This window comes from Martes martes (genome assembly GCF_963455335.1).
Source record: "Martes martes genome assembly, chromosome: 15".
NCBI lineage: Eukaryota > Metazoa > Chordata > Mammalia > Carnivora > Mustelidae > Martes > Martes martes.
Window position 1 is genome coordinate 38,036,625 of NC_137903.1, and position 71,831 is coordinate 38,108,455.

The 71,831-nt window shown below is 49.8% G+C and overlaps 1 protein-coding gene across 1 annotated transcript; it reads right to left on the reverse strand.

Moving 5' to 3' along the window:
* Window positions 1-1,435: 1,435 nt before the first annotated feature.
* TP53BP2 (tumor protein p53 binding protein 2) lies at window positions 1,436-56,473 on the reverse strand. Its single transcript, XM_080823958.1, has 18 exons — window positions 56,341-56,473; window positions 34,077-34,224; window positions 28,576-28,689; window positions 25,367-25,449; window positions 22,209-22,310; window positions 20,095-20,269; window positions 19,149-19,330; window positions 18,654-18,818; window positions 18,169-18,397; window positions 16,682-16,786; window positions 16,062-16,210; window positions 14,927-15,386; window positions 12,812-13,584; window positions 10,162-10,299; window positions 9,319-9,452; window positions 7,395-7,561; window positions 4,237-4,436; window positions 1,436-2,210 (listed from the first exon to the last, which is right to left on the reverse strand). Exons 1-18 carry the CDS (start codon window positions 56,365-56,367, stop codon window positions 2,169-2,171), a joined length of 3,393 nt encoding a protein of 1,130 aa, XP_080680084.1. The 5' UTR covers window positions 56,368-56,473; the 3' UTR covers window positions 1,436-2,168.
* Between the last annotated feature and the right edge of the window lie 15,358 nt (window positions 56,474-71,831).

Here is a 71,831-nt window from a genome sequence, read left to right on the forward strand (position 1 = left end):
CCTCCACGTGCCAAGGTGTACAGAAGCGATGCTGAACTGTGTGCCCCAGACAAGGCCACATGGACAGTTAGGAAGTGCCAGACCAGGCCCAGAGGCCCTGTTGTACTTGCTGCCTCTCGCTTAGCAGCTTAAACACCCATCCTCCAGCACCTGGAGGGCTCAGTCAAAGGAGCATGTGACTGTTGATCGCGGGGTAGCAAGTTTGAGCCCCACACTGGGAAAAGAGATTACTTAAAAATAAAATCTTAAACAAAGCAAAACACAGAACACCCATCACCTCACGGTCCTGTAGCAGGAGTCCCAGCCTACCCCATGGGACTGGCCAGTCCCAGCAGAGACCCTAGGAGGGGCTTCCTAGCTGTGGGCAACGGTTTTCTGCATTCCCTGGCACATGACCCCTTTCTCCTTGTGGCCGCCATTGGTGGGCTGAGTCCCTCACACCTCTCCTGCACCCACCCAGCAGCCCAGGGTGACCTCCCTGTCCCCACATCAGCTGACTGGAAAAGTCCCTCACAGAAGCACCTAGATCAGCATCTGGCTGGTAACCAGGACCCCTAGTCTGCTCTGCTCCAGAACAAAACCCCACGGCCTAGAGGCTCACACAATAGACCTCTACCTCTCAGTTCTGGAGGCTGTGGGTCCAAGATCAGGATGCAGCCGACTTGCCATCTGGTGAGGACCCTTCCCAGAATGCAGATGGCCACCTTCTTGCAGTGTCCACACATGGCAGAGGGGAGGGCTGCGGCCTCTCCCTCCTTTCAAGCACAAATGCCCTTCATGGGGTGTATGGGGTCTCTACCTGGTGTTGTTGTGCGTGCCTCCTTGGCTCCCGGAGGCCTCACCTCCACACACTGTCACCCCAGAGGAGGAAGATGGGGGGCGTCCTCCAAATTCTGTCCGCCACACACATCTTCCGACTGCTAGCTCAAGGTGTCTATACTGTTTCTCCATTACCCTGATGAGCGTGGGATGTTCTTTCACTCACCTTTCTTGCTAGAATTTAGGTGCTCAGAAAAACGTACAACAAAAAGTGAGCACTTGTTTTCTCATTTGTGGTTTCTATTAACTGAAAAGAGTTCCACTAAGCAGCATGGGTTCCAAAGCCATTCACAAACTCAGTAACATACTAAAAACCAATGTAGAGACCCTGTGTACATTTTCAATCCATGAATGAGTGTAGACAGTATAGACGAGGACAAGACCATCTCAAAGAGGCTGAGGGACAGTGAGACCCTCTGTGCCCAGGGTTCTCTATCAAAACCCACTGCAGAACTGACCAACTGCAAAACCAAGTTCTCTGTAAGCAAAACAACACTTCTTCCATATAATCACATGGCTGGTAAAAAAAATATTATTTTCCCACTGGGTGAGCCGCCCAACGGCTTGTGAACTTTAAACAAGGCTTTTAATGACACAAAAAATAAGGCTAGTAAATAGCTTTAGAGTCAAAAAGTTTAATTTTATTATAATTGTTTTTAAAGTCAGCTATGATCTTGACAAATATCATGGGTAAGTCTATACAGCCACGTTTCCAATTTCCAAAATACAAAAGACAATAAATATAGATTCAAATTCATCCTAAAAACAAGGTTCTAAATCTAATTAGCTGTGGTACAGCTTGGATCCAGTATCGCAAACATATGTGTAGTCCTGAAGAAGTCCTATCAAACAGGGACTGTGGACACCCGACCAACGGTTAGTTCTCCACCAGCAACATCCATGAGAGGAAACGGAGTCCCCTGGGAGTCTGTTGGGGGGAGAGGCAGAGGAGCTGCCTCGATGGCACTGGTCCATTCTGGTGGGGGTAGGGGAGGTACAGACAAACACCAACCAGGTGGAAAAGGAAGCCAACCTCCCAGGAGCCCAAACAAGGCCCTATTTCGCAAGAAAACCAGGACAGTCACTGTTCATCTTCCCGAGTACTCCATGAACACCATTCCCCAACAATGTGGTCAGCTTACTTTTGAGCTGCAGTCCATCGTACTGAAAGTCCCCCACAGACAGCAAATTCTCCAATCCTTCATTTTCTTCCAGAGAACATTCTACATTGCTTTCAAGTTACGTTGTCATTAAAGTCAGTCTTGTGAAATTTTTGCCAAAAACAATCACATTACTTTTTCTTAGTGATAACAAAGATTAATTCTTCAGAAACTAAAATCTGTGAAGTTTCAGGCCAAGCTCCTTTGTCTTGGTTTAATTCTTGGGTATAGCTGCAAGAGAACAGAGACATGCTTTACACGTTGTAGAGACAGACACGCAGGAGTGTAATGGGGGCGATGGCACTAAGCCCTGGCCCCCAGGCTCGGCCTGTGATGGCTGGAGGTGGTCTGTGACGCACCGCATGCAAGGGGGACAGGAGAGACCGGGGTCTGTCAGCTTCACTCACAACAGCCCGACAAACACTCTCGTGGGACCTGAGACTCAGCCGCAAAATGCCACAGACTGAGAGACTACCGATTTAAGGGAGGGTAAGTGGAGTTTTTTGTTGGTGGATTTCTGTGGCTTTGTGTTTTCCACAGTAAAAGCAGGAGAGGAGCCTGTGAAGTTCAAAGATCTGCAGTCTGCAAGCCAAGAACAAGTCAAACTAGCAATTCAACTGGCCAACTACACAGAGCCCCCCTCCCTCTCCTCCCACCCAGACAAAAGGAACAAGGTTCCCTGTAAGAAAGGAGAGTTGGACTTCTAGCCAAAACTGAAAAACTACCTGGCAGATCAACACTATACAAAAGACCATTTTCCTGAGAAAAGATCGTTAGTCGATACAATCTTCCAGACCCCCATCTGAGCCTCTGATTAAAAACTTGTTTATGCGATTTCCATTTTTTCAGCCTCCAACCAAACAAAAAAAAGTTACTTAGAGGCCACTTCTACCCCAAAGAGATTTCCAAAAGGCTAAGAATATTTCAATGTCGTATTAACATGAAAATCTTGGGTCTGGTCTGCAGATGTCAGAGCTTCTGAGGGCATCCCCCTGCAGGACAAGTGAGGCTTCCCAGTTCCTGAGTCGCAGACCGCTCTGTTAAAGGAGTAAAATGAAGGACTCAGACCCGCAGGCAGTTTGCAGAGGTTTTCCCAGGGAAGAAATGGTGACAAGTGCTGCTGATGTTCAGGGGAATATGGCTGCAGGCCAAGCCGCTTCTCTGGGGCAGGGAAGCTTCAGGGGCTCATGGCTCAGGGTTCCTTAGCTCTCATCTGTGCTTCGTAATTTTCATTATGGTCCCACCAGCGGACACCGTCTAAGCCCCAAAGGCTGACTTAACAAGGAACCATGGACCAGAGGGCAGAGGACACACAGGAACGGGCAAGGAGGATCAGCAGATGCCAGGTCCCGACACCACGGTCACGCCACGCAGGTCACGCCACCACCGCAGCGCGTTCGCACACAGAGCCCAGGTTCACAGCCTCAACACCAGAGCAGGTCCACACGAGGACAAAAACATCCCCCTGCTGTCCTTCAGACACCCCAGCAGTCTCTAGAGGCAGCGTTCTCTGTGCCCGTGTGCCACACCCCTATTGCCCAACAGTGAGTGTGTAGGGGTGAAGCAGGGGTAGAGGCGGGGAGGAGCAGGGGTGGAGGGGGGAGCCATGCTGCTGACTCTCCCCCACCCACCCCCACCAGGCTCTTCTGGTTTGGACTATCCTCTCAGACTCTCCATCATCCCTCCCACTCTGCCACCCTCAGCCCCTGCGCACACAGGACGTTACTCCCACTCCCTGCCCTCAGCCCACCCTCCTTGCCACCTCCCTGCAAACACTCCCCAGAGCCCCCTGGTGAGGGTAGCCACGCCTCTATGCCGACACAGCAGGGCGGAAAGCTTGCACGCGCTCACACGACTGTACAGTTTGTTTCCGGCTTTAACAAAGCGTAACATTAAACAGGAGAGAAGGCTCTGTCTGCCAGCTCCGCGGATGCTGATGAGGGCAGACACGGAATTTGTAGCCAACGTCACCCGTGTCCCGCATGCTGCTGGGAAGCAGCAGGACCCCCGCCCTCAAGGGCTAGCAGGCATGGACGACGTGGGACGCCCACCAAGTATAAACCTCACACTGTCCAAACTCTAAAATTCCATATGGTGTGAGCAAAGGGCAGTCAGCCGCACAGAGCCTCTGACACAGTGCGGCCCCCGCATACCTGGGCCCCACACACCACTAGGGCCCACGCACACCCGGGCCCCCTGCACACCCAACCCCGGCAAACCCGGCCTGCACAGCGACCCGTCCGCATGGCTCGCTCACCCCCAGCAGGTTGCGTGGAACATAGCCCTCCTTGTCGTGCAGACGTGCCCACCACCACTCCGTCTCCTCCTCGTCCTCCCGGTGGATGACGGTCATGCAGTCCCCATCTCGCAGAGGCAGCTCATCACCGTTCTGAGGCTCATAATCCCACAGCGCATAAAGGACTCCTTTGTTCATGATGCCCATTTTCTCCTGAACTCCTGAAATGACAGGAAGAAACCGCACAGGACGTGTGACTCAGACTGCCTGCTCTTCAAACCCTGGGCTCCATGAAGCCACATGAGGAGAGCCAGGCAGGCGCCGAACGCCGGAAATACCGCACAAAGCCCCTCATGAACAAAAGCCCTGGGGGCAGGGGGGACGCCCACCAGACACGTTAGCCTCCACGATCTTCTCTAAGGCAGCTCAAAAACTAGTCTTACTCGGAGTACAGAAAGCCCTGCAGGCCCAGGAATATAATGAACTGCGGGCGTCTAGGCTGTTAGAGGAGCGCGTGCTCTGCCTGCCTAACTCCAGCGCCACTGAGCATGGGGACGAGGAGCCCTGGAGAAACTACCTCATGCTTGACCTGGAACCTAGAGCAGCCACGACCACAGCTCACAATGACAGTGTCTACTGAACAGTCCCTGCCCATTTCCAAGTGGGGAAAGGGAGAGAAAGAAAACTCTAAGACACAAAGAATGCACAAATATTTCAGACACAAAAAGTCTACACAGAGTCAAGTATAAAGTCATGAGAACAGGGAAACTCACAAACATCCACTTTCATTGTAATAACAGGACAGGCACCAGGCGGGAGCAGGGCGGGCACAGGGCAGACACGGGGAGGGCACAGGATGGCACAGGCCGGGCACAGGGCGGGCATGGGGCAGGTACGGGGTGAGCACGGGGCACAGCAAGCAAGGCAAGTCAGTCAGGTCAGGAAGCCCGAGCACTGCAGAGCTCGTTACTGGTTTCACCTTTACAGGTTTAAAGAAGGCAGGGAAGTGTCTGCTTGCCCTCGAATAGTCAGATTTTTCAGCTTCCGTGGACACGAACTTAATCACAAACTTAATCGTCTATCAGTTAAGATGACAGAGAACTGGGTACCTCACTGTGGCTCTGGGCAAAACTGACACGGGACAAGGAGCTGCACTTCAGCAGAGGCTCCGCCGACTAAGGGTCAGGTTCCTACTGATGGGGACGGTTATGCTCCCAACTTTCCTGTTTCAATGAGACGGGACCGTTAGATTCACAAGGGTGACACCCTGAGCGAACCTGGCCTCCACCAGGTTGGAGTGGGAGCAGGACGGGGCGGGAAAGAAATCCAGGGCACTGTGGTTTGCAAAAATGACAGCTCTCCAAAGTATCAGTGAGATTATCCTGGGAAAATCTGAATGACTGTAAAATACTAATTAAAAGATATTTGGTCAGAATTAGAAAATCATATTCTAATAAAAAAATAACAATTTCAGTCTCACATCCAAGAAATCACTAATGGGAGAAAATTTCTCCTTACTCTGCTATTCACCGAACTAAGAAGGGGACATGGCGGGAAAGGCACTAGGCATGCGTCCCTGGGACTGGCAGGTGCACTCCGCATGGACCGTTTGTGACTATGAATGAATGCGCGCCCCAATGCTCCAAGGCAGAGAGGAAGGACAGATGTGGAGATGCAGCCATAAGCAGGACAGACAGCAGGAACCAGGGCCACCACACAGAGGAGACTCCAGAACAACCGTGAACGGAAAGGCAAGCCAGAGAATCACAACGTGACTTAGTTCACAGAAAGGGCAAACCCAGGCACAACCCGACAGCCCGAATTACAGGATTCATTCACGGGTGACAGAGGGATTTTTAAAAAGCAAGGAATGATAAACATGAGGAACAAAACAGTCAAGGTCAAGGTCGCAGCTGCCACAGGTGTGAGGGGCCATGTGAGGGCAGGGCGCTCAGGCCCAACCAGGGAGAAGCCAGGCCATGGTCATTTCAACATCTAAGGCAAAAACACGCTTTCTTGGTGTTCATGGTATGTTCCATGAAGTAAAGCCTCCGATCAAAAGTCCCTACGTGTCTTTAAAGATCAGATTCCAGGGCACCTGGGTAGCTCAGTCGTTAAGCGTCTGCCTTCGGCTCAGGTCATGATCCCAGGGTCCTGGGATGGAGCCCCCCATTGGGCTCCCTGCTCAGCGGGAAAGCCTGCTTTTCCCCTCTCCCACTCCCCCTGCTCATGTTCCCTCTCTGACTGTCTCTATCAAATAAATAAATAAAATCTTTTAAAAAATAAAAAAATTTTAAAAATTAAGATCAGATTCTATAATTAAGTAAAGCTCAAGACGGCCACTGCATTTCGTATAACAAAGTATATATTAATATCTTAATAGTAAAATCTCAGTCTATCAAAATCATTCTTGATCCAGAGATGGGAACAGGAATGCAAGGTCACCCTCTGTCCCCACAATTGACAGGAAGAGCTGCGAGGCCACCCCACCTCCCCTCCTGAGCCTGAGAGCAGCCTGTGAGCTGGGGACTCAGCCTCACAGAGGGACAGTCTCACCAGTCCTATGGCCCTTCCAGTGACAGGCAGAGCAGCTTCCCGGAGCGTGTACAGCACAGACCCCCAGCACCTGCTCACCGCCTCTCCTCACTTCCACTCCTGCCCAGCTGAGAAGAGTGAACCTCAGCTCGTAAGAGTCGTGAACAGAAACGCCACCTGAGAGAGGCCTGTCTTGTTCTCGAGGGCCAAAGCTGATGTTCTCCCTCAGAATCAGAAACGCAAAACCAAGACGACAGAAGAGCCAGGGCTCGGCTCTGAAACAGGTGCCGTCCTTCTTCCATTTCACCATCAGTCTGATCTCGTGGGAAATCCCAGCTCCACGGGCTTTCACATGGCCCCTGCCGTCCCTCGGGGCCATCGTGGAAGGGGGCTCCACTCACGGGGGACCCAGTGTCTGGCCCGCATGGGGTCAGGGGCAGCGTGGCGTGTGGGCAGCTCAGAGGCACACGCACAAAAGCCGCATTCATCGCGGGCATCAAGGCCGCCCCGTTTCCAGCGCCCAGGACTAGGCATGACATAAAAATGCTTTCCCTGATAATAAACATACTTGGCAAACGGTACCCCAGAAACAGAGGACAGATCAGCGCAGTCATGAACATACGGGAACATGGCTCATTACAAACCGTAAAGGAACTGCGAGCACTGGGTGTAGCCCTCCTCCATCTCCTCACACTTGTCCGCGGCGGTCTGCAGGTCGCTGTAGGTTGTGGCGAACACGGCGGCTCCGGACTCCACCAGGAACTTACACACCTGCACATTGTTGCAGGAGGCCGCACAGTGCAGCGGGGTCCTGTGGGGCGACACACAGCAGGCTGTGGGGTCTCCCCTGGCACATGACACCAGCGGGCCCAGCGTCTGTGCAGAGCGCTCAGAGTCTACCGTCTGGGTCCTTCTTCTGGAAACCTCCTACATGGTTTTCTAAAAATCACGGATATTTGAGCCCACGAGAGGAGGAAGGGAGGAACGGTCGAGGACGGGCCACACTGGGCACTGCTATGCGGGGCAGCGCGGAGGGCGAGAGGAACCACAGCAAGGCGTGCAAGGCCAAGACATGCGAGTGACGGTCTAAACCAGGGCGAGATGCTCCAGAGCACCCGCCCCTGCATCCCGGGCAGCTCGAGGGGCACAGCCGGCTTCACACCAGAGGCCTTCTCCCCCGACACAGGCACCTGTCCATACCCCCTTCCCACTCCCACTGACAAGGGAATCGGGCTGCTCACGGAGAACTGCCTTCACCCTTCACCTAACAGCTACTGAAGTCCAAATTGAACTTTAATTGAGTAGAGGTTTGTCTATTCAATGTAGATGAGAAAAGCGACTGTGAAATACACACATTCCATCTGATAGGCCGCCGGCTGGCAGGAACTTATGGCCGCCCTTACAGAGAGCCCCTCCAGCCTCTTACACATTCACGGCGGGATCCAGGCGACCCCCAACAAGGGAAGGGGGAGAAGCCTGTGCCGCCGCCTAGCTCAAAGGCAGACAGCAGCGTGCGACCTGGGTCCAGACTGCACGCATCCACCCTTCTCGTCCTGCCCCTCTTCATTCTGCTCCTCTCAGGTGCACAGTCTCCAGAACCATGGATCCCCCACCCTGCATCCCAGAACACAGCAGGTCAAAGTCTGGTGAATATTACTGCAGAATTTTTAACTGCATGCTTTTTTAGTAGTGAAAAATTATATATGACCTAAACTGCTAGTAACAGGGAAACAAAGACATCATGACACACTAAGAATTTGTTTTGGGGGTGCCAACTGGCTCTGTCAGGGAAACGTGCAACTCTTGATCTTGGGGTCATGAGTTCAAGCCCCACGCTGGGTGTAGAGCTTACTTTAAAAAAAAAAAAAAAAGGAATTTGTTTTGCTTAGGTTATAAACGTAAACCAAAACATTAGGCTACAAAATATACATTTATGTAAATTTGAAGGGAAAAGATTAAAAAACGACTGGTGTTTACCTTTAAATAACTGTATATAGAAAACAGTTTTTTGTATTCTTCCAAAGAAAAAGCTTATTCTAATTCATACTTTCTTTAAAAAGAAGAATTACAGAATCTGCTCTCTGTCCTATTACAGTCATCGGAGGCGAAAGCACCTATCAGGACCCCTTATTTTGGTGTGCAATAATAACCCATGATCCTATGAAGGATACTCATCATCTCTAACAATGCCCTCTGGGTTCCATGCACATGACCATGCCACAGAGCGCCCTGTGAAACAAGATTCCACAGTCACATACACTTGGGAAATGCTACAAACTCTGCTTCCCTCTTGCAGATGCACAGTGGACATCCGTGGACAGAAGATGGGCATCGCTGGGCTCGGGGAACTGGGCTGGGACCGATATCTCTCAAACTCACACAAGTCGGCCACATCTGTGCCACTCAGGGACATCTTCTCATCACTCAACTACAATACTTCATAAAAACTGCACGTGCTTCCAGAACAGGAGCAAGAGGACTATCACACAAGGACACATGTGGACGCTCCTAGCATCCAGCAGCACTGGGGTCACCCCGTGGCCAGGGTAGCAGTCACTGGGGACTTACCATCCGTCACTGTCTGCAGCATTGACATTCACACCAAACTGCACCAGGAACTTCACAATTTCCGTGTGGCCCGCACACACAGCATTGTGCAGAGCCGTGATGCCCTCATCATTGGGCAGGCTCGGGTCGTCAACCTGCGACATCAAGACAAAGGGGAGCCATCACCCAAACTTCCTGTCACCGTTCAGGTCACTATCAGGTCACTATCCCCTGACTCCTCAGGATCAAGGGAACAGAAATAGGCTTCTGCGGGTTGCTTTTTTTTAATTTTTTTTTTTAGTTATAATTAAAACCTCCAGGAGCCAAGACGACTACACCAACCTCATGTCTAGAAATAAGACCGCCAGAAGAGCCACACTAAGTAGGCACTCACTGTAAAAAGGTCTAAAAAATGAACAGGTGCCGGGAACCATATCCTCAGTCATTTTTGCTTATTTACCCTCCGGCTCCCCACCACAAATTAGAGTCCGAGGAGAAGGTGCATTTCCCATGTTAAGGAAAAAAGGTCAACTAAAAATATTTTAAATAGTAGGCTTCTGAAAATAGGGACCACATGTGCAACTTAATAGCACAAGTCCGCGTCCACCCAGGAGCAACTATAAACAGAGGGGAACCATCTCCCCAGACAGAAAAGTACTCTGGAGAGTGCTGGGGACACCGCACTTCAACTCACAATCAAAACTCACTCAGTGCAGCCTCGCCCGCCCAAGCGTGCTCCGCATCCCTCCCACCTCCCACCTCGTCCCTCCCTACCTCACCCCCTACCCCCTCTAGAGGAGCTTCTTAAGCAGAAGTCAGAAACAAAACACAACATATTTAAGAAATCTACAAATCCAATCATACCTCATAAATAATTCTCTGTACAAGGTCAAATTCTCCCTCCAAAGATGAATCTAGAAGTAAAGCAAGGGGGTTGAACTTCACCCTCATTCCGTGCGCGATCCTTTCTGAACCAGTTTTACGCAAGTTTGTCCTTTTGCCCTGCGGGAGAGAGGTACAAAGTAAGGACCCCGGTCTCCAAGAGCAGACCTAGGGAAGGGGAGGAGGGATGTCTCAGCTGAGGAAGTAAAAGGACATTTAAAAATCCGTATCAGCACATTTTATGGACATGAAACATTATCTAGAAATGTATACAAATCACAATACATAGCTTACTGAATAACACCAGTGTAACAAAGCCGGCAAGGTCTAACAGGCAATGAGAGCAGGCTGGCTTTCTGTGGGGCACAAAATCAGCCAACACTGGCCTTCAAGTTCCCTCTCTGAGTTAGGCTGGCAAACCCCACATGATTAAACCAGGCGACAGCACAATCAGACTTATCATGGCTAATGTTAATGAATGGCTACTGATGGACTCGCCACCAAAGCCCTGTGACCCCATCTTACAGATAAGGAAGTTAAGGCACACAGCCAGGAACACCAGAGCTGGGATTTAAATCCAAGTCACCTGGCTTCAAATCCCTTCCCTTCAACCATCTTATAACGAAATGTTTCCTCACGGGAAATCATATAACCAAGGAAATAATAAGTATTATCAGCCTGTCTTACGTATACTAACAAGAAATCTTTCCAGTCTTAAAATGCTATCCCTAGGGGCGCCTGGGTGGCTCAGTGGGTTAAAGCTGCTGCCTTCAGCTCAGGTCATGATCCTAGGGTCCTGGGATCGAGCCCCGCATCGGGCTCTCTGCTCAGCAGGGAGCCTGCTTCCTCCTCTCTCTCTGCCTGCCTCTCTACCTACTTGTGATCTGTCTGTCAAATAAATAAATAAAAATCTTTTAAAAAAAAAATGCTATCCCTATTTTACATTCAGAATTTGACTACACTCCAAGATACATGACCCAGTTAGTCAAGCCCTTCGACTATGAATACAATACAGCAAGACAATAGAGCAAAAGTGTTAAGACTGATTTAACCAGCCATTCAATAAGTTTCCTACACCCACCCAGCAAAGTGGCAACGTTTCCTGAGACTTGCTGTGCTACGCGGCCTGGTCCTTACTCTATTTCAGATGCGGAAAACCACCGAGGTTTAGAAAACATCAAGTGGCCATCGCTCCACTTCACAAACGTGCCACAACTCAACTGCTGCTGTTTCTGGGAAAGAAGTATAGATGTCACATGACCATGAGATGCAGCCACGAATGGGATAAGCAGGACCCCATGCACACTCTGAATAAGCCTGACACACAGTTCGGTCTCTCGCAAAGCCAGACAGTTTGGTCTCTCGCAAAGCCAGACAAGATGGAAATCGCTCCCCAGGGATGACAGGAACAGACGGTGACACTGTGACCCTCCAGTCTCCTCTGTCCCTGGGTACGTGAATCATTTTGACTTAACGACCAAAGAGGGGTTGGGGGGGGGACACAGCAAAAAGAGATGTGAAGTCATCTCTCCTTCCCACAAATTTAACGCCAGATGCAGAGAGCCACGCGCCGGGACAGACGGGGCACAGCGCTGTTTCAAGGCCTAATCTCTACTTAAACCTTGTCCCCTAGAATCCACAATGTGCTGTATAAAACTTGGAAGCAAACATCCACAGTAACCAGCAGTTATAGCAAATCAAGATGATAATCATCTCTGAATACCGTTACATCTCAAAGATGCAATGAGGGATCAAAAATATAAAGCACTTTAAAAAAATCCCTACAATATGCAATTTTGCTTTGATCTTTAAGACTCACGTTTGGCATCCTATGGAAACAGCGCAATGCCAGCTATACCTGAAAGGTCAACTTTATTTAAGGACACCCTGGGATTTTTGATCCTCTCTCTCTCTCTCTCTCTCTCTCTCTCACACAGACTTCAAAGGCACACAACAGACTTGCAAACAAAGGCATGACAATTGGAAGGCTTGTGCACCATGTGCCCAAGTCAACACATGCAAAGCCTGGGAGGAAGGGAAGCTGGGGCTCAGGGGCACGCCAGGGGTCCCCTACCCCTCGTCCCACCCCCATCTGTCCCACACACTCCCAAGTTTACCAACATTGGAAGTCTGAGGATCCCCTGAAATAGTTCCTTAAAGATACACATCACTGAGAGGAAAAACAGTGTAAAAAAGTGATGTCACCGGGGAAGAAAGGGGCACCATCTGCCTGACTTCACAGAGCTGGTCAAGGGAGGGAGTTTCCGAGCCTGGTCTCCTCCTTCCCAGCCTCGCCAGCCTCCCAACAGGGACCGCCACAGCGACATGGGGTTTGTATCGTAAAGAACCCAATTCTGCCTCTTCCCAAAGAGAAGGGTTCTTCCTAAAAAACAGAGATTTTCTTTACCCTGAATACACCAAATCTTCCTCATACTTCTCAGCTCTCCTGAGCACTAAAAGGGGTGTAAAATAAAAGACAACCGTTGGCAACCATGGGCAATTCATACACAGACCATCCTCTGAAAATGGCCCTGAGCAGTTGTGTGTTTCCCCGGGTCTTTGAGAGTCAACCACCTGGAAATCTGTGACAAAGGGGTCTCCTGAAAGGACTGTGAGACAGCACGCTACTTACAGGAGGCAGAGACACCTGCCCCGTGATTTCTGGTGGACGCATGCTGCCCGAGTCTTCTCCCGGCCCTTCCGGCTCCCCAGACGGGTATGGCGGGGGCGGGTACGGGGGATATTCCTCCAGGTACACTTCCAGTGGATGGGGGGCCTCTGCATTTGGTTCTTCTGCACTGTTCTGGAAACTAGGGCTGCTGTCCGGGACTCCTTCAGGCACGTAATCAAGGCCTGGGGAAAGAGCTGCCATGTCACTGTTCTCAGAACTAGCACTTCCCATGTCCTCTGGGGACACTGGTTCAGGAATGAGAGAGACCGCCTCCTTCTCGGGCTCCACATGTAAATATGGATTCTGGGTTTCAACTGGGCTGTCAGAGTCGGCCACCACGGACGTCAGCTTGGACGGATACGAGGGAACAGAGATGGTTTCCATGGCAGCGATGGTGGTCCTCTGGTACAGAAGCTTCTGGATGTTCGGCCCATTCGGACCTTCCGGCTCTGTGATCGAGCTCCGTTTCTTGAGTGGCCTCGGCGCGTTGGAAAGTTTCTTACGCAGGGCTTCCAGGTCGGCGTCGCTCTGGTTTCGGTAGGGGTTGGACAAGAAGGGCAGCAGTTTGGTCGGGCTGAGTGGCCGAGGAATTCGTTCATTCTCATGGCTCTCCTGGCCTGAGGCCACAGGCTCCACATCAGGCTCAGGACTGCCAGGCTGGCTCTGGCTGCTGTACACATTCTCTAGGTGCAGCTGCTGGTTCTGGGCGGCGGCGATCACAGGCTTGCCGTAGACTGATCGGAAACGGAAACAAAGCTCCGGTGAGGATTAAATCAAACCGGCACGTAACAGACACAGGGCACAAGACTGAAAGCCTCCTTCAATTTCACAGTTACTATACGGCACCCTTCAACACAAGTGATTTTTTAAAAACAACAAAAGACCACGTGAGGCTTCCATGTTAGCACAGTAAACTTATCACAGAATGGAAACCCTCACTGATGGGAACACGTGCCATTATTTCATGTACCTCGAAGAAAAATGCTGCCGTTATAACTGTAAGAAAACACCGGCTGAGGTGCCTAGGGGGCTTAGAGGGTTAAGCCTCTGCCTTCGGCTCAGGTCATGATCTCAGGATCCTGGGATCGTGCCCCACATCAGTCTCCCTGCTCAGCGGAGAGCCTGCTTCTCCCTCTCCCTCTGCCTGCCTCTCTGCCTACTCGTGCTATCCTGTCAAATAAATAAATAAAATCTTTTTTAAAACGCAAGAAAGAAAGAAACTACTGCTTGCAGCAAACTTAAAATGTCAAAATATGAAAATAACATAAAAAAGCAATCCTTTCCTGCATCTGGGTTAAAACTAAACACGAACCACCCTCTCTTTCATATGTCTCAAAAGTAAATCGGGGTGGGGGGAGACTGTATTTGGCTGACAACATTAAGAACCACTTTAATTTAATAAAACCATTCCCTTTATCATTCTGATTCTATCCAAACTATCCAATTTCCAAATTACTGCATCAGCAGTTCTCAATGAAGCCAAATCGGCCACAGCACATGTATAAATTCTTTGTTGTCTGGTTACTTGAGGTACATTTCAGGGCACAATCATGTGCTGATTTCGTGACCAGAAAGCCACCATTATTCAATTAAAACAGGGTGAACTCGATTCTAGTTTTATAAACAAATGACCCTTAGAAAGAACCCACCAGATCACCAGACTGTCAGTCTTCCCATGTTTCTGTATCTCACTAGCAGCTGTGTCCTCATGAGAGCAACGTAAGACACAGTGGGGAGCGTGACTCGGGGCAGCTATCCCACCATCCACCCCCAGGAGCACGTGGGGTGAACCCCACAGGGAGGACATCACACGGGCCTCACTCACATGGTGGGCCCGGCGAGCGGGGACACAGAAGGCTGTGTCTGCACCACGGGTTTCTTCAGCTACGGTGCCCATTCATCCCTCCGTGACGTGGAATGGAAACCCAACTCAGCACCCAGGCAAGAAGACAAGCCGCCACCCCGCAGAGCCCTCAGGACACAAGCCTGCATCAACTCAGCCAATCACGGAGAGACGGTAACTCCAGGTGGGACTGGGCTGCCCGCTGCTCCAGTGCAAACGGGACCAGAGCTTACCAGTGGAGAAGGGCGGCCCTCTGGAATGGGTCTTGGTCAGTGCGCTGTGCACTGCCTGCTGGAAGTTCTTCCCGGGAGCCTGACGCTGCGTGTACATGGAGTATATGGAGCTGGCGGCCACGGTCTGGGGCTTCCGCAAGGGTGGGGGAGGGGTGTCCTTGGAAGGCTGCGGGGTGAAGGGCCGGACGGCTGCAGCTGGAGGACTCTCTTGCTTCCCAGCTGCAGACAAGGCCTGGCCCTGGCTGGCCGAGGGTGCGCCGGGGGACACCACAACCCTCTGTGGCTGCCCCAATTTCGGTTTGCTTCCCACGGACGCCACACCTGCTGACAACTGTGGAGGGTTTCCATCCAGCTTCATGTCTGACGCTGACTGAGTGGTTTGCCCAAAATAAGGCAAGTTAATCTGTTTTGGTTTTGACGGAACAGGAGGCGGCACTTTAGCCACATTTTTACTTGCAGCCTGAAACACACACACGTACATACAAAGCAGTTAAAACACTGTCCAAATGGGTATACAGCATGTGCTAGATAACCGAATTTCACGAATACTAGCTCTATGTTTTCAAGTCAATTAAAAACTCACAGGTCTCTTCACTGAACTATGTTGAGTAAGGAACCAGAGGACTGCGCTATGGTTCTTGCCTGCACGCCCCTTCCTCGTCACCACTCCCGACTCGCAGACTCCCGCTCCACATATTCACAGGTGGCCCCAATAACCCAAAGTCCTCCTCGCTCATCACACCACTGTGGTGAAAACACCTAACTGGGAGCACGCCACCATCACCTGTTGTTGTCAAAGGCTAGGATCCTAACAGTCACACAAGATTCATGCCAAATCGTTACTGACGGTACCTCGGCTCCAGATTCTGAAGCCAGAGGGTCGCTGAGTAGTGCACACATGATGTGCTTCAGCACGCTCCTAGTTTTCAGAGAATCACGCGAAATGGGAGCCAGCAGCAAGGATGGCAGCCTTTCTCCAATTACCACAATTACCACAGCTTAAAGCTGCAGAATTCAAAATGACAGAATTCTGTGTTCTCATCTTCCAGAAATATTTTGGTTTTTCTTGCTCTCCCTCAACACAATAGTCCTTCTCTTCTAAAGAGCACATACAGAATTACCACTGAATGTTAACCTGAGCATCCCGCAGGATGTCCTCGCTGCTCTGGTTCTTCCTCAGAGCCCCAAAGGGGGGCGGGGCGGCACACTGATCCACTGTGTCAAACATTGAAAAGGGACGCACTTTCTTTTCCTTCTCCCTCAGGGGAACCTCTCCATCATCACCTAAAGATGGAAAAAATCACAAGGAGATTCAAGCCATTTGTAGTAAGACCTCTTTTTCACATTAAGTTTCCCTCTCCTCGATCTCCTTGAAACCACACCCCCCAAGACATGCTTCCCTATTTTTAATTGAGTTAACTGGAGAACAGCCCAGATGCTACGCCAGTACCTGAACTCTGTAGCTAAATGAAGGTGTTCCGGAAGTGAACACTGTCCCCACGTTTGACACACCAGAAAACAAACTAAAGAAGACTGTGGTGTCACAGACAGTGGAGCGTCTGACCCTTGGTTTTGGCTCAGGTCACAATCTTATGGTTGTGCAGTGGAGCCCCACATTGGACTCAGCACAGAGTCTGTCTGAAATTCTCTCTCCCTCTGCCCCTCCCACTCATACTTTCTCTCTCTCAAATAAATCCTTTAAAAAAGAAGAAAAAGAGAGTGGAGCGCCTCTCAGATGTCAGAACAGAACCTCACCTTGGTCCGGGGCATCCCCCGAGCTCGCAGACACGGAGGCTTGGCTCGCAGAAATGTCTGCACTTGGGGAGCTCCAGTCAGGGCCGAGCAGATGGATTTTAGAGCCTACAATGCGGAAAAGCAACCACGGTAACCTAGCATTCCAAACAGATCTCTAATGGTTCCTTTCGCTCTGAAAACAGCTTGAAATGTCAGACTCCCAACCATCCCTTAAACTTATTTAGAAAATATGAGAATTCAGATTCCTAATTTAAACTTACTGAAACAAATTTAAGATTAATTGTAGTCAACAGAAAATCTGCCTGAACCAGTGAGGACACCCTGCTTCTCACTGATATGAAACTGTCACCGTCTTAGTCAGAAAACAACTTCCAACTTCGCAGACCAAGGGCTCCAAGGCATATCTGACACACCAGTTATGCACACACAACAAAAAGGCAAAACTGTGGACATGGACCAGTCTTCCACAGATCGGTGTGCTCTGTGCAGGTTTTCTCTACACAGATGTGGAAGCATCAAGGCCACAGCTCTGTCCTAATAGGAGCAAAACAGAGCCAGTTCTTTCTGCAGGGAAACCCAGACCAGGGGCTCTATCCCCTCACCCTGGTAATTATGGCAACATAATCGCAACTGTAACATTAGCCATATTCTGCACATGACAGTGGCTGGGGAAAAGAAACAATACTGGCCACTATTTCTTCTCCCAGGGGTCTGAATGAGGATGTTTTCATCCCGCTTTCCTACAAGCCTCCCTTCATCTAGGACTCTTGTCATACTACTCCGGCTCACACCTCCCCACACACTGAGAACTACACAGATGCAAAGACCACTAACACAAGGTACCTCTGTTATTGTCACTGTGAGCTTCCAGAAGGTTTATCTTTATTCTACAAAGTGCTAGCAAGCAAAGGCTCCTGTGTGAGCACATACACACAGTAAGCACCACCGATCAGCAGAACGTACTCGCCACCTCATCTTCCGTAATGATGAGACCACTACCACATATGCGGTGTTTTTACACAAAAGGAAAAGGGATCGAGTTATAAACATCAAATCAAAATGTCCTCATTAACAAGAAGGAATTCAAAACCATCTTCATTGCAGAAATATTATATTTCATCTCATTCCCAAACAGAACTGCATTATTTAGGGTTAAAAAACATATCATGGTGACGCCTGGGTGGCTCAGTTGGTGAAGCATCTGCTTTGGCTCAGGTCATGGTCCCCGGGGCCTGGGATCGAGTCCTATATCAATTAATCTCCTTCTCCCTCTGTGTGTGCTCTCTCTAGCTCTCACTTTCTAATAAATAAAATCTTTAAAAAAGAAAAGAAATGCATCACAGTGCTAGCACAAACCACACAAAGATTCTCAGGACTTAAACATGAATAAGGAATAGAAAGACATTTTTTTTTAAAACCCCGGGAGTAAATGACAGTGAGGACAGGGAGAATACGCTGTGGAAAGGACTGGAAGTGACCCGTTTTACCTTGACCCTGGGAGGCAGGCCCAGAGCGCATGTTGGGCAGTGTGTGTACTTTGAGCGGCCCTTCCGGAGCCTGCATGGCCAAGGAGCCGTCCGGCAGAGCTGGCTTCACCAGAAGTTCGGGCCTCGAAGGGACGCGGGGCATCGTGGACGACTGGATGTAGGGCCCCACCGCGGCCACACGACTGGGTGCCGGCAGCCCTTGCGGGGGCAGGTTTCCATCCGATGAGACCTTAGGGGGAGGCACGGGAGCATGATGAGTCCCACTGCATCCAACTCAGAGAGGTCGTGGCACTCGCTAATCTGTAAAAATCAGCGCTTCCGGGGTCTGACCCCACAGCGTCCTGGAGCCGCTCCACCCCAGCCCCGCGGCAGGAGCAGCGGCCCTCGCTCTGTCCCCGGCAGAAGGCCCTCTGACCGGAGGACACCCGGGCGTGGCTCCAGAGGCGGCTGCCCATGTGACCTGCAGGGCAGTGGTGGCCACTTACCGGGAGGCTCTCCTTCTGCTGCAAGGCCGCCTTCTTCTTCCACAGCCGGTCCCGCAGCTCATTAACACGCTTGTCCATGACCGCCACCTCTGAATTGCGCTTATTCAGACACTCACGCTGTTGCTGCAGCTTGGCATTCTGCTCCTGATTCAGTTTGTTTCGTAACTGAATAAAATGGGGGGGGGGTAGCCAAGGAGTAGGAAGAAAAATTTCTCAAACAGATAATCACATGATTGACTATTACATAATTTCTAAAAACGTAAGGTCCCTCCACCTCTCCCCACTTCCATCTTATGGTTTAAAACTGTCAGCCCACCCACTGTGGTTGTAAGGAATGCCTCCAATTTCCTGTGTCAGGTGATCTTAAGTTTATTCTAGACTCTCTGGGGTTTGGGTGTTCCCCCCACCGTCCCACCCCCAGTTTGAGGAAAAGAAACCGAAATCCCGCACTTAAAGCCACTTCTGTGGTAACTGTGCCCCTGGAGCAGGCCACACCTGCAGCTCCTTGTAGAGCCGGTCGAGCTCAGCGGCAGCAGACCGGCTGTCGTGACGTCCATCTATCCTGCCGTTCTTGAGCATCTCCAACTGTCTGGTCAGCTCCTCCACTTTGGACACAGCCAGAACGAGCTCCCTCTGCTTTTGCTGGAACAAACTATTCATTTGCTCAATCTCCTCCACTAGAATGAGAACGAGAAAAGCCACAACAGTTGAAAAGAAAAATAAGAATGGAGCACTCCCAGGCAACCGGGCTTTACAACCAACTTCCTAACAAAAAGTACAGACGTTTTTCAGAAATGTCCTCGAACCAACCTATTTCTTTTACAAGCAACTGAAATCAACATAGACATTTCTAAATGTCTGTGCCTCCCTCTGAATAGATCTCTAGCAGAATTTGTGTTACGAATATTATTAAGCTCCAAATTTTAGAAACAATGAAATTTATTGAGAACTTTTAATCTGTTTTATAGCGGTAGAGGAAGGTATTACATCACGAAAATTTTAATTAAAATAGCATTGTAATAGACCTATTATATGAATAAAAATCCTTGCCTTCATATTTTCAGTCAAAAAGTATTTAGAAAGGGAAAAACAAACCCCCATTAGTACATTTTTAAAAAGCTTGTCTAAAACACCCAGCAACTAAGGGTCGTGGGTCCCCTCCCTGTGTGGGAGCTTTGTACTAGATCACTCAATAAACTCTCCTTTGCTGCCCACCAAAATAATAAAAATAAAAATAAAAAATAATGAAACACCCAACACCTAAATTCAATTCATGTGAACCAAAAGCATCAAAACTGCAGGGAATCATGCTTTGAAAAGCCTTGATTTTAAAGCTGCCTACACACACATCCTCGGCTGTAAGAGCCCCACACCCACGTCCCTGTTCCTCCGTCCCTGTGGAGCCACAAGCACTGGCCAGGCCCCTCCAGGAGCAACTCACCCAGCCGGCCATTGCTCAGCCTCTTCTGCTCCACGTGGCCTTTCAGGGCGCGCACCTTCTTTAGCTTAGCCTCCTGGTTCTCAGCCATCTCCTTCAGCCTCTTGAGCTTCTCCTGCTCAGCAGCTTGTTGCTGCTGACGCTGATCTTGCTGTTTCAAAAACTTCAAGCGCTGTTCCTAAAAGGTAGAAGCCATCATCGGGCAAATCCTTTTCAAAGGTGTATCGGCCCCAAAGGAAGCCGAGTGTAGCCGGAGGCTGAGGTGGCGGTGACCAGCCATCCTGCACGCTGCAGGATCCACCTCGGCCAGGAGTGAAGGACACAGCTCCTGGCCCCAACCCGACACTCTCTTGGGGTAAGACCCAAGCACGAGCATTCTTACTCCCAGGGGTTCTTGCGCAGCCGGGGAACAGTGATCCCACAGTGGGTGCTCATGCTTGGGGAGGAGCGCACGGAGAAACGTGAGGCGCTCACTACAAAGGTGGCCTTGGAGTCTAGTTCGGACTCACAACCCGAGCTCTGCCACTTATGGGCTTGGAGACGGCAAACCACATACCCTCACCAAGGACAGGGGTCTCCCTCTTCGGCCAAAAACAGGGTGATCAAGAGCCTCATGGGGCCATGGTGAGGAATAAATGAAATGTGAGTGTGCACCTCATTGCACAGAACTTCACACAGCTAACTTACACTCAGCACACACATTTAGCAAAGACCTTAAGAGCCACCCTGGCTTCAAAACCCACAATGTAACACTTTGTTTCTAGTATACTACACGAGTTACTTCACTAAAAGTGAGTAACAGTGGGCGCCTGGGGTGTCTGCCTTCAGCTCAGGTCATGATCTCAGGGTCCTGGGCTCAGGCTCCCTGATCCACCAGGAGTCTGTTTCTCCCTCTCCTTCATGCGCTCGCTCACTCTCTCTTTCTCTCTCTCTCTCAAATAAAATCTTTTTAAAAAGCAACAGAGCCACACAATTTACAATCAAACTTCTCAGAGTAATATCTCTGAAATATATATAACACAAAAATAGTTTCAAGAGAACACCCTGAGGTCAAAGATGTACTCTGTTACTCAGTCTTTTTATTTGAATTTACGTCCCTGACATTCAAGAAACGGTGCCTCAGCACCACATGGGAGCCTAGTGGGAAATGCACACTCTCAGACCCCAAACCATCCCCACTGCACCAGGATATGCATTTTCAACACAACCCCCTGGGGACTCCTTCGCAAGTTCAAGTTTGAGAAGCCACGCTATCCCTGATTTTGAAAACACCGGCGCCCGGAGTCAGAGACAGAAGCGGACCCACAGGAATCCCAGTGAGTGTTACCCATGCCACAGGGCATGCTGCCTGGGACCCTGCACCAATGGTCTACCCCACTCCGGAAACCATACAGTCCCCGTGGGCATGGACAGCTGCAGATATGGAGTATTCAGACTGGGGCGACGAGTGAAAGCCAGCCTGCCATCTGTGTTCCCCCGTCACACAGCCAGTCACGAATTTGTCCGTGGCTGCTTTTGTGCCATGACCACAATGCTGAGAAGCCTGCAGAGCCCACAGCATTGACCACCAGCCTTTATGGAGGAAGTGTGGTGCCATCTGGGTCATACCAGAGTTCAGGCTGGCGGGAGAAACAACAAGGAGACTGGTGTGGATGGTAATGGAGAAGCTTCTCCTGTTTCACCTGTTCGAGGCCAGGATGAGGATCAGTCTGTGGGGGCAGCATGTCCCAAATAAAGGCAAGCAGCCTGTTATCAGTGCCACACAGCAGAAGGGGACAGGGTTAGCACTGGTTGACTTTACAAGTCCCTCTTGCTGCAGTAATGATTCAGGACAGATCACCCCAGAGCAGTTCCCTCTAGCAAAAGTCGAAGGGCTCTTTATGTCTCTGCTGTTTTCCTGATCCACAATATAATGTGGTTAATTTTGATCAGAACTAGGGTTCTGGAGATCTTAAGCAACTCGGATGATCTAAGGATTTCTACAAAATGCTGTGGTAAAGAGAAGAAAGCGCCACAAAGCAGGTAACCTGTGGGCTGACAGGATCAACTTGTATCTTGGGGTCACTGGCATAACAGCATCCACAGAGGGGCCTGTCCAGTCTTTACAGGACCTTTACCTTTGTAGCCAGCATTTGTTGCTGGGCCTCGATCTGCTGCTGCTGGCGAGATGCCATTTCCTGAAGCTCAGCAAGAGTCAGATCCATCCTGGGGCTGTTAACCTATGCATGAGAACACAAAGAAGCCAGCTGCAAGACCAGCACAGAGACTCTTCCCTTGGAGGCCTGTGGAAGCTTCCCCTGAGCCCCTCCGCGAGAGGCTTGTAGAAGCTTCACCTAGAACCCCTCCCTCAGTGGCCTGTGGAAGTTTGCCCTGAGCGCCTCCTTCAGAGGCCTGTGGAAGCTTCCCCTGAGCCCCTCCGGACACAGTTTGCCATTTTCTTCCACAACATGAAAGAGATCACTAATTTTTATATTAATATCCCCACAATGACTTGTTTCGATGGAAGTCACACTAATATACAAACCAATACTCTTTTAAGTTATAAATGTAAAATTAAACAGACTCAGTAGTCTGTGACAGAAATGGAACAATTTAGAATAACCTTGTTCTGGACTGAATTTATATTAGAAAAACAATGTTGGATCACACTAAACATGCTATTGGGGCCCTGGCAGCTAACCTAGAATACAGGCATCAGAACGACCTTTACAAATACTGCACTAGCATCAGAAAATTCAGGAGATACGGAGTTATCAGGAACAAATGAGACGTCTACTCTATACAACGTGGTCCTAGGCATTCTCACCAGTGTGTGCAGCAGAGCGAGAAGACAACATGAGCTGTATCCAGCTTGGAAAGGACAGAACACACAGTTGCCCATGAGGAAAATGGTGTGGAATCCACAGAGGAGCTACCTGAACTAAGAAGTTGTTTAGCAAGATTGCAGGATAAATTATTGCTATGCAAAAATCCACTATTTCTTATATTAACAACCAGAAATGTAAAAAAATTTTAAAGACCACTTACAGTAGCATACAAACCACAGAGTACCGAGGAATCAATTTAACAGAAGATGTCCAAGACCCGTGCCCTGGAAACCCATAACCCCGGAATATTGAATGGCCATATACTGAGGGGCACAGTCCCACCAGGTTTCTCACACTACCTGAGCGCACGACTTAGCTCGCTTTGGGGGCCAACATGGATAGTGCTGATGGCGAAACAGAGAAGCAGAGAGCACAAACACAGACTCACACGTATACCAGGCAACAGACTTCCGACAGAGGTGCAAAGGCACTGGAGTGACAAACAGTCCTTTCAACAAACATGGCTCAGTCAACTGGGTATCCACCTATCCATGGACAAAACTTTAATTCTCACACAACATCCAAATGTCCACCCAAAATGGATCATAAAATGTAATGTAGAGCACAAACTTCTAAGTTGAGCAATTATACTTAACCAAAATTTAGAACAAGACACAGATTGGGGAAAATATTTGCAAATCATATTACCTAATAAAGGACCTGGATCCAGAGTATGGAAGAATTCTCAAACCCAATACTAAGAAAGCAAACAAACCAACAGAGAAAAATATGAACAAAAGAGCTAAACAAATATTTCACACCAAAAAAGATATACGAATGACAAATCAGCGCATGGAAAGACACCAATGTCATCAGGTATTAGAGAAGTACACTAAAGCCTGCTAGCCAAAACTGAAAGGACTGACCACACCAAATGTTGGCAAGGATGTGGAAAAACTGGAACTCTGATGAGACTATAAACTAAAACAATCACTTTGGAAAACAGTTTGGCAGCTTCTTAAAAAGTGAACACACACCTGCCACGTGACTCTGTCCTCCCACTCCTAGTATTTATTCAAGACAAATAAAAGGATATACCCATACGAAGACTTCCACCCAAATATTCATTACCACTTAATACAGAGTAACCCAAAGCTGGAAACAACCCCAATATCCATCAAGAGAGAAATGGATGAACAAGCCACATCTGGACAAGGCAAGACCTCTCAGTGATAAAAAGGAACCAACTACTAATACACATGAGATGGATCAAAATAATGACGCTGAGCAAATTCAGACAAAAAGACTTGAGACAGCATGACTCCATTTATGTACAAGTTCAGAAAATAAAACTAACTTGTAGTGACAGAAAGTGGACCCGCCAGGGGGTCCTGGAGGATGGGGAGAGAGGCAAGAAGGGAAGGGTTGCAAAAGGACACGAGGAAACTCTGGGGATGAAAGATAGTGTCACTACCGTGCTGATGCGGACGGTTTCACATGGGTACAGGCATGTGAAAACTTACCACATTGTGTACTCAAACTGTGAGCCGTTTATGATACTTCCATAAAACCCAGCGAGGGGGAAAGATACCCTGTGTCAAGATGCATTCAAACCCTGTTAATGGCTAAAACAGTTTTTGGTCATCCTTATATGAGTCTTTCATCCCTGTAAGACAACTATATGACCTCACAAGAGAAACGAGAATTTGGGGAAAAGCAGGGCAGGAACAAATGGCCTGTATTCTCCCATAAATTTACCCTAGATTGGAGAAAGACGACATAGCTAATTCCTTACGGTATTAAAAATTCTGAGCCCTGAAAAGAAAACGTCTGTAAGGTGCCCCCCAAAGATACTTGCTAAAATTCACATGCAACAGCGAGGGCATGAACATGTACTTTGTCATTTTACTAAAGCGATTACAGCAAAAAACAAAATCACACACACACACAAAAATCCTCCCTTAACCTCATTTACCCTTTGTCTTGTTCTGAATTTGCAGTATATCCAGCATCTAACTGCTCTCAACAGTCAGCCATGCAGAGAACATTAAAATTAATCCTTTCTATGAAATACATTTGAAACAACCCTTTAAAAAGCAGGCCTTGTTGAGGCACCTCAGGGGTGTGGGGTGGCTCAGTCAGTGAAGCATCTGCCTTTGGCTCAGGTCATGATTTCAGGGTCCTGGGATCGAGTGCTGCTCAGTGGAGAGTCTGCTTCTCCCTCTCCCTCTGCTCCCACCCCTACTGTGCATGCTCTCTCTCTTCCCACCTCTCTCAAATAAAGAAATAAATCTTAAAAAAAAAAAAAACTAAAAAACTAAAAAGCAGCCATCCTTCATAACCCACTGAGCAACAAAGTAGCAAAAACCGTCCTTCCTAAGTGGTGAGTGACAAAGTGGCTATGAAGTAGCAATGAGCAAGAGGGAACTGTTACAAGAGCAGCCAGCAAGCAATAAACCATCACTCACCCCGTTCTCCTTCCTTCGATGTTCACCAGGGACTTTCACACCATTTCTCTTTAAACTTGGATCCTGAGTCCGTGGTCCACTCACTAAGCAGAAAATTCAAAAATGATGCGTTACCCACCACAAGAGCTGGCAGATGCTATTAAGGACTGGCTCATCTCTGAGCTCTGTGATTCTTGCTCCTGAATATTTTAAGTAGAAAGTAAATGGTAAACAAAATATTTTCTCATAGCGACAGAGTGAAGGTCTCATAGTTCTGCCTATTTTGGAAAACCTTACTTGGAAAGGTGCACACTCAGCAGCAGATAGTACCATGTGCTGACTGCTCCCGGGAGAGCTGCACAATCCTGGCAGCAGAGGACAGAAAACCAACAATGGTAACATACTTCTGAGAGTGGGTCATGCGCCTCATCCGCTCCTCGCTGCTCCTCCTAGTACCCTAGCTACTCAGCGTGAAACCAAGAGCTTCCACTGGAACAAACAAGGGCAAGTTAAATCAATCCATCCTTGTGCCCATTAACCATGCTGGGAACTTACCCAGAAAAAAAGTAACTGAAGGCAGAATGACAGGGGTTCTGAATAACTGGTTTACTGAGGGCATTTTATGGTAATCCGTGAGTACCGTGAAGTGTGTCTCCATTTATTTCAGTGAAAAATGTCCATTTTTCTTAGCTTGGAAAAGTACTAACTGGAAAACACTATATATTGGTGGGGTTTTTTGGCTAAAAAGAATTTTTTGAGTCAATACAGGTCTCTCAGTACCATGCATTGCATCATAAAAGGAAAATAGTCCTAATTTAAAGTGATATGTTGTTAGAAATTAACATCAAAACATTTTTTAAGTATGTGGAATTAAACTTACACCTGTACTTCCCAGAGATTAGCAAACACATGATCACCCAAGAAAGTTTCAGATTAAAATTTCTTCTGAATAGGGGCACCTGGGTGGCTCAGTGTGTTAAGCCTCTGCCTTCAGCTCAGGTCATGATCTCAGAGGCCTGGGATTGAGTCCCGTATCAGGCTCTCTGCTCATCCGAGAGCCTGCTTCCCCCCTCTCTCTGCATGCCTCTTTGTCTACTGGTGGTCTCCCTCTGTGAAATAAATAAAATCTTTAAAAATAAAAAAAAAATTTAAAAATTTCCTCTGAATTAAACATCTACTATATCTACTTAGCACAGAATCCCATGCCGATAAAGGCCTGTCCTCAGAGCCAGGTATGACATGGACACCTAACCTGAACGCATCAGCTTTATTTTAAAATATTGTTCAAATTCTCTGACAACATAATCTGTCACAATATTTCTGCAAGAAAAAAAAATCTACCATTTAGGAATTACTGCTTTCTTTGCTGCCTCAAAGACAGGGCACTGAACCAGCAGCAGCACATTCAGAACAGGACACATTCAGGGCCCCGGGAGCTTGAGAAAGAGCTCACACCCATGCTCAGCACAGGTCCCAGGTGAGCAGGTCCCAGGTCACGGAGCGGAGACTGTGGCAGCCCTGCCCCCAGCCACAGTCCAGAGGAATGCGCAGAGGGCTTCCCACCCTGTAGGGCAGTGACGCTGCTGTGTCCCCGCTCAAGCACTGGGGGGCGCTGATGTGTGGGACGCTGTGAACACAGCTGCACTACTGGATGGTGTTTCTCACCTTACAGACACACTGAGCCCACCGCTGAGGCTCCTGAATAATTTAGCCACTACATACACAGAAGATCCACCAACAGTCAGCCAACGGGTACAAGTCAGCTTCCTCCACGAGGATGTGTGCAGTAATGTCAACAAAGGACAAAATAAAAATGTGCTGTCGACACCCATGTAAAACTACAAAGGAAATGTGTGTGCTGATGGGAAGTGAACGCACAAAACGGCACACGGCCTCAGACAGGGGGCTGAAGTGCTAGCGCCCCTCACCTGCAAAGCGCGGGCGTCCACACGCCACAGCGGCCCCCACAGGCCAGTCACTAATTTCTAACCACCAGACACCAAAAGGACATGGTTATTAAAGCAGTAACACAGAGAATTAACATCTGCTACCTACTTAACTGCTCCCAGGAATTATGTACTGAGGTTGCAAATCCTCAACTTCCCATTTTAAAAGTTCTCCCATCTTTAGAAACACCTAGTAATCCTGCACAGATCTGACTGGAAACAAGGCTGCCAGGGTCCTGGGACGGCTGCACCCTCAGGGTCCAGCAGCTTTCAGCCCACTGTTCCTCTACTGGCACAGCGCCCATCACCTTCCCCCTCCTTACCTTGTCTCCACACTCCACTGAGAACCCTCGGTTCCCACAGGTGACTCCCGAGTCCTCCGTCCCACGTGACTTCCATCCAAAGCTAACCTCTTGGCCTCTAATTCCCGCTCATTTCATGGCCCAAATGGGGCCCTCATCACCTAGAAACTCTCTCCCTTTGGAATTTTAAATTCAGACGTTCTCCTTTTTGACCCTAAGTTCCTCTCACCACACCTGTTCATGAGCCCAAGACCAAGGCCGCAGTCTCTTCCCCTGCCCACCATCTCCCCGCAGCCCTCTCCTCCATCCCTTCCTACCAGCTAAAGTTGTCCTGACCATGGCCTCCTCTCCTCATCCACCCTCTGAGTTAGACCAGCAAAACCCCAACCCTGGGTCAATCCAACCATCTTCTTAGAGCCGCCCAGACTGCCAAGCACGCCTGGAGGGAATGCCCCTGGTCTCGGAGTCTGTGGTCTCACCTGTGCCCCAGCAACCTGTCCCTGCCCCTGGCAGACGCTCACCTATTCCCCACCACACTGGCCTCTATACCTTCCCAACCCCGAGAAAACCATCAGACAAGAAGCCCTTCCACCTGATCCCACAAAGCACCTGCCACCATCCCCGCCGGCTCTCTCTCCCTCCACAACAGCAGACACCGGCTCCCTCCTGCGCCCAGGACCTCGTCCCCACTGAGGGTGTACCTTCTCAGGTGCACACCCCCTCTCCTGCACTTCAGCCTCCTGATCTGGGGACTTTTTTCTACCCGCTCCTCCCCTCTTCAAAGAAAACAAATGAAACAAATGAAAGGAAACCACACCCTTTTCTCCCCAACAGTCAGGTCTTGGAAGCTGGTCTGTCCTCTCGCTTCCATGTCCCTTCCTGTCCCGCACCCCTCATGTCACCTGGCTCCTGATCTCCCCGTTCCTCCGACGTGTGGAGTCCAAGTCCACAGCTTTGCTCGTATTCAAACAATGCTACCTACCTGTGTCCCTGCCAGGGGGCCGTTCATGACGGAGGAAGAATCGAACTTCATTCCTCTGACTGCCAAACCTCTGCAGAACATCAAACATCCGCTCATTATCAGCAACTGGACGTTCTAAAGGAAACAAACAGAAGTCACATGACTTGCAGGTACAGAAAAGAGCATTTACTACCCATCCTTCATGCAAATTATGCCTGTAGGAAAAACTGAGCATCCTTGATGCTTTCTTCTCGTTAAAAGGCTCTTAGAAATAAACCACCACAGATTTTCCACACACACAGTCAGTGTCGACGCTGTGGACACTGGAAGGGGGAATGGGTCTGGGCTGGCTGCTACGAGCACAGGAGTGATCTCAGTGCTCCTGCCTGGCCACAGGCTCGCCCGTGAGCTGAGGGGTGGGGGAAGGTTCAGAAATCTCTGTAAACTATTGGCCTCTGAGGTCCCTTCTAACTCAAACGTTCTAGGGTTCTCTAAATTTAAATAAGAAATTAGAAATAACTTTCTAAATAAATAGCTTAGGGGCACCTGGGTGGCTCAGTTGGCTGAGTGTCAGAGACCTTGGATTTCAGCTCAGGTCATGACATCAGGGTCATGAGTTCAAGCTCCACATAGGGCTCACTCAGCGCAGCATCAGCTTGGGATTCACTATTCCTTTAGTCCTTTCCCCTGCTCATGCACAGGTGCTCTCTAAATAAAATCTTTAAATAAAGACTAATTCTACTGTTCGGCTATTTCTAAACTATAATTCTATAAACTATGTTTAAAAAATCAGACATACCCACTTCTAAACAAAAGGCTATTTTACTGCACTGAAAACAGAGTTGACCCATGAATGACATGAGTATGACCCAGCTAGGTCCACTTATAGGAGAATTGTTTTTGATAAATACAGTTCAGTCCTGAAATGTATTTTCTGTTCCTTATGATTTTCTCTTTTTTTTAAAGATTTATTTGAGAAAGAGCAAGCGCACGCGCACATGCGTGTGTGGTGGGGGGAGGAGCAGAAGGAGAGGGGAGAAAATCTCAAGCAGACTCCTCATGGAGCAGAGAGCCCACGATGGGGCTCGATCTCACAACCTGAGCTGAAACCAAGACTCAGATGCCTGCCTGACTGAGCCACCCAAATGCCCCACGATCTTCTTGATAGCACTTTCTTCTCTCTAGCAAACTTGATTGACGAACACACAGTATATAATACATAACATCCAAAATACGTATTCATGGACTGCTGACATGGTCAGCGGAGCTTTCGGGCAACACTAAGCCGTAAGGAGTGCAGTTTGGGGGGAGTCAAAAGTTCCATGCAGATTTTCAACTGTACGAGAGGGTTGGTGCTCTGAACCCCCACATTGTTCAAGGGCCAACTGTGTATCTTTCCGGCCCCTCTTCCAGTGAGATTCCCAGTTGTCAAACTTCTCTAGTGACAAAAAGGACACAGAATACTCTAATAGATGGAAACTTCAGGAGAAATCATGTATCTTAAGCTACCCTCAAAATACCCTCCAACCTCACGAACCTGGATATAAAAACCAAACCTATTGTTCAAGGACCCAACTGCTTAAAACCAGAGATCCTTAAGCGTCTGCCTTCAGCTCCAGTCATAATCTCAGGGTCCTGGGATCAAGTTCCACGTCAGGCTCCTTGCTCAGCGGGAAGTCTGTTTCTCCCTCTGCCTCTGCCTCTCCCTGCTTGTGCTCTCTCTCTCTCTAGCACTCTTTCTCTTACTCTCTCAAATAAATAGAAAATCTTAAAAAAAAAAAATCAGAGCTAATGCAGCGCTAAGTTTTAATAGAAGAACGCTGGAAGAGCCTAAGAAAGCACTGTGCACCTGCCCGTCGTCACAGCCACCAGGTTTGCGGACTCACCCCGAGCCCAGTCCACTCAGCCACAACAAAGTGCCACTCTGCTTGCAGTCCTAGAAGTGACAGAGGTGCCCCTCCTCACCCCTAAGCCACAGAAATCCCAACAGTGACCCCCCAAAAGGAAACACCCCCAGCAGACACCCCCCCAACAGAGCTTCTGAGTAACCTCCCACCTCCTGACCAAACACACGCACGCTCGTGCACGCACATTGGTGCAGGCGCACACATACTCCCTCGAAACACCGAAGGGAACCCTGCGCTCTCTGGGAGCCCCAAGGAGGCAGAGCAGGCTGCGCACGCACACACACACCTCGCAGTACTGCCTGTGCCCGTGCCCGCCACCTGCTCCACCCACAGTCATCCCTGCTGCAGGGTCACAGGCAAGGCTGGCCGGGAGTTTCAGTTACAAAGCCACTAAGTGACAAAGACAGGAACCTGAGACCCAAGGCCTTGCTCTGAATCACAGCATCATGCAGACAGCCTGCACATGAATCATGAATTCACTCCAACCAATCCAAGTCCTAACACGACCTTCCACGGAACCTTTCAAGGCCATCCTCAAATTTATCTGAGAAAGGAAAAATGGAAGAATGGTTCATTTATATTTTTGAAAAAGCACAACAATGAAATGAAAGCACTTGCCTTACAGACACTTAACATACTCTTAAACTACAGTAATCAGAACCACTTGGTTCTTTCATAAACAAGACAAAAGCAACGGACTGAGGCTTCCAGAAACAGGACTGTGCACTAGATCTAACGTGGCCTGAAGGGACGTTTCACGTCAGTGAGAAAGAAACCGCGGTTCGGTAAGGCACCTCAGACAATTCACTCCCCGTTCAGAAACAAGGAATTCGCTCCCTAACTCACACGACTCACAAAAGTTAATGGGGGAGGAAGGAAAATTCTTTCAAACTTAGAGCATTACATCACAGGAGAGTAGGTTTACAGCCTTGTGGGAAGGAAAGGATCCTTTTAAGTCACACAAACAGGCCTGGGATCCAGAAGAGTTTCTGTTTTTGAATGCCTACAAATCAAGAGGCAAATGCCAAAGGAAACAGGAGCAAAGACTGTGGAGAAACAATATTTTAAAAATGGAAATCCAGGGGTGCTGGGAGGGCTCAGGCAGAGGAGCATGAGACTTGAGCTCCAGGCCCACTCTGGGTGTGGAACTAACTTAAAATGTAAATAAATAAATAAATAAATATGGAAACCCTAATGGCCAATAAACAAATGAAAGAATGGGCAACCTCAGCTATCAGCTTAGCAAAAATCAAAATATTATCCTATCAATTGTTGACGGAAGATTCTTTCAGAAATAACTGGTAGGGGTGTGAGTGGCCAGCCTCTATGGAAGGCAATCTAGCACCACACATTAAATTTTCAAGTGTGTGAACCTTTAAGCAATTCCACTTCGTGGTATGTACTCCAGAGAAACAGTTGCTCAGATCAAGAGGCTCCTGAAAGGACTCTCACCACAGCATTTATATAAACAAAAGTAGTGGGACGCCTGGGGGTAGGGGGCCTCAGTTGGTTCAGGGTCCAACTCTTGGTTTCACCTCAGGTCATGATCTCAGGGTTATGAGATCGAATCTACGTTAGGCTCCACATTAGCTATGGAATCTGCCTAAGAGTCTCTCTCCCTCCTCCCCTCCCTCTCCCTGAGTGCGCTCTCTCACAAAAAAATTTTTAAAAAAAAGTAAAAACAAGATATGGATTTACACATACTAGTCTGAAAAACACCTCTAGAGTGCAAGGTAAAACAGTAAGTTGCAGGATATTGACATGTATGACACTATTTACAGAAAGGAAAAAAAAAACAGAAAGAGACAACACACAAAATTATTCCTATATTACTACAATTACAAATGAACAAGACAAGAGTATGAAAAGTTCCCTGCTACATTGAGCAGTTACACTGAGCGATCAGGGGATGGGCATGGGGGAGAGGTTTCCATTCTGTCCACATTATTTCCTCTTTTACAAAAAAAAAAAAACAAAAAAAACCCAAAAAACCCACATTCAGGCGCGGTCATTTCTTTCTTTCGTTCTTTTTTTTTTTTTTTTTTTACCAAAAGAGTGAGAAGAAAGGAACTCTTCTAAACATCATCCCATAGTAAGGGTTACCGGCCTCAAGTGAGCAAGACACAGAGAGGATAAGAACAGGTGGAATCAAGAGTTCCCAGGAGACACCGAGCCTTTCCCAAGAGAAGGACACTGCTTCCTCGCTCCCGAAAGGGGCTTTCCATCATCTCAGTAAAGCGCACAGCTCGGTGATCTGTGGAATGCAAGGAGGCAGCCAGAAGCGGCCGGCAGTGCATTCATTCAGTCATTCAAGAAGCACTGACAGAGCAGCGTCGGACGCCAGGCCCTCTCCCTGAGCCAGGAACACTGACACACGACACACGCAAGCCTCTCCTCTTAGGAAGTCTACTTTCTAACGCATGTGTTTGGGCTACAGGGAGTCAAGTGGCAAGAAACTAATGAACACACAAAACCTGGAGGATGAAATCAGGGTGGCTTCATGGCCACGGTAGCAGGATGCTCCAGGAGAGTCTCTGGGAGGACAGAACACTCCGGCTGAACTGCAGGCGACAACACCTGGAAAGCGACGCAGGCAGTGGGACAGGCTGGCACCAAGGGCCCTAAGGTGGGAAGGAGATTAGTTTCCTCAGGAACAGAAGGGAAGCTGCAGGCCAAGGAGAATGGTGCCCAATGACAGTGACACAAACTTCACAACCTCAAGGTCAGAAATTGAGATTTTTTTTCTCAGGAGAAGTGAAAGCCACGGAGGAGTGGAAAGTTGGACTATCACATTTTCATTTGAAAAGGATCATTTGGGTTTCTTTATGTGAATGGTCTAATCTAGTTCCTTTGTGAAGGGAAAAGAAGCAAGCAATTCAGGGAGTGAGCACAGGACCTTCCAGGACACCCAATTGTAAGAAAGCTGGCTGAAGATGACCAAGAGGCCTGGGAGGGAGGGAGTTTGGCTACAGGCAGGTATTACGAATGGTGTGGACCCAATTAACCCGGTATAACAGGTGCTGGGACCCCTGGACCCCTGGGAGAGAAAGAAGCAGTGGGACGTCACCCAGGCCATACAGGAACAAGGCAGAAATTATGGAAAATTACTCACACATCTACAAACTCCTGAGGGGCCGGAAAAAGACCAGGCTGTCCCATTTTAGAGCTCCAAAGAACTAGAGTGAGGGATTGATTTCAAAACCTAAAATAATGCCTATGATTTCACCACTGCCTTTCACCACCATGGTAACTCAAAACTGAAGAGCTTTCCCTAAAAACCTACAAAAACTGGGAGAGGGCAAAGCAATCAGGACGCCTCACGTTTCTAATTCAGTCAAGTCACAGTGCAGAGGAAACATTCCTCAAGCATTTCCCACCCCTGGCCCAGAAGCCCACCCTGCTGGACCACCTGCCTGTCCTTGACCTTGTGTACTGGGTGCGGCGTCTTCACTGTACTGCACAGAAGGACAAGAGCAGAAAGGCTGCCTACATCACAGCGAAGCCAGCAAGAGAACATCACACCCTGATGCACATGCGAGTCCCCGGCGTCCCCGCAGATAACACGCGTGCCGCCCACAGCCACATCTACACAGCAGTACCACCCGGGTCTCATACCAGAGCCACACCACACTTCGGCCAGATGACACTCGCTCTCGCCGGGCTCTTTGCACAGATCCACCACATCTCTGCACATCGTCTCGGGGGTCACGGGGACCTCGGTGAAGTGCTGCTCGCTGTCACTGAGGTACACGGTGAGAAACATCTGCCAACAGAGAGAGACAGAGAGAGAGACAGCCGCTGTCAGTGTCCACACTGTGCCTTTCACTCTTCAGTCCCCTTGGATCCCCTTCCCTGGCCCCTGTGCAGAGCAGTGAGGCGGTCTGGCCCCTCAGCGAGCGGTGCCCGCAGAGCCTCCAGGATCCTTGGGGTTGGGCAAACAAGTTCACACAAAAGACCCAACAAAGTCAGGCTCTGACGCTGTATTTGTTATTCATCTGCCAAATACTTACACGGTTCCTCGTAGGTGCCAGACCCACGCTCAAAACAGACCCTCCTACCAACGCTGGGAGATTCAGGGTAGCTGCGGGCACCCTTCTGTCCACACAGCCTCTTTGGTGGGAGACCTAAGAGCGTGCTTCTCTGACGGTGGATCTGGGAAACAGGACACACAGCCTGGAGGGGAATCTAGTATTCATACCATGCGCTTCAACCACCTACTGAAAAAATCGTACTTATAAGGCTAAAATGTTTTAATCAAATACCTACATTACAGTCTAAGTCTTCATCAACAAGGTGTTAGCCGAGCGACGGGCTGTCAGGCTAACACTCACCCAGCCTCGCAGAGAATATAAAGCAGCCAGCAGAAGATCTCCATCTCCAACCCACTAGCCACCTTTCTCCTTAGTAAACACAGACGTTGGCTCTTAAAAACACTGAGAGTAAAGAAAGCAAACTTTCACGCCGATAAACTATCCCCCCAAAATGTGAATTCCCAGTGCTGAAGAAACTGACCCAGCAAATAAACTGCAGATGGCAACCCACGAGCACCTCCTCCATGCAGGTCCACGTGTATCAGGATAAAACACACACAGCCTGAAAGCAATCCCCCTGGGAGCTCTGATCCTGCGAGAATAATTCTTTCTACAAAAGGAGAAGGCCAAGGCTTTGGTGGATCCACTCTGGACCAGCACACATTCTGTAACAGTGATTAATGGGCCGCCAACACTGGGAAAAGTTGGGGGTTTAAGGCCACAAAAGAGCAGAATGAGTAGGACCTGCACTGGGCTCAGGAGGACACGGGCCCACCCACAGCAGCGCGCCTCCCCCTGGGGCTCAGTCTTCCTCGCCCACCTCCAGGAAGCAGCACGAGGCTCTTCTCTGCAAAAACGCAGGGCCTGCTTATGGAGAGTGATGGATTCCAGCCAAGTGGTCAGGCCGGGTGCCGCAGGAGTGTGGTCGGGTGAGAGGAGGGGCCGGCAGGGGAGAACACCGCCCCACCCCAGGGTGAGCAGGCTCAGCACCAGGCACCTTGCAGCTCCTCCTTCACCCTCGACCACATTTCCTTAAGGTCACCGTGTCCTTCTTCCAGCCAAAGCTCTCAACTCACAGGAACCCATGCAACGCACTGAGTCACCTGGCCCATGAGAGCACACAGCAGGGAACCCAGAAAAATTAACACAGTGGATACTGGTGAAACAGCAAATAAAACATGGGAAAAAACCATACGGTTTCCCAGGATGAGCTGAGCAGCTTTCAAGCTAATCCTATGCGGTCCTTCCCCTCCCGACAAACTGTATTAATAAAGACACATCGTTCCAGGCTTCAACCAGAGAAGAAGGGAGCACTTTAAAACCACACATAAAGCCTAAAGCCTTGACAAAAATCACCTGGAAAAACATAAAAAAGATTGCGTACGCTCACAGACTTCCAGCCTGCCGCAGCTCCGACAAATCGTAGGGCACATTTCATGACACTCCGGAATTCCACAGCGGCTCTCTGAGCTCCCCACCCACCCAACACTGTCTGCGAAGTTGAACACTTCAAAACCAGGAAGTGTCTGTGCTGTACACAACAGACAAGTGTTTGTGGAACTGCAGGGATACCAAGCGCGCACGCAGCCCACACAGATCCTAGTACCCCCACCCCAACCCCCCAGAGCGGACGTGGGGCGGGGGGTACTAGGACCCGTGCGGGCTGCACAGGCAGCTCAGAAACTCACATCAACCCCAGACAAGCAGAGCCAGCACAACTCTCTCTTTACGTATGAAGAAATCGACTTGCTACTAAAATGACAGGGTTAATTCTGCTCTTCGGATCCATTCTCTACTCTTCAGGCTGTTTCTTACAGCAGGAAAATGTAAGGAAATGCTCTATGTAACCCCAACTTTAATAGGGATCTGGTCTTCTACTTTCTGGAAAACAACAGCTTCGTTTACTTAAAGGTATGATTACGAACAAGAATGATGAGAGATGTGTTCTGTTTAAGGTTACCTGTCCCCACAAACCCACAGCATTGCATGAACGGCAGGTGCATGAGCTGACCCGTTACCACCTCCCTCGTGTGAGGACTCACTCAGTGCTGACTGCAGGGCCCGTCCTCACGTGCTTGGGCCGGTGGTTGGTAGGCGGGTGGTGTGACATTGCTCAGGACTCCCGGGCAAGAGGTCTGGGCTCTGCCTCCAAATCTGTTAATTATTAGCCAGACCAACTTGGGGAAACCACGTCACCTCTCGGAGCCTCAGTTCCCATCTTCAAAGTTAAGAGTCTTGTGCTCCCAGCACTGCCACCGACTTCGGGGGTCAGCGTCAAAGCCAACCTTCCTACAACAGCCGGCACGCTACAGCCAGCGTTACAGCCAGCGTTTGGGCCGGAGCAAGGGCCTGAACAAAGGCAGTGAGAAAGGATGGGTTTTGTAGGAAAGAGGGGTCTGGTGACAAAATGGGGGAGAGAGCAGCGCTGTGTGTGAGCGGCGCAACTCGGGAGACAGGGTAAATTCAGGAGGAAAAGGAGGGCTGCTCTGCTTTGTGGCTGCGTCAGGCAGGGAGCTGGGGAGGGAGGGGGAGCTGGTCTGGCTTAGAGGACTCGTGACCTGCCCAAGCCAACACCTGCCACCACTGCCTCCCCAGGCCTCCTCTCCTAATCCCCTCCATCTCAGCCATCCTGCCGGCCAAGCCTGTACACCTGCCCTGCTCTGTCTGCAGCCGGCCTGACTGCTCCCCAGGCCTGCAGGTCTGCACCGCCTTCCCAGCGAGGGTCTCCCCGCTATCCTTGCCTAGATCCCGACACATGTGTGCACACGCACGTGCACACATGCATACCTCCCTGCTTTGGGCTCTCCTTGGCAAGGTCCCTCAGGTACCACACTTCGTATTCGGTTAACTTGGCTTTACCCTCCGTCGGCCCTTCTGGAATATCCGCAGTATGCAAGCTGGGGGTCTCTTTAGCCACATCCTTGGCCCCGCGGACCACGCGGCCCAGCACACGGCACACACACGGTAGGTGCTTGTTTGCAGACAAGCAGGTCCTGCATGTTACAGACTCCCCTCGGACTTGCTCTTACTCCAAGTCCGCCTCTGTGTGTGCAGAGGTGCAGCAGAGCACACAGCCGCCACTGGCCACTCCGATGGAACAGAGAGCTCGTGTCCTCCTGGTCCTCCCGCTGGCCCCAGCCAGCCATCCTCCTGCTTCCACACTTTCCCTTCATCTGGTACTGACAGGCCAGCTGCTCTACGGACTCGGTCCCACTGTGCAGGTTACCTTTACTGGACAGCTAACACAGCACACGGCCCAAAATTCAAAATGGGGGGGCCGTGTGGAGAGGGGACATGGGTGCCGCAGGCTTCTGCACAGGGCAGGGAGGGGAAAGGGGGGCAGAGTGCATCTGGAGCGGCAGCAAGGGGAAAGGATTAGAAGGGTGTCAGGTCACTGCTCCTCAAACTGGGGTGCAGACGGCTGGGCTCCATCCTCAGTCTCTGACTGAGTGGATCCGGGAAGGGGGCCGAGATGCTACATTTCTAACAAGCTCCCATGTGATGTGGATACCACTGGTCTGGAAGCCACTGTTCAAAGACCAGAGATAGGAATCTGGACTTTAATCGAAGAGCCCACTGGAGGCAAATGGTCAAGAGACAGAGACACTGGTGACTGCCACGGAGCTGGGGGAGTGACTGCTAACAGCTATGGGGTTTCTTTCGTCTGGGGCGATGAAAATGCTGGAGTGAGTGTGAGGGTTGCACAACCTTGTGGCAAGTCTAAAAACCACTGAACTACTGCATACTTCAGAATAGTGGTGTGTGAGTCATATCTCAATTTTTTAAAAAAAGAGGTCCTTGGAGGATTCCAAGCAGGGTAGTGAAGTGATGTCATCTAAAACACACTGTGGCCGCTGTGGGAGCAGATCCAGGGGTCGATGCACACGCCATCTGAGAGGACACGCAGCACCCGAGCTGGAGGGTGATGGCAGACGTAGGGAAACGACTGGATATGGATTTTTTGCGAAGGCAGAGCCAGAGACATGCTTGATGGACAGCAGGCGGATATGAAAGGCAGGGAGAGACTGGTGTGAACCTGATCTGCTGTCTTGGTGCCCCCCCCCACCCCCCACCCCCTGGTGAGTGACGCAGGGAGGTAAGGGGCCAGCCAGGGGAGCCTCCAGGGGAGCCTCCAAGGCAAATCGGAGGCATCTACCAGCCATCAGAAGGGACACGTTACACCAGGCAACCACGAGGTGCCTCCCCCACCCACACCACTGCTGGGTGGACGCCGCTACCACCTCTGGCCACAGTATTTATAACTGCTACTTCTCCCTCCTAGAAAATTATGAGTAAAACAAAGCAAAGGCATCCCAACTTTGAAATACACTTTTAAACCCATTTCATCCACTTTTTTTTTTAAGATTTTATTTATTTATTTGACAGAGAGAGATCACAAGTAGGCAGTGAGGCAGGCGGGGGTGGGGGGAGCAGATGTGGGGCTCGATCCCAGGACCTTGAGATGACCTGAGCCGAAGGCAGAGGCTTTAACCCGCTGGGCCACCCAGGGGCCCTGATTTCATCCACTTTTAAATGTATACATAAATATGTCCCCAAGTTATGAAAGTTAAATATCATTTACATTAATTTATCACTTATAATTTAAAATCTTTTAAGTTATAATCTGGCCACAATTATGGGCTTTAATGTGATAATTTATACCTATTTAAAATTTTATAGAAGTGAATCAGGGAGTTTCTTAGTAAATATCACTTCTCTTCTTCTTACTTGAAAGAGTAGCAAAAAAATAAAAACAAAAGAGGATCAAAAGAGAGGCTCAGCTAAACTAATCATCCTATTAACCTGAGAAAAAGCAGGTACATACATTCCTCACGTGGCCACCTTCCTTTTATCTCTGTTCACAAATCTGCTGTGCTCTGAAAGGATAAAGAAATTCTTAAAAAATGTAATTTGATGCCATAAAAAGTGAAATAAAAACAAGCTCAAGCTGTTTTTGCTTTGCTTTATTTTGTTTTAAGTTTTATTAGCATGTTGAAAAAAAATTTTTAAAAAGACATTTTAGCTGACTCTATCAACTAAGCCCAGCAGAGAACAATTTTAGCCTATAATTCACGAATTTTTTAAAGATAAAAAATAAAACTGTTAAATCTTAGGAGTTTCCAGCATCTGCTACCAAAACATCGTAGAAGGAAAAAGCACACATTTTCGAAAATGTGTTGGTTACCCACTGTTTAGTTACAGGACTGTTCACCACATCCTTTTCCACAAATGGGAAGATTGCACACACACACACAGGCATGTAGGCAATTCACACACAGAAAAAAGCCTGGAATTGTATTCGCCAAGTTAACAGTAGTGATGCCGGGGTGAGAAGATTATGAAGGGACTTTCTGGGAGCTCAGCCATGCTTAAGTTTTCTAGAATGATTATGTACCACACACACAAGAAAACTGATATTTTAAGGAGCCGATGATGAAATCAGTAAGATGAACACAGGGCACCACCGCCTCCCGGGGCCTTGCTGTGACACATACCGAAAGCATGCACCCCATCGTGCTTTTCTGGGGCCCCAGTGCTGCCTCAACTTTAGTCAGGGGCCACAAGAAACAAGCAGTCCAGAAACAGATCTTGGAAATTCAATACATTGGAACAGAACAGTATTTGGCCATCAAAAGGGCTGCAGTGCGGAGACACTACGACATGGATGAACCTTGACAGCATTGTACTGAGTGACAGAAGCCGGACACACATAGGACGCGACCCAAGGATTCAAGGGCATGGAGACAAAACGCCCATTAGCAGCTGCTGGGGGCTGGGGCTGGGGGGCGGGGGCTGGGGGCGGGGTTTCCATCTGGGGTGATGGAAATGTTCTGGAATTGGTGGGATAGTTACATAACCCCTTGAAGTTACTAAAAACCACTGCATCACACACTTCACAGGGTGAATTTCATGAAGCGTGAATTGTATCACTATTTAAAGGGCCTACTGGATGCTTTGTGTAAGATACAAAAGCTCTTTTTTCTTTTAAAGATTTTATTTTATTAATTTATTTGACAGAGAGTGAGAGCACAAGCTCAGAGACAAGGGAGAGGGAGAAGCAGGCTCCCCGCTGAGCAGGGAGCCGGATGGGGGATGCGATCCCAGGACTCTGAGATCATGACCAGAGCCGAAGGCAGATGCTTAACCAACTGAGCGACTCAGGAGCCCCAGTTAAAAATCTCTTAAGGGAGATGAAATGTACTTATGGAAAAACGGACAATTTACTACTAAAGTAAATGAATGAGACTGAAGGTAAAACGGAAATGCAGGGGTGCCCGAGTGGCTCAGTGGCTTAAGCCTCTGCCTTCGGCTCAGGTCATGATCTCAGGGTCCTGGGATTGAGCCTCGAATCGGGCTCTCTGCTCAGCGGGGAGCCTGCTTCTCCCTCTGTCTCTCTGCCTGCCCCTCTGCCTACTTGTGATCTCTGTCAAATAAATAAATAAAATATTTTTAAAAAAAAAGAAATTCAGAAATGAAAAAAACGCACATGATCAGAGACAGGCTGAGGTTTTAGCCCGGAGGCACGAATTAATGGAAAGCATAATAAAACAATAAAATAAAAGTAACCTTACTTCCAAATATGTCATCTTTTCCTGGCATGTAGATTTTAAAATACCATATTCCCAAGAATGCAGAGATTACTTCATCAGCTCCCTGGCCCAAAGGAAGCACACAAAAATGGGGCTCCCGAGGAGGCTGTCATGAGAGTCTTGCCTGTTCTCATGGACTCAAGCTCCGGGTATTTCCTGAGAACCTCGAGGTGAATTATCATTACCAGGAAGAACACAGCAACCATCAGGCCGAAGCCGCACGGCAGCCCTCACAGTCAGGACTAGGAAATGTGGAGGCACCTGAAAACGCATGCCATGGTGGGTGACAGAGTGACAGGGCAACAGAGTGACAGACCAGATGGCTCTTCTTCCCTTGGTACAGGTGAACACCCGCAACCCCTCCCAGGGCCAGAGACATGCTAACTTCCTGCCAACTTGTAAACCAGGAACTTCATTTTTTATAGCATGAGCCATAAAGAGAAGAGATTCCTCAAAACGCGATCAACTCTAAAGTACCCTTCAGAGCAGAGGAATAATAGGCGGCTCACAGGAGACAGAACACACCACAAAACCCAGGAGGAAGTGATTGTTTTAACTAAACTGAAACAACGAGGCACCACTTACAGCTCTTACATCAGCAATTTGATTAAAAGATCCAACGGAGATGAAACTGTAGGACACTGACTCATTTGGACACCATGGCACCACATAAACTGTAAAAATCCATTTGGAAAGTAAAACGGGTCGTGTCAAAAGCCACAGAATTAGGTCTACCTCATGACCTTACTTGTGGGGATTTATCCCAGAGAAACAGCTGAAAGGAAGAAACATTCTATATGCCACAAGATTTTCCCTATAGGCTTAGATCTCCGAAGAGTAACATGGAAAACGAAATACCTGGCAACATGGCAAAGTTGGAAAACCTCTACTGGAAGGGTTACAACCCAGCTGCCAACTCCCACAAATAATCTGGTGTTGGGCAAGTGGTGAGAGCAAGCCACGAAACAGCATCGTGTGACATTGTAGATCAGAACCATCTATTTTTTTTTAAGATTTTATTTATTTATTTATTTGACAGACAGATCACAAGTAGGCAGAGAGACAGGCGCGGGGGGGTGGGGGGGGGCAGGCTCACCACGGAGCAGAGAGCCCAAGGCAGGGCTCAATCCCAGGACCCTGAGATTATGACCTGAGCCGAAGACGGAGGCTTTAACCCACTGAGCCACCCAGGTGACCTGATCAGAACCATCTAAAACCACATACAGGTAAACTGGCTTGGAAAGAACATACGGGAGAGCGGGTACAGACGTCACTTTAAAACGTTCTCAATGTGAACATACTTTCAGGATAATCTCAGTTTCAAAGTACACTGACTACAGACCATGATCAAAGAATGTGGAAATACTCTACTGAACGTGGAAGCAGGGACGAGGAGGACTTCCAGGACTTCCGTCTGCCTGTTAAGCTGCTCGATGGGGGAGGAAAGGCTCGGAGAAGACAACACTCCGCAGGGGCCGGGCTCCCCGCCCCGCTCACCAGTGAGTAATGCCCAAGTCATGGCCCTTCCAGAATCCCCAAGTCACAGACAACCTTCATTTAAAAACAATGGGTCACAGATTTATTTTTAAGAGCTCCGTTTTAAGGGTGCCTGGGTGGCTCAGTGGGTTAAGCCTCTGCTTTTGGCTCAGGTCATAATCTCAGGGTCCTGGGATCGAGCCCCGCATCGGGCTCTCTGCTCAGCAGGGAGCCTGCTTCCCCCTCTCTCTCTTGCCTGCCTCTCTGCCTACTTGTGATCTCTGTCAAATAAATAAATAAAATATTTTTTAAAAAAAAAGGAATGTTAAAAAAAAAAGAAAGAGCTCCATTTTGGAGGACATGTATTCACTGTGACTATGATGTTATGCTCTTAACACAAGAGTGATTCATCTTCATGGAGGCATTATCTCAGATTAAAAGTGGTAAGTGTCTTCCAGGAGGAAATACAAAAAAAACAAAAAAATCCCACAAAAACTGGTTAGGGCATTTATGAGAAATTTACTTTGTATCAGAGGCTACAGTTTATTCCTTTGATTTACAAAACCATGTAAAAACAAACAAACAAAAAAAAAAACCATGTAAAGCTCCACAGAAAGAAAAAAGAACCGAGAGTCTAAGATCTCGTCGCAGAAAGGAAACAAGGCTTTGTGATAGCAGCTTCAGGGTTCTGACTCAGAAAACCTTCAATCCCTCGGGTTTACGGAGGAGAGAAAAGAACACAAGAGGGGAAAACATGTCCCTTAGAGGAAAAGGAACAATCTGTGAGAAGGGCAACACAAATCCTCCCCAAACCTTACAACTCTCAGGAACCCGGTGTCGGGAAGAAGCGACAAGACCAAGACCGGGGGTGAGACCAGGGAGGAGTCTGCATGGTTCCGAGTTCAGCACTCCCCAGTGCGGGGAGATATGCAAGCCATCACCTCCTTTTATCCTGGGCTTCACCCCACCCACCCAGAGCAACCCCTCCTTCAACTCGATCCCAGCGAACAGGGAAAGAATGAACAAACAAGGAACATCAGCCAAAGCTTCGTTCCACTGCTCAGGCGCACACAGCCCTTTGACCCAGCCGCGGCTGCTGAGTGCAGAAGGGCTAGAAACGACCAAAGGGCTAGAAACAACAAGCCAGTCATCCCCACCTCCTGGGATCTTCTGCCACGCCTCCTCACAGGTGGGCCTCTCCGTGGGCCAGCGCTCCGCCTGGTTCCCCAGCCTGCATGCCCTTCCCCGCTCCCCGGTGTCCCCATGGGTAGCCACAGGGGTCTCAGGGGAGCCTGGGGGGGCGGGGGCACACACCTCCCGGTGCTGCGTCCTGGCCCTCAGAGACCAGCCCGGCCTCGTGTCAGCTGTCAGGGCACCCTGGCTGCCCAGCCACGAGGACTCCGGCCTGGAGTTTCCTCTCAAGGCCACAGGAGACCATGAGTCACGCCTACCAGAGCTCTGGTCAGAGTCTGCGACATATAAACCCACCCAGACGCTAAGTGCGCTGCTTTTTATTACGGCATTGTTTACAATCAGTCCATCAGTTTCCATCGGCCACATCTGAGTTAAAGCAAAAGCATAAAATCATCACCAATGGATTTTTTTTTTTTTTTTACTCTTTTGGTCAGGACAGCAAGTTAGTGGAAGTTAGAAATCAACACCCCAGAAGTGTCAACAGCAAGCTGGACAGCACTGAAGAGGGAGTCCCCCAGGCACCCAGTATCATGCAGAGAACACGGTTATCCTCCAAGACCACCTCCATTCTAGAAAAAAATTATATGGCAAATACGAAGTGGCGACTTTGAGAGAAAAATCCTCTATGGAAAAATCGTGTTGTCTCAGAAAGCTGCCCGCTGCTCTCAGATGTCTGATCACATCCACACTAGGTGCCCGTGAGCCGACGGCACCGCCACCTCTGGGCCTCACAGGACTGGTGTCCTCCCGACAACTGTCCCTCGGGAGAAGCTCCTGGCTCTGTCCCCTCCCCACCCCAACTGCTTGTTGACCTAGACGTGCGTCCCACCTGCGCCTACTAGGATTTCCTAAGCACCTACTAGGCCAGCACAGGCGCGGCCCAGAAAGGCAAGGGAGGAGACTAAGATATGCGGCGGTTCCCAGAGACACATCTGGACAGAGGCTGAAGGAGCCACCTGGAAACTCTGGGGGAATACACCCCACAGAAAGGCCAAACACGGCAACGACCAGAAAGAAGGGGCAGTATACCAGGAACACAGGCAGGTGCAAATAAGGGCTGGTTGACCAGGGCCCCGCAGGTGGAGAGCAAGCAGGCTTTCCAGTTTCTAGTACAGTAGAGGTCACTAGAGGGGGTCTCAGAGTCTGGTTGCCAGATCAGTGGCATCAGCATTATTGGGGGACCTGTCAGAGCAGAAAGTCTCAGCTGCAGCAGCCCCCCTGGCAGAACTCCTGAATAGGAAGCCCTTGTGGTGGGCCCAGCACCCCACTACCCCACTAGTGAGAAGCACGAGCTTTAAGGGTTATGTGCCAGGGTGGGAGGACCCTGCTGTCAATGCTGTCAATACCGGGGCGCATAGTGACCCGCCCCGCACATGTTAACTGTCACCACACCAGGAGGTACCCCTGAAATGGGAACCATGCGGGAACACCACATACTTGCCGGCACTCGTATTTATCTTTGCATAATTCAACTTTCAGGGAACTTCATTTACATCATGTGTTGCACAATCACAACCTCAAATCAACAAATAAGAAACCTAAAAACGCACACTTTTCCTCACTCATCTCCCTGGTTTACCTCACCTGTTCCCTACACCCTGTCCCTTAGTGTCCACATCATCCCCATGCTTCTAGAATGATTCACAGACCCTCCAGCTGCCCCCAACCCCTCCTACATGTACACCCGTCCAGCCACAAGGAAACTTTCTCTTGGCTTCTCTAAACCACCCCCCCCCACACACAGTTGTTTATAGCCCTGTCTTATCTGCCTCACTGTGTATAAATTCCTTGAGGACAGAGGTGTTGACCCTGAAAGGCTTCCTCCACCCCCCAGGCTATCTCAGACTTCACACACACAGCAAGTTGACAGCACTTGCCCCGAGAAGTGACAGGCGGGGGCAGCTGCAGGGCCCAGGACAGTCAGTAGGAACAAGAGCAGGGTAAAGAGCAGGGGCCGAAGCTAATGTGCCGTGTAATTTCGAAGGGAGCTTTCCCAAACCAGACTGGGCTCAAAAAGAGAAACAAGGCATTCTGCTCAGAGTAACTGAAGAAATCTGTTCTCTCCTGTTCAACCACGCCCCGAAGCCCAACTTGGATCTCAAATTCCAATCACACGCAGCAGAGCAACTCCCGTTAGGCCATCTGCTTTCAGTATCTGCCGTAAACAAACACAGAGAGCAAAAAGGAACTAAACACAGTCTGTAAGTAGGTCAGTGCCAGCCCGACCCCCTCTCTCCGCTCATACTTCCTCCGCACTGAGCGTGGCTGCTTCGTGGGTGCAGGAACCACTGCATGGAAAGGCACTTTTTTATCCTCCATCTTGCTTTCCTCCACTAAACACACTATGTCTCAGACCCGCCCATGAGGCCATAAGATCAACCAATCCACTACCCCCAGGCCTCCCCCTTCTGCCTTGCATTTTGTAATCAAAGTGTTCCTACATTCTCAAAGAGTCCAGCTCTGGGAACTCTCTAAGAAAGCCCAAAAGCCAATCGTGGACATAACTGTAGGTGGGCGAGAACTACCCTCACCAAAGAGAATCTAAAGAAAGAACACTCAGGGGCACCTGGGTGGCCCAGTCGGTTGAGCAGACATCTGCCTTCAGTTCAGGTCATGATCCCAGGGTCTTAGGATCAAGTTCCACGTGGGGTTCCCTGCTCAGTGGGGAGTCTGCTTCTCCCTCTGCCCCTTCCCCTGCTCGTGTTCTCGCGTGCGCTCTCTCTCTCTCAAATAAATAAATATAATCTTAAAAAAAAATGAAGACCATTCATGCACTCCAGCAATATCAGGTCCCCACTGAGTGTCAAACAGTGTGCCAAGCCTCCCAGAGCTGGCGGGGCACCGCGGGTGGCAAACAGACGGGCCGCACGTGGGAGCCTCCTCGGAGAGGCACACACAAGGTCTGGGGAAAGCAGGAAGCAACCATTCCCTTTCAAGGAGCACCATGGACTGGAAATTGAAGGCTGAGTGAGACGAGCAGGAAGAGGAACATCCAGACTGGAAAACCTCACCCCGGGCAGAGGCCCAGCAGCGCACGAACACAGTGTCGCTGCGGTCCCAGAGCTGGCGCAGCCAGAGGGCAGGAGCAAGACTGGGCAAATACACAGGGACCAGTCAGTGCTCAATCCGTGGGGCACAGACGTGCTGCAGAAACTGTCAGGGTGCACACTTGGTGTCACCCACCCCCCCCCCACACACACACAGTTACGGCGAGGTCAGAGGGCGCAGGGCACGTCATGAACGGAAGCATGGAATAGAGGACAACCTGCGGTGAGCAGAAGGAACGCAGACGTCCGGCCCCACCAGCATTCCTCACGCAGATCCCCTGGGGGCACAGACAAGGCAGGAAGCACATCTTCTGGAACAGGTACACAATTCCAACAGCAGGCCAGAGAGTGGTGGCACGAGCAGATGCTGACTTGGGTGTTTTGTGTCTTTCTATCACTTGCACTGTGAGGCTCAGTATTTGGATGGTGAGGCTCAGAAAAACATGGGCAGGTACCCTTTACAGTTGAGGCAGCTCTAACCCTTATTTCCCAGATGGCTGGCTACTATGTATCTGTCAATAAAAGGAAGATATCTCTGATTTTAAAAAAACAATCGGTAAAGGGACTTTAGAGGTGAGCCTGTCAGAAGCTGCCAAGGCCATATAGTCATGGGGTCAAAAGGACAGTTGTTGTCAAACATTTTTAAGGTTAGGGCTTCCCTCAGAAACTGGACTTCCCGACTCGGTTTTAAAGAACCACAGTAACTGTGTGCTCCTCCCGAGCTCTTAAGAGCTCTGGGATTCTAGACAAAGTCTGGTTTCTCTCTAGACCCACAGGAGGGAGCCTGTGCAAGGGCGGCAATCCTCCCTGCTCCTGCCTGGTCTTACTCCCCACCCTGGGGAGGCACTGCTGCTTCTCTCACCCCAGGCCTTTCCCAGGGCACAAGAGCAGAGCACTGAAGCAGGTGACACACATGTCCATGGAGTTTCTGGAAATCAGTGAAGGGAAACCCCACCAGAGTGGATTCTGGATGCAGATGGGGAGGAGGAGCCGCACCACTCAAAGTAATCATGGACCCACCAGAAGAACCCTCCCTAGAGAAGGATCGCGAATTCCAGGCCCCCACAGGGAAAGGCTGGCACCACATCTCCTACAGGAAGTGAGCTCCCCGGCAGTGCGGACAGGGACGAACCACTGTCACCCCAAACTCCTATGTTTCTCCAGTGGACTTTGCTTCAGAACAACCCTCCCAACTTCCTCCTTCTTATCCACAAAACCACGTTCCTCTCCTTCGTGTACTGGACTTGCCTGTGGTCTTGCCATAGCTTGCGTGTCCCAAACTGCAATTCTCTGCTATTCCCAAATAAACCACTCTCAGGGGGAAACTGTTTTATTTAAGGTTAACAAGCTCACAACTAGTCACACTACCAGCTGGGCCCTCGCTGTGATAAGGTACGGCTCTTCCTCATTTTAGATGGCTGGCTGTGGACCTTCCTCAGGGGGCCTCAAAAGGCCTTTCTTCTCCCCACCTCCCCGGGCCAATTCCCTCGGGCACCTGCACAGCCCACCACCCATACCAACGCAGGAGTCTTCCCTAGTCAATGAGATGTGGTCCCTTCTCCTGCCACGACTCCCCCGAGGGACTACTGCACCCCACCTCAGTGCCACCTGAGCCCATTTCCCCTGCTCTCACTTCCACCCTCGGCATCCTCCCTGCTGTCCACGAAGTGCCAGCCTCCCGGGCTGCACTGTGTCCTCCAGGCCTGTGCCCCCGGCCCAGCGTCTGCCCACATGACATACAGGACCAGCTCCTCTTGAGCACTTGGGTCCCAGCTGAACTGTCACTTCCCCGGTATCCCAGTCTAAAGCAGCCATCCCAGCGGCAGGATCCTACTGGAATCCCACTCCCTGTGTGTTTCTTTCTTATTCTCCCCGTCCTCCACCACCACCACCACCCCCCACTCACCTCCATGGGAGGTAAGCTCCCTGACCCGGTCTTATCCTCTCCTGTAGCCGGGCTCTCAGAACGGTGCCCAGAACATGGCGGCTGGGCCCATGTATCTGCAGAGCGGATGCTGGCCCGAACAGCCACCAAACACAACCCAGAGGTTAATACGGAAAGACAAAGAACAATGATCTAAGGTGATTTCATCCAAAATCAGTCTCTAGGGGGTGCCTGGGTGGCTCAGTTGGTCATTAGCGTGGGGTTCCCCACTCAGCAGGAGTCTACTTCTTCTTCTGCCCCTCTCCCCAACCATCCCACCCCCGACTCATGCTCTAGCGCCCTCTCCTGCTCTCTCTCAAATAAAATCTTTAAAAACCAAACCAAACCAAACCAAATCAGTCCCTAGTTTACATCTGACAAATTCATCTCAATAAGCTGGATCACTACTCCTCAGTACAGAGCCAGCACTGTCCCTCAGCATCCTCCCCGACTTCCCAGCACCAGTGGCGTGCATCAGGTCACTGCTGTACCACTCCGGCCCCGGAGCCGGCTGAAGATTGAAGGCTAGGGACTGCACTCTCCCCGTGGACGCTGTACGTCCCCCCATCCTCTGCGTCTCCCAGTGCACCCATCCACTTCTGTTCCTTCTCCCTGTTTATAAACATCCTCCAGAAAATGAGGACTCCACACGCCTCCTTCAAACGGTGGCTGCCCGCCCCCAAAACCCGCCAATGCCGTGCGGGGGCTGAGATCTCCGTGGAGTGTTAGAGGCACAAAGACAACACGTATTGAGGTGTTTCTGTGGCACGGGGACAAGGTGGTCACCTCCCTGTCATTCTAAACTTACTCATCTCACCCAGTTTAGGTTTAAATGTGGAAAGATATCTGTTCTCCTTTTCCCACTTCAAAAACAATTGTAGTTATGTTCTGAACACCAATGTTTGAGGTTATCATTCACCAAAAGAACACCATGGCCACTGCATCCCGTAGAGCGTATACAGAAACAGTCTAATGTAGGCACCACCACCTACCTCAAGGAACATCTGTTGCAGGCAGACCTGGTTCATATCTCAAGTCTGCTGAGTGATCAGGAGCAAATTCCTGAAAACCTTTGAGCTTCAAATTCCTCATCTGTGGAATGAGGAGGAGAAGACACACTTCACAAGGTCAGCAGGAAATTCAATGGGATGACCAACCTAAAGCAGGGGGCACAGTGTGGGGCACAGACAGGGTCTCAGGGGAAGCTCCTTCCCCTTCCCTGGGAGGGACACCGGAGCACAGGGCCTCCAAGCCCCCGCTCTGCTCACAGAATCACTCATTCCACGGGGTGGGGGTGAGGGTGGGGGGTATCGGTGAGCTGTGCTATCCCTCTTCCATTATTACCACCAGCACCTGCAACTGGAATTCCAGATTCCTTGATTCCTGACGGTGTTCCTCTACTTTCCTCAACTTGTGTCTCAGACACTTCTATTTCAAGTGTTTGAAATGTAATTGAAGTACTAAGCTAAAAATTTGTTTCTACAGAGATCACTTAAGTTTGCACTGCAGAATTAATAGTTACATATTTACTGGCCAAATAAGTATTTTCGAAGAAAATCTAGTTCTCTTACCATCCCAATAAACTATGTGGCTTGGTATAAATTTTATGCAGAAAAAACTAGAAAATGACCACAAGTTGCTGAGTCTGGGCAACTACTTTTCCTACACAAGATCTATTTAGAATGTGCATTTCTTTGCTAAAATGACTTTCATTTGCTGGGACAATATACAAAATGTTTTTGGGGCCCTGCCTCTGAGTCTACCCAGTGCTCCTGAAGGGTCCCCTACGGACTACAGCTCCTCCTGGCTCTCCGCAACAGAATGTAAAAGTTAATGTCTCACTCAGCACTCCAAAATAAGTATACATTTCATACACAGTCTGTCATCTGTGTTTTCTTTTCTCAATTACATCTGATTAAAGAAAAAATGCTCTCTTCAGAACACAGCACACCATCAAAAAGCAAGTATTTCAATCATGTTTAACTTGGTTAAGTGGCAAGAGTAGAAAAGAACACTCTGGATTCCTAAAACTCTCCCACCCCACTCTTCTTATCACTTCACACTTAGTAGAGGTTAGGGAGAGGTTCACAATCCTGGACGGCAAATCCCACCAACAGGCCCTGGTATGCTGTCCCCGCGGAGCTGGAGAGAGGCCGCACGACACAGGAGCGCCAAGAAGGCATGGAGTTAGCTTCAGACAGACTTTTTAACCAGTGCCACAAACTATCACAGATTACCAAGAGATAAAGGTCTATAGTATTCCTTAAAAGCTTCAGGAAGAAAAAAAAAACCAAACAGGTTTTGTCTTACTGTTTCTACTTTCTACAGCTGGGGGACAGGGGACAGGAACTGGGAGAGAAAATAGTTCTTCCTAGAAACAGTATATGAGTAAATGACCCTCCGTTCTCATGCCTTCCAGATAAATAAATTCCCTTTAACTTCACTGTTAAAATACAAGCGCCTGTAAGCTTGTGCTAATGTTCTTTAGAAAGTCTAAACCACTTCCCTGAAACAGGGAAAGATACAGAAAAGTTTTAATGCATTTCAGCTTTTAATGAATATAGAAATCACAAGGCAACAAATCTCACTACAGCACAGAAAATGTGAGGTATTTGCCACATTTTTTTAAAAGAGATGATTTAACAGCCTTTGAGAATTACAATTCTACAAAGCTAGAGAATTTACCTTAAACTTTATCCTGGAGTCAAACCAAGCTAAGTTGCTACTTTACTACTCAACAAGGAGAAATTCTTTCACCTTGTGGTATAATCCTATGAATACAATGTTCTAAAGCTGTAACTCGAAAGCTTTTTAATTTCAACACATAATTTCAGTTTGGAAGATATGTGCAAATAAGACCACCCTTTTATAGGAAAATAATACAAGTATTTAAGTAGAAGTCCTGCCTCTGGTCTGTAAGTTGCACAAGGTGGTTTCCTCCAGAAACACAAATCCTACCAACCAGCCCTCAGACTGCCAAAGAAGATGTGGCGAGAACCCAATTTTTTTGTCCTAGACTCCCCTAACTAGAAGCTCACCCAATCGGGTATTATCTTACAGCATCACAGAATAACTAGAAATAATTAGGACACGCTGCAGCCCTAGAAAATGCCACAAACTTAAAACTTAAATCATGCTCAGGTCAACTGAGCTTTTGAAAATAATCTGTCCTTTTCTTAAAGTCATGATCTGTATCAGGGCCACACGATGAGACTCGTTCAAAGAGAACACTAAACTAAGGCCCTGGGAAACTCATTTCCCAAGTCATTAGGGGTAAACAGGCCATCATGATTTCATTTGAAAGTATTAATGTAGGGGCACCTGGGGGGGCTCAGCCGGTGACACGTCTGTCTGCCTTGGGCTCAGCTCGTGCTCGTGCTCGGGGGTCCTGGGACCTGCCTCTCCCTCTGCCTCTTCCCCCACCCCCACTTGTGCTCTCTTGCCTTCTCTCTCCCTCTCTGTCAAATAAATAAATTAAATTTTTTAAATTGTGTTAATGTAAACAGGAAGCTGCAAATACGTGATTGCAACGTAAAGTTACTCTTTGGGCTACTTTGCCAAACTGCCTGCCATGTCAGTGCTGTGGCCACCAGGCCCATGTGGCTACTTAGATATAATTCACACTAAATAATTGTTTGAAGACCAGTTGCTCATCCCACCAGACATATCTCAAATGCTGTACCTGCAGGCGGCCAGTGGCCACCACAGGGGAAGGCTGGTGGCCACCACAGGGGACAAGACGGACACAGCACAGTTCTGTAACAGCCAGACACGTGTGTAACACATGGTATCTACCATACAGAGAGGCAAATTCAAGTCCTCTGACCTTCCGTGGGGCACGACACAATACTTCGTGGTTTTGTGGGCAGTTTTGTTTGTTTTTAATTCACCATTTCGATAGCAGGCACAAACAGGAATTTTTGTAAAGCTACATCTAAAAGAAGCAGTGAACAACACTTTGAGAGTTGGCTAACTCATAAAGACATTTCTGAATACAGGCTCTGCTTACATACAATGGCTTTGCAAAATAAAAGTAATGAAAAAACATAGCTGGTATCATTTTGAATAGCTGAGAAATTTTGTTTGCAATAATTATCTCCCTCTATCTGATAATCAAATACAGTGAGGAAGGCTCAACTAAAAAGCCATACTCAACCCACAAACGATGCTTTCTGCGATGAGGAAAATACGGTGTCAAGTAGGAGAAGTTAATCAGTTTCTTCTTACCAAGTGGTAGAAATATCAGAGAATCAGAGATGCTTTGGTGGGTATCTGAAAATGGGTGTTAATTATCACTCCCGCTCCGCCGCACCCTATCATTACCTCCGCCCTGATACTCAGCTGTTTGCCTACTTATTTTTAGTTAGCCTACTAAAATGCACCTTCCCCCTATGGTTTTGGGTCCAATTATCACTTCATGTCCCACATGAAAATCACTTACTTCTCTACCATTTGGTGAGAAAATACACAGACACCATTTATTTGCACATTTTTAATATAATGCTGTCTAAACAGCAAGCTGTTATCTTTAGAATGCCTAGAAAAGCAAATCAAGGAATGTGCTTAGTGCCAGAGAACCGCACACGTAAAATGGTTAAAATGGAAACTTCTGTTATGTACATTTAACCACCACCACAACAACAAAAAAAGCACACCAAGACAACTGTCTACATCCTGAGACAATCCATTTTTTCAGAGGAAGCACACGGCTTTTCCCAATAAATTGGTCAGAATTTTTCAAAGTAAGAAAATATGAAACTTCCCTGAACATTAAAATTAAAATCCAAGTATATTAAAAGCCAAAGATGAGAAATATATTTAAGAAAATGGGTTTATTCTCCAGTACCCAAGAAACGACAGGATAAAGACACACCTAACACAATGGCACTAAATGAAAACTTGCCTCCCGTTTGTAGGGACCCCAGGCGTAAGAAGCTATGGTTTCACCAGGATTGCGAATCCCACCCAAACTGGATGCGGTACTGAGTGCTTCAGGACTAGCAACCCTAATCCTCCGACCCCCTCTAAGACCTCCGTAGGATCATAATCCCCATTTTACAGATGCTGAACCCAAGACAAATCACTTTTTAAAAGAAGATGGTTCTTGGGGCGCCTGGGTGGCTCAGTGGGTTAAAGCCTCTGCCTTCGGCTTGGGTCGTGATCCCAGGGTCCTCAGATCGAGCCCCGCACTGGGCTCTCTGCTCAGCAGGCAGCCTGCTTCCTCCTCTCTCTCTGCCTACTTGTGATCTCCGTCTGTCAAATAAATAAATAAAATCTTTTTAAAAAAATAAAAAAACAGGGGCGCCTGGATGGCTCAGTGGGTTAATAAAGCCTCTGCCTTCGGCTCAGGTCATGATCCCAGTGTCCTGGGATGGAGCCCCGCATTGGGCTCTCTGCTCAGCGGGGAGCCTGCTTCCTCCTCTCTCTCTGCCTGCCTCTCTGCCTACTTGTGATCTTTGTCTGTCAAATAAATAAATAAAATCTTTTTAAAAAAATAAATAAAATAAAATAAAAAAATAAAAGAAGATGGTTCTGGTCACAAAGATCGTAGCTGAAGTAGAGAGGTCCTGGCTGCTCCTGGCTTTGGCACTGGAGAACTTGCTGCCCCCCACGCTGGGAGTCCGTGCTGAGGGCGATCAGAACCATACCACTCACTAACACACAGTCTCCAGAACAACATAACCTTTCATAGATTCTGATCATCTGGTATATAGCAGAGACAAGGAAAACTCTTCTAAGTTTTAAGAAAGCCCAAAGGATATCTTGACATGAAACCATCCTTAAGATATCCCATTGCAACAACCAACACTTATCTTGCTCCTATTTTTAGGAAAATTCAGAGACAACCTGCAAAAGCCATTTCAAGAGAAAGAAATATTAAAAAGCGGGGGAGGGAAGAAATGTAAATCGAAGGGATAAATATTTCAATAGCAAACTCCTTCACCTTCTTCCATGGTCCATATTTTAATACGCGGCATTTGCATCACAAACCTGACTTTGTAACCAGGTATTAAACTAAAACAGGATGCAGAACGTTCAACACTTTCCTTGAATTCCTTGAATCCTGGCAGGACAAAATACCCCAAACCACTGAAATTCAACAATGAATCCCAATAAACTAAGTCTGCCCAGACTGTGAACATTTAGGATGCCCTCCCACGACTTTGCGGGAGGGGTGAGGGTGGTGAACCCGGACGACGACTACCACTTTCTACTCTGTACCTGTAACTGCAAGTGAACACGATCTGTCCTCACTCCATTCTACAGATGGGGTAATGCAGTAAAAGTTGCCAGCTTCTTTGTCTCAACACACGAAGCCATAAGGAAACAGCAAGGGCCACAAAATGACCCCTGGTCCGCGGGAGAGGCACGAGCACAACTTGGGGGGGGGGCTGGGGACACAGGCACGAGCCCCCAGCCCAGCACCCCCTCCCACTCCCACCGCGGGCACTGAAGGAAAGCACCACTTCACTCCAGCGTCAGCCCTGGGGGCCCAGGGCCCGGGGGGGGGGGGCAGCCTTCAGGAGCGGGGACTCGGAGGGTTGGCTGGGGGAGACCGGAGGCTCTAGGACTGGAGGCCAGGTTCGGAGGATTCAGCGGGTTGGGGAGTCGGACTCGTGGGGGCCAGAGGCTAGGGGCCAGGAGGTCCAGGGGGCTCGTAAGGGGGCGACTCGGGGGTGCCGGAGATCAGACTCGGGGGGGGGGGTTGCTGGAGGATTCGGGGGACTCAGGGGACCGGGTACTCCGAGGGGTAGGTGGACAAGGGGTACGGGGAGGGCCGGTGGTTCGTGGGGGTTTGGGGGGTTCGGGGGATTCATGGGGCCGGGGAGTCGAGGGGGAACAGGGGAGACCAGGGATTCGTGGGGGGGCTGGGGGGGGTCGGGGATTCATGGGTCCGGGGACTCGGGAGGGGGAACGGGCGGGCCAGGGGTTCGTGGAGGGCTGGGGGTTTCGGGGGATTCATGGGGCCGGGGACTCGGGGGAGGGGAGTGGGGGTTCGTGGGGGGATGGGGGCTCCGTGGGTTCGGGGGGATGAGGGCGGGGCAGCGCGGTGGGGGGGGGGGCTGGGGAGGGTTCGGGGGATTCCGGGGCCGGGGACTCGGGGCGGGGTGAGGATGGGGTGTTCATGGAGGGATGGGGGCTCAAGAGGACTTGGGGGATTCGCGAGGCTCGGGAGGGGGGCCGTGGACCGAAGGCGCCGCGGGCACTCAGGTCTCCCGCGACCCGACACTCGGGCTGCCATCGCACACCGAGAGCGAAACCCAGCCAAAACTAAGGCAAGGGCAAGTTTGATGCCTGTTTCACTCCCACAAAAAGTTTTTTAAAAAGACAAAGCAACCGAGACTCCGGGCCCCTGTTCTCGACGCTCAAGGAGCGCACCAAGTGAGCACCCCGGCGGAGACGGAGTAAACTTTCGGCGGCTGCCCGCCCGCGGCTCACCGCCGGCCGGGGGCCGAGGGCTGGGGGCTGCGCCGGGGGATGAGGGGGGCCGGGGGGGGGAGCTGGGCCGGGGACCGCGGCCTGGGGACCGGGAGCCGGGCCGCGCCGCCCGCAGCCCGGCTCGGCTCCCGCGCCCGCCCGCGCCCCGCGCACTTCCGCGCCCGCCCGCACGCTTACCGGCATCATCTTGGACCCGAACCGCATGGGAACCGCGGCCCGGGCCGAGCGGGGCGCCCGGGTCCCGGGAACGGGGGGCGGCGGCGCAGGGCGAGGCTCCCGGAAGGCCGCCGACCTGTTGCGAGGCGGCCGCGGCGTGGGCGGTCCGCCGAGCCCTCCCCGCGGGCGGGGGCGCCACCGAGCCCCGGGCCCACCCCCAGCGGCCCCGACGCGGCTTTGTCTCCTCCGCGCCCGCGACGGCCCGCGCGCCCTCTGCGCTCCGCCCCCCGCGCGCGGCGGTGGGGGCGGGGCGGGCCGGGAGCGCGCCTGCGCGGGCGGAGCCGGGAGCGCGCCTGCGCGGGCCAATTTGGGGCGGCTGGCAAGGCGGCCCGCAACGCGGCTGGTAGGGCGCGGGTTCGCGGCCTCCGCCTTCAGCCGTCTGCCCGTCGCCCAGGTTCAATGGGAAAACTCTTGTCTGACTCGCTTTCACTAAGTAATGGAATACACTAAAAATGACTTCAGTGGTAGAGCGTACATATTTTTACTATAGTCAATAAACAAGCCTCCAAAACTGTTTAAAGTGTGCCGAGCAGCCTTGTAAGGAACAGCTTTTCTGCGGCTCTAGCCGGTCCGGCCCTCCGCCTGTAGGAGGGCGCGCTTCCCCAGCCCCGCGGCAGGCGCGCGCTGGGGGAGGGGCGGGCGCGGCCTCGCGGAAGACGGTGGGGGGGGGGGGCAGCCCCCGAGGAGGATGGGCGCTCCAGTGGGGGAACAGCTCCGGTGCCGGGCAGCCCCCGAGGGGAGGCTCCGGGGAAGAGCTGGGGGATCCCCTGTGGTGGGGACCTCGGAGGAAGAGCTGGGGGGCAGCCCCCGAGTTGCGGGCGCTCCAGTGGGGGGGCCCTCCCGAAGTGCCTCTGCAGCGAGGCTGAGAAGTGAGGCCAGCGAGGAGATCACCTGCCGGTGCCCAGCTCCAGGACGGGCAACTCTTTCTGGGTCCGGCACCCCCCTTCCCAGATATCCCTAAACCCCGTGTCGCGCACCACCCCCCTTCATACCGGAAATAGTGAAGAGCACCTGATTCCATTAGAATGTAAACGTCTCCAAACCTGCTGTGTGAAGTCTAGGTAGGTTGGGCGGACCGTCGTCCTGAGTTAAGCAAAGCAGCTCTGTCGCTGCGTTGGTTCAGTACTCATCCACCGCCTGCCGCCTGTTCTGAGCGCTGCCATACCCCGACGCATAGAACAAACATTGGATGAGCGGTGAAACCAATAGCGAAGTGTATCAATAATCAATGATTACACAAATTACCAGTACGGTCCTAAGGACAAGACTGAAGGAGGTCGGGGGAGGAGGCTGCAGGTACAACTCTTAAGAGGGTGGTCCAGGAGCACCCCCCAGGACAGAAGGCTTCCAGGCGGAGGCACTGGCCAGTGCGAAGGCCCCCGGGCAGCCTGTCTGCCTCGGGCGGGAGATGGGGGGTGTGCTAGACAGCTGGAGAGACCGTAAGGGGCCGGCGGAGTGACACCCCCACCCCCCACCTCGGACTTAAGGGCTCAGTGGAGAGCCCTGGGAAGGTCTGTAGCACGCGATCTGACTCGTATTTCCCTGGGATCACGCTGGTGGCTGTGCGGAACCGTTGGACTTAGCAGAAAATCTGTAGGAAGCTCCTGCAGTCGTCCAGGCCAAACATGGGAGTGGCTTGGGCAGTGGCCTGGCTGTGGTGCCGGTGCTTAGCTTTGGGATGCGTTTTGAAGAATTCCCTGACAGGTTAGCTATGGATATGAGAGAAAGAAGTCAAGGGTAAGTCCAAGATGTTTGCCCGGGAGGATGATGCTGCCAGCAGCTGGGGCAGAAGACAGCAAGCGGGGCATCCCATCCCACAAAGATCCTCGTTGGCAACTGGCAGCTCATAAACGGACCCTTGAGCACTTAAAAAAAAAAAAACCCTGGCCACATAATACATGGGTTTTCATTCTTTCTTTGCACAGAAAGAAATCTCAGCGACAACCTAAGCTATCATGATCCACCTTCATCTAGAAAAAGAATTCTGGGCATCAGTCACTAAACTTCCCGTTCTCAGTAGAGAACACGTCTCTTTACCACCCAGAAGCTGGTCACATGCTAGAGTACTTTACATTTCATATGAGCACCAGCAGCCCCCGCTTATTCATAAAACAATCACAATGGAAATAGAAGCAAGGACAGAAGACCTGGAGTAAAATGGCCTGGTTCTGTTTCTTTACTGCCTGTGGGACAGATAAGCCACATAACTGCAAGCTGGGTGGGATGCCCCAAGGGGAGCTCACCCGGGGCACAGTTGGGCGGGAGTCCAGTGTTTGAGTTCCTAGCAGCCTCCTCCCAGTTACCCCCTTTCCCATTTCCCTCAGCGGTCCGACCCCAGCCAGCCTCTCCCCTATCCCCTCCCTGAAGGTGAACCCCCATCTCCCTTGGACACTCTTCCCCCTTACCCTACTTCTACTCATGTGTCAAGTGCCCACCTCAATGGAAGGCTCTGGAAGTCAGGTTGAATGAATACCTCATCCCTATCCCATAGCCATTTAAGGATGTGCAGAAATGTATGAATATACATATATATGCTCATTATATGCTTTATTTATTTATTTATTTATTTGAGAGAGATAGGGAGAGAGAGAGTGTGAGCACAAGCCAGGGAAGGGGCAGAGGCAGAGGGAAAAGAGAATCTCAAGCTGACTCCCTGCTGAGCGCAGAGCCCAACATGGGGCTCCATCCCACCACCTTGAGATCATGACCTGAGCTGAAACCAAGAGGCAAAAGGTCAACAGAGTGAGCCCCCCAGGTCCCCCATTTCCTCTATTTATTTATTTATCATGATACTTACACCATGTGATATAGAAAAAACACAGTTTTCACCCCAACTGGACAAAATGGCAAAAATCAATTGTTATTCATTTATTCACTTATTTGTCTATGTTCAGCCCCAATGTTGTGCTTTGGGCATAGAATGGATGGTATAATAATACCATAATAATCGTAATAATAATAATCGTAAGTTTACCATTCTCTCTCATCTCTGCAGGTTTGGTAAAGTCTCATCCCTGACTCCTGCCGTAGCCTCAGGGGGGTCTCCCCCAGCATCCTTGGGGGCTGTCAATGCGAGTCCTCTTGTGCCCTCCGATCCACATTCCATCCTCGTGGTTGACAAACCAGAGGCCAAACCTGGCTCTCCGCCTGATTGTGTATTGCCTATGAGCAAAAATGGTTTTGATATTCTTTAACGGCTGGGGGGAGGGGAGGAGTCCAAGAAAGAAGAGGAAGATTTTGTGACACGTGAAAATCACATGAAATTCAAATCTCAGAATGGGGCCACATGGTCGGTTAGAGGACGTGGGGGCCGGTGGTGAGTAGCACACGGATGGTTATTATACTTCTCTGTCTTCTTGGGTCTGCTCTACATTCTAGATAATACCACATTTCTAAAAAAGAAACATGAAAGCCATGGGTGGCTTTCCATCACTATGGGGATCACCTGTGGTGAGCATGGCCCCTCGCCCTCCTGCCCCAGGCCCAGCTCATCCCTGTTCTCCACAAGAAGGAGGGTGGGGGGGAGGAACGGCCGGTGTGCACCTGTGTTCGTGATAAAAGACTCAAAATTGGTGACTTTATGGGACAGACTCAGGGCTCTGAAGACATCTGTCTGTGCTGTGGGCTGTACCTCCATGTGGTTTGAGGAATTCCCTGCGTCCCTGATAATGTGTGGCATTCTTACCTCCTGTTGGCTGCTCTATCCCCACCCTGGGCCTCCTCTCTCTCACCCTGCCTGCCTTCTGGTCCCACCCTCGTCTGAAACTTGCCAGAGTCACCTTTATTTCACGGAAGCCTAAACATTTTCTGTCGTGGGAGTAATGCTTGTCCCCTCCCTCTCCCAATGCAATTGTCACTGGGTTTCAGGACGGGGCTCTCTGGGTTTCCCCCTCCTCCTCCTTCCCTGCTTCTTCTCCGTGTCCTTGAGCCTCCTTTTCCCCCCCAGCCCTGACGCGATGCTCAGGTCTTACCCTTTCCTGCTTTCCTCATACATCCACAGTCCTAACTGTCACCTGCATACGGGGCCAAGGTCCACATTTCAGTCTGGTCTGCTCCTCTGGGCTCTAGAACCTCATTGCCAAATGCGGAAGCCGTGGGCCAAGTGTAGTGATGGAATGTGGCCAGAGCAAGTGAGAAGCTGAAGCTGTGATTTTTCATAAATTTGAATTCCGGTATAACTAACATACAGTGTTGCATTCATTTCAGTTGGATTGGACAGTCCCGGGGACCCTGTCCGGTCCCGTCCAATGGCCAGCTTGACATCACCGCACAGCTGCCTCAAAGTGTGGCCCCCACAGCTAGTCGAAAAGCAAATGTATGGCCTTTCTCCCCAGTCCAGTCGTCTTCCAGTACTTTCTGTCTCCAAGGATGGCACAGGTGCTCATTCACTCTCTCAAACCAGAGAGCAAGGCATCAAGCTGGACGTTCTCTCCGTCCCCTCTAACCTGTGCTCAGTCCTCTCTGGTTCCCAAATATATCTTCAGACTCCCGGTGTTCTATGCCCACAAGTGCCCATCCAAAGTCCCACACGTGCTCATGGACACCCCTGCTTCAAACCCCCTTTACCACCACCCCCAGTCCCTGCCCCACACCCTCTGAGACTCCGCCTCACTGCCTGTGCCCTCTTTGCTCTCCCCAGTATACACTCCAGCCGAGCCCCAAGGCCCTCCCCTCCGTGCCCCACGCCACCTCTGCATGTTCACACTGGCCTGCGTTCCCAGTGTTCCTGGTGTTACTCTGCAAACCACAGAGCAGGGACTTCTACTCATCCCTGCTTCCCGCTGATTGTTCACGGTCTACCACGGGGCCCAGGACATTGTAGCCGGGTGCGTACGTGAATGAACAAGGGAGGGAATTAAATGAAAAACTTGTTCCTTTGTCTCTAACGCATGTGGTTCAAGCCAGTGTCTCTGTCAGCTTACGGCCATACTAAATAGCACAGTCTAGGGGCACCTGGGGGGCTGAGTTCGTGAAGCAGCTGCCTTCAGCTTAGGTCATGGTCCCAGAGTCTTGAGATCGAGTTCCGCGTGGGACTCCCTGCTCAGTGAGGAGTCTGCTTCTCCCTCTGCCTCTGTCCACACCCCCCACCATGCTCTCTTTCTCTCTCTCAAATAAATAAATAAAATCTTATATATATATATATATATATATATATATATATATATCACAGTCTAGGTGGCTGAAACTACAGGAATTTCTTTTTTCACTGGTCTGGAGGCTGGGAAGTCTGAGATCAAGGTGCCTGCCAACACTGTTCCCTGGTGAGGGCTCTCTCCCTCGCTGGCAGACTGGCATCTCAGAAGTGTATCTGCACACGCTGGGGCAGAAAGGGAAGTGAGCTCCCTGGTTTCTCTTCTTACCAAGGATTTGTACAGGATCTCAATATGGGACCGCCCCTTGTGACCACACATGAATGTGATTCTCTCAATGGCCCCACCTCCGAATACCACCACATTGAAGGGTAAGGCTTCAACCTGTGAATTTTGGGGGGGTACCGCGAGGTCCATGGCACCCAGAGTGTTATCCTATCTTATGGCCTACTTATCACCCCAAAGAGCCGTCCCTTAAATGCCTACAAGAGGCTCAGGTTGAACGAGGGTGAAAGGACCTAGGGAACCCAAACCCATTGCTGATGGCTGGCCCCGGGCATGAGTGCGCGTGAAGAACTGTACAATTCTAGCATAACCTGAAAATAAAGAAAATCTGTTGGATGAGTTGGATTTCAGAGGCTTGAATTGAGGCTTCGCTATGGGCAAGCAAGAGAAGTCTGGCCCAGCAGACCGCAATAGACACTTTCAAGTGCCGAGACATCACAAAGGCCACTGGCCGTCATCACGGGCTGCCGTGGCCTCTGTGGTCCCCCGGCACAGAAAGGTGTTAATTCCACGGAGAGGAATGTACACGCATGCCTTCCCGGTCTCTAGTAGCATATTAGGTTGGAATGAATTGCGTTCTGGTCACTTAAAAACCATTTTAAACCATTTGTAAATGGGCTTTATTCAAATATTTTCCAAGTGCCTATGAACAACACACTGGTTTTGCAGACAAATGGCACAGCTCCTTTGGGGAAAGGACTAGTTCTTGGAGTTCTTGACACTCCCTTTCACCAGCGCACACTTTTACCAGCAGTTAATTATTAAACGAAGGCACTCATGTTGCTACTTTTAAATTTTTTTTCCCAGTAGCCAGAGATAAACAATTAGAAAGGGAAAATCTCATCAGAAGGTTTTCTAGACCAACACTTAAACCCCATTGTCATCCAGTAACAATTAGGCATGAGCTCACATTCGTTACCCGTCGGCAGGACCGTATCCCGCTGCACCCCTAGCTTGCCCAGTGTGATGGTGGGGAGTCTTTCTAGAAGTCCCATCCGAGCTCGTGTGTACTGCCCTAGTTGAGGCCCAGAGAAATTTTTTTAAAAAGGTCCACAGAGAAGGCAAACTTGGAAGAACTACAAAATTTGAAGCAGGAGGGGCGCCTGGGGGGCTCAGTCAGTTGAATGTCTGACTCTTGGTCTCAGCTCAGGTCTTGATCTCAGGGTCGTGTGTTCAAAACTCACATGGGGCTCCCTGCTGGGCATGGAGCCTACTTTTTAAAAAAGGGTGGGGGAGCTCCCGGGTGACTCAGATGGTTGGGCAGCTGCCTTCAGCTCAGGTCATGATCTCAGGGTTGTGGAATGGAGCTCTGCTGTCAGGTTCCGTGCTCAGCGCAGAATCTGCTCGTCCCTCTCCCTTCCCTACTTGCTTGCTCGCACTCTCACTCAAACAAATAAATCTTTAAACAAATAAAAATTTAAAAATGAGCTTCCCTGAAGTTAGGGTGTTTTCTATTCCATACACTTGAGACCTTGATTTACTGGGAGGAAATTTTATTTCATTTAAGCAGTGTTTTATCGAGCGTCTACTACATGTGTAGTGATATGAAGCATATGGATAAGACATGATCCGTGCCCTAGATGGCAGACGCTCAACTGACTGAGCCCCCCAGTGTCCCCGAAGTTAGATTTAAATTTTAACATTATTGTTTTTGCAGGTGTGAATACAATTTTTAACCACATGCCAAAGTGCTTTCCTAGGGAGCCTTGTTCACACTTATCACGTGCACAGATTTGTCCCGTGTGCAATTTACAGGTGAAACTATATCCCCCTCTTCTGAATGTCTGATTTTTTTAAAAAAGGTCTTTTTATGTGAATCATCTCCCCAAACAAACAAACAAAAACAAAATAGGCCTGCAGCGCCTGGGTGGCTCAGCGGTTAAGTGTCTGCCTTCAGTTCAGGTCATGATCCCAGCTCCTGGGATCAAGCCCTGCATGGGGCTCCCTGCTCAGTGGGGAGACTGTTTCTCCCTCTCCAGATCCCCTGTGCTTGTGATCCCTCTCTCGCTATCTCTCTCTCTGTCATAAATAAATAAAGTCTTTAAAAAAAACAAAACAGAACAGGTCCTATGACCAAACTGCCACTTGAGAATAAGTTTATTGCTCCTCTTCCCACAACTGGCCAGATGTGATCTCTGAAAACACCACAAAATCACGCAAATCAGGAAGTTCTGGTCTTTGTGGTCACTTTGAGGACACTCATGACACCACCCAGGTGGCCGAGGGTATGCACGTCAGAGAGCCAGCGAGCACCCGGCAGGTGTCGCTGTGGGGAGGTGGCCTGCACCATCCATTCCCACGATTTTGCAGCTGGGATGGGCGTCTGGCCATGGATCCCTCCCTCTTCCATAGAACCTCATTTATTTCACAGCTCTGTGCTTTTCCTTTCACGTTTTAAGCTCTTGACCTTGATGTGTCTTTCCATATTTAAATATAGTACATTACCCAGATACATCCTGGCACAAGAGTAACTCAGAGCCATTGAGGAACCAGTACTGGGATGACACATGGCAGGTCCGCAAGGCCAGTGGCCCCTCTTCTGGGGGAACAGGAGGTGCTCCCTGTACAAAGGAGAGCAACGGCTGGAAGGGGCCGGGGAAGGCCGTCTGGGAGAGGCGGTGCGGTGGGCCAAATTCCAGGAATGACCCCAGTGCCCCCCAGCCTTATATGACCTCATCCCCCCGAGCGTGAGTGGAATGAGTCCACGTGATGGTTTTACCTTCTCTGACACAAGGGAGTTGTCCGGGTGGGCCCAGGCAAAACACCAAGTCTCCTGCAGCAAGAAACAGACTTGAAATGTGGGGGGATCTCACTGAGGTGGTCTTGCTGCTTCTGAAGTGGGGGTCATGCATGGGGGCCAGAGAGTGGCCTCCAGTAGCTGAGAGCCACCCTCACCAAGACAAGGGACCTCCCTCCTACGACAGCAAAGAAGTGAGGTCGGCAGGGAATCCAGGTGAGCTGGGGAGCAGAGTGACCCCACAGCCTCCAGGGGAAAGCCCCTCAGCTGTCCCCTGGGGCTCCTGCCTGCTCAGCCAGTCACCTGCGTAGTGTATGGTAACTTGTATGCAGAGGTGGAAGGCTGACACCGGCGACATGTGAGCTGCGCCTGGAGGGACAGGTAGGCTTTCAGATGGTGAGAAGAAGCAAGGGGAGAGCAGGACCGCATGGGGGAGTGGGAAGGTCTGGGTGCCAGCAAGGGTAGCTCGAGGGGTCCGGAGAGCCCCCCTGAGCTGCTAACCTCTTCTCAGGGATATCATGGAGGCTTTCAAGCACAGGAGTCTGTGCAAAGAGCTGTTCCTTTGAAGGCCACACTGACCATATGGTCGTGGTGGGTGGGGGGACAGGATGTGGAGCCAGACACAGAGGCAGGAAGACAATTAGGAACCTGTCACCACTGCCCAGGGGACAGGCAGGGTCTTTCAGCGCTCACCAGGCCCCGGGCAAGTGCAGGGTCCCCCTCAGTGACGGGGGGACAGAAACACTGAGTAAAATTTTCTCTTCTGGAGAATCTTTAGGCTTCCTGAAAGGTCCCAGTGTAATGACACTGTGTTGCCCAAAATCGTGTAGACTCTCGGTAATGCTTTTCCTCCTCCACCGTCCCTCTGTCCCCTCCCTGCAGATCCTTATATCAGGCTCTGCTTCGGGGAAAATCCACGTTGATAATCCAAGCAAAGCGCTCCCAACCCAGGCTGGTGGTGCGGATGAGAGAGGGACACGGACACACGTGTGCTGCGGATAGAAGCTTTAGGATGTGAAGGGCAGGGAAGGAAGAGCCCAAGAGTGTGCCAGAGTTCTGCAAGTCATGGCAGGAAGAAGCAAGCGTGGGGTGGAAATATGTAACATGTGAGGTCCTTGCACCAACATCAACAACATTGTCATCAACACCATCCATAACTTCATATTCTCTGTCCTATACCCATTGTCCTTTGTCATAAAACAGAAGTCAGAAATGCAGGTTGTTACATCTGTAAAGGGGTGGGAACTGCAGATAAACCCCGTTGCTACCAGCAGCTCCTGAAATGTCACACATCTGCACGCACCCCATTGGTGGCTTTGCCTGTGGCCGTCACACCACCTCCTGGGCCTCAGCCCTGTGGGATTCTGCTTGACTGATGTTCCCGGCACCTGACCGTTTACAACCTTCTAGAACCTATACAACCTTCTAGAACCTACACAACCTTCTAGAACCTACACACAGCTCACCTCCCTGGGCAGAAGGCTGCAAGATCTTGTCTCATCCTCTCCCTCAAACAAACAATAAGAACAAGCAGTGTGTTGATTCTGAGCTTCCAGCAAAGCTGTGGTTTTATAACTTAACCTCAAATATGCGGAAAGAGAAGTGACACCTGGGACCCCAGATGCCAAGAGGACCGAAGAGGGAGCCCTGAGTCTCATCAGGTGTCTTTCTTCTTAGCTGTCTCAAAAAACAAAGTGACATTTTAGGTCGAATACTGAGGACCGTCTCCTTTTTTGAGTACTTACAATTGTTGAGCTCTCGAACCACATTATTTTATTAAATTCTCACAACGACTCGGTCTACTAGTTGTTAGAACTTCATTCTGCAGAGGGAAACACCGACCCCTCAACAAGGGACAGCTGTCTGTCCCAGTAACCCGGAGTGTCATTGAAACCCTGGCTTCCTCGCTTCCCAACCCCACTTTTCCTACTTATCATCTTGACTCCCTGTGGTCATGCTAGCGGAGGAGTGGCATGCCACGAAGGAGAGAACAGGCCGGCATTATCTCCCCTGTGTCAAAGACCCTTAACCTCATCCTGTGATCACATGGGGCGTTCCCTGTTTATCTTCCAGAAGAACAGAAGCAACCATTTTGCTAAATCCTTGTGGATCGTTACCAATAAGTCAGGCCTAGCTCGAGTGTGTGCGGTATTCCATTTCCCAAGATGACTCACCCTATCTGGTCCTCACCCACATAGTGGCCCACCAGCCACCCCGAAGACACCTGTTCCGCTGAGCTGTGCCTCCTTCCAGCCTCCAGGATGATCCCCAGTGCTCCCTGTGGACTCCCTCCTTGCTGCCTGGGAGGTGATCCCCACCACGTGATTTCTAACGTTCTCTTGGGGAAGACATTCACACATATGCACAGACCTGCAACAGGGTGGGCTAGAGGTCGTTCAAGGTTAGGGGTTCATCAGGAGCTAAATATTCACAGTGGGAGCCGTGCTCCAGAGAAGCGTCCAGGCCCACACTTCCTAGCAGATAAAGACATCGCACATCAGTGGAGGGGCACACGGGTGTGCTGTAGGAGTTTGGGTAGCCTCTAGAATGTTCCATCTGTCTGGCTTGTGCCCTCTTACTGGAGCTGCAGAGAGGGAACAGCCGAAGCTGCTGGAAAGCAGGTCATGTTGATTTCCCAACACAAATAACACATTCGTCAACGTGGGAAAAATTCAGAGAAGCTGAAATCCTTCCCAAACTCCTGGTTTAATCAACACTGTGGGCTGCAACAGGAATCCAGTCCTCTAATTCTGGGAAGTGGGACCTGCATCGTCCGGCAGCCAATGGAAATAGCCCTTGACTATGGCTTGTGTTGGCGATACTAAAGCCATTGAAAGATCCAAGTGTCAGAGAGGAGGGGGTTTGGGAAGAACACTGAAGTCCAGGGAGACAATGAAGCCAATAGCATCTATCTCCATCCAAGACCCCGCATGTCCGTGGAGAATTAGCCTCTGTTGAGAAGGGACTGTTCCTCAGGCTTCCAGAACATGGGACACATGCCTACCGCCATGTTTTCTTGTCTGTGTTCTACGCTATGGAAACAGCCTTCTGGCACATGATGCCATCACCGAAAGCCCTTCTAGCACAGGTCACAGCAGCTTCCCTCCCACAGGCATGGATCAGAGACTCAGGCATTCTGTCACTGGAAAGGTAAACCCCTCTTACAAATCATTCTGCTGGAATTCTAATGAACATACATCTGTCCCCATGTGGACAGAGAAAATCCAGGTGCTGGACCAAAAAGTCCAAGGACTGAGCTGAGCCCTAAGCTTAGGGACCCCTCAGAGGTGCCACTGGGCTGTGTGTGACCCACTGGATTCCCATCAGTGACAACCCTTGCCCCCCACTAAAAAAACCCTTTACATATCAGGGTGCTTTGAAGTCACACCTATGTCATAAGGAACATAAGGAACATTTTTTTTTACATTATTTATTTGACAGAGAGCAAGAGAACACAAGCAAGGGGAGCAGCAGCAGGAGAGGGAGAAGCAAGCTCCCCACTGAGCAGGGGGCCCAATGTTGGACGCAATCCCAGGACCCCCGGATCATGACCTGAGCCGAAGACTCAGGAAATCCGGGCCCTAGGAAATCATTTTTAAGTATTTGGCTGCCTACAAAAATAATCTGATTGTTTCCCTCCCACCCACCATGGACTAGGTACATAACGTATATTTATACTGCGTGTATAATGACATGTGCATATTTGACATGTGTGTCCGTGATCATTCTGTCTTCCACCACCTTATTTACATATCTCTGCATCACGAGCCAAAATCAAAACGTCACCCACAGTCTCCGCCACAACTCCCACCGGCAGGCATAAGTTGCAGACAAGTCTCTGGATGATTCGAGGCAGACCTAATTACCTGGGTCTCCCCTGCTCTCAACCCTTCAGGCAGTGCATGTCCAGCTGTCCTGTCCCATCTCCGCTCCCTCGTCGTAAGTGACAGTCTCCCTGGCTCGGCTGTGGCCTCCAGCCCATGGACTCCTCCTGATGCCTTCGGCTCAGCCAGGATGTGGTTCCAACCCCCTCGCCTGCCCCTCTGGAAAGCGCCCAGCCTGCTGGTCCTCCTCCCCACTTGGGCCCTGGGCTGGGGACACAGACTGTGAGGAACCACGAAGCAGGACTGTGTCCCTCCCAGGAGATGACGGCAGAAAGAGGCAGCTAAGGAGCACTTCTGGCTGCAAGGACCTTCCGAACAGCCACAGGCGGGGGCAGGAACAGTCTTCCCAGCACATGCCAGATTTGCCTTTAAAGGAATCTAGTGCCTTCAGAAAAAAAAAAAAAAAATGTCCTAAGTCCTCTGCTTGGTGATCAAGGTCCTGCGGGGTCTCACCCTACAACACCATCCACGTAGCTGCCTCTTGGTTCCCTCTGCGTCGTTGCTAGTGGACGGAGGTGCTCATGGTCTCCCACTGGGTCCCAAGCAGCCCCCTTTCAGACCCTGGTTCATATGCTGGGACATGAAAGCCCCAACATCCTCCGGTCTCGCAGGCAGGCGGTTGTGTCTAGGACCCTGCAACCTTGTCACCTTTTGACACACATACCTGACCATCTCCTGGTTCACGGTCATCCTCTTGCTTCCCGTTTCTGAAAGTTTTGATTCTCACAGACTTTTCCGTCTCAGCTGAGGCTGAAAGACACCTCCAGCTCCCTGTGACGCCAGGAGCCCCTTCCCCTCCATCCCGCGTGTCCAAGCCCCCTCCACACCCCCATTACTGGCGCACACTCCACTTCCTCCAGGAATGCTTTCAAGCAAGAAGAAGCCCCCACCTGGACCCCACATGCTTGACTCATCTCCCTGCCACCACCCAAGACACCTGCCACTATAACTTTACAGGTGTCCATGGACTTGGCTTAAAGCCTTTCCACATATGAGAAGTGAAGTCTGCTAGCCTAGGTTTTATTTTGAATTTATCTTTGGGTCCCTCCCAGCCTGGAAGCATGGTCCACTGGCCACAATATTCTAAGTGTTTTGTGGAATAGATAATGATCTCACTCCGGAGGCAGTTTCTGAGTCTGCGTGTAATTCCTGCTGGTCAGAGAAGGAAGGGCGTCCCAGCCATTCAGGGGAGAAGTCCCTGGACAGTCACCCATTTACTGAGCTCCAATTTTAGGCCTGAAAAAACAAGTCTGCCTTTTTGTGAGGTGAGCACTTCAGAATGCTGTTTTGTAGTCTTTTCTGGTAATTACGCAAACCAGAATGTTTATCTAGAACCTCCCTTTTAACAGATAGCAGTTGTATCAGTAAACACTCTATAGACCAAGTAAAATGCATCGTTCACATAAATAAAATACATTTTATGGGTGCCTGGGTGGCTCAGTTGGTTGAGCGCCTGATTCTTGATTTTGACTTAGGTCATGATCTCAGCGTCCTGGGATCGAGCCCCACAAAGGGCTCTGTGCCCCGGGTAGAGTCTGCTTGTCTCTCCCTCCCTCTGCCCCTCCCCCTGCTCGAGCATGCACACGTGCTCTTTCTCTCTCTCAAGTAAACAAGTCTTTAAAAAAAATAAAATATATTTTATGCATGCTAAATGTAGAGCTCTTTATGATAAAAATGCTTGGTCTGGGGCGCCTGGCTGGCTCAGTAGGTAGAGCATACGACTCTGGGTGTCAGGGTTGTGGGTTCAAGCTCCATGTTGGGTGTAGAGATTACTTTAAAAAATGTTTAAAAACCTTAAAAAATTTTTTTGGTCTGACTAATGAGCCAGTGGCCCTGGGCCAGGCTCAGCGGATATCAGTCTAATCTGCAAAAAGACACTAAAAGTGATTTCTAAAGTAAGGTTTGTGTGCAAAGGGCAGAGAGTGGGAGACCCCTACACCACCTCCGGGCCCCTCCCAGCCTAGAGTTGGGAGGCCAGGGCTGAGCCCTTTTCATGACCGTGACTGTTCCAGGATGGAAGAGGATGGTTGATCTCCTTTCTCTCCCACAGCTGGGACTCCCCTCTGCTCGACGTGGTCACTTCTCATCACAAATATCCTTCTACTGAAAATCATTCATCCCTTTCTGTTTATGTAACAGGTTGATCTGACATCGCTACTTAGACCTTCACTGAACCTGGAAACAGAAAGAGCAAATCCCTTTCAGTGTGCTCCCTGCTCAGCAGGGAGCCTGCTTCTCCCTCTCCCTCTGCTGTTTCCCCCACTTGTGCTCTCTCTCTCTCTAATAAATCAAAATCTTAAAAAAAAAAAAAAAAGAAAAGAAAAAGAAAAAGAAAGAAAGAAACTGCTCTAACACTAGGTTAGGTAGCCTATTATATTCTGTATTTCTTGCATCAGTTGGATGTCAGATAAAAAATTACAAGTACTTCAAGAAACACGGAGAAAGTTCTATATAATCTTAGTGGGAGAAGCTATCCTAAGTATGACACAAAGTCCAGAGTCAGAATTTTTGTTAAAAAGATTTTATAAATGAAATTATATTTAAAATATTAATTCCATACCACACAGAAATTAATTCAAATAAATTACATACCAATTAGTGGGACATATTCAAAGGACAAAAAGAACTAGAAAGAAATCTTGAACCTTACCTGGTAGGTTAATCTTCAGTAGGTGCAGTGGTGTTATAGGGATAAGACTGTTTTGTGTCTGTTGTAAGGAAGCATCCTGAGTAAACTAAGCAGTGTTTTGGGAAGAGCATTTTCTGCAGGAAGAGGACAGTCGGGAAGGTGAGGAAACACTCGTGACATCAGATGTGGATGATAACACAAACTTGTGACACACTGAAGATACACGTGCATATATTTTAGTCGCACATTTAATTTTACATCTTAAAAAGTTCTGCAGGAAAAGAAGATGTCCAAATGGCCAACAGGCACATGAAAAAATGTTCAACATCACTTGGCATCAGGGAAATCCAAATCAAAACTACAATGAGATGCCACCTCATACCAGTCAGAATAACTAAAATTAACCAGTCAGGAAATGACAGATGTTGACAAGGATGCGGAGAAAGGGGAACCCTCCTAAACTATTGGTGGGAATCCAAGCTGATGCAGCCACTCTGGAAAACAGTATGGAGGTTCCTCAAAAAGTTGAAAATAGAGCTACCTTGTGACCCAGCCATTGCACTACTGGGTATTTATCCTAAAGATACAGATATAGTGATTTGGAGGGGCATGTGCACCCCAATGTTTATAGCAGCAACGTCCACAATAGCCAAACTATGGGAAGAGCCTGGATGTCCATCAACAAATGAATGGATAAAGAATGTGGTGTATGTACACACACACACACACACACACACACACACACACGAATACTATGCAGCCATCAAAAAACAAAATCTTGCTATTTGCATTGATGTGGATGGAACTAGAGGGTTTTATGCTAAGTG

Excerpts from the sequence above, each read along its gene's own strand:
- TP53BP2 (XM_080823958.1), bottom strand. The coding sequence starts at position 56,367 with ATGCGGTTCGGGTCCAAGATGATGCCG. Across the intron at positions 19,331-20,094 it reads GCTGAGCAATGGCCGGCTGG|TGGAGGAGATTGAGCAAATG; the intron begins GTGAGTTGCTCC and ends TTCTCATTCTAG. Across the intron at positions 9,453-10,161 it reads TACAGAGAATTATTTATGAG|GTTGACGACCCGAGCCTGCC; the intron begins GTATGATTGGAT and ends TTGATGTCGCAG.